The following is a 72,089-nucleotide window of genomic DNA, read 5'->3' on the forward strand; positions in this document are numbered from 1 at the left end:
TGAGCCAACTCCATCTAACAAAATTATAAATATAAAAAATAAATTAATATGAAGAGAGATGAGGCAGAGAGCGAGAGGCAGCGAGGGTGAGAGAGATCGAGGGCGAGTGAGATCGAGAGGGGCTGAGCCCTAGCGAGAGCAAGAGAGATCTAGCGAGGGCGAGTGAGAGCAAGAGAGATGCAGAGAGCGAGGGCGATTGGCGAGCTCGCGCGGAGGAGCAAGAGAAATAAGGCAGAAAAGGTTAGAGAGATTGAGGGCAAGCGAGAGTAGGGGTTGAGCCCTAGCAAGAGCAAGAGAGATCCAGCGAGGGCGAGCGAGAGCAAGAGACATGCAGAGAGCAAGGGCGAGGGCGGGCGAACAAGCGAGAGGCAGCGATGGTGAGAGAGAGTGAGAGTGAGATTGAGAGAGGAAGGAGAAGAGAAGAGGAGAAGGGTTTACAAGCAAGGCAATTGGGCTGGGATGGGCTAGCCTCAGATGGGCGGGGTTGTATATAATATATATTATATATACATATTATATTATATATAATATATTATATATATATTCGGTTCGGTTTGGTTACCCACCATTCGGTTCGGTTTCGGTTCGGGTTTTGGTTTGGTTTTAGTGAAAACCATAACCAAACCATACCCATTGAAACAGTGTTCGGTTTTTCCCCGAACCAAACCAGTACCCAGTCAAACGATTTTTAACCACGTTGACTGGTTCGGTTTCGGTTCGGTTCCCCACGATTTCGGTTGCAATTGCCATCCCTAGTTGTAGGGGTGGTTAATTGTAAATTTAAAATAAAATTTAAATTTTTAATTTAATTTTAATTATAAAGTATTAATATTAGTAATATGGCGGTTAAATAATTGCTATACTAAAATAAAAAATTTGTACTATTAAATGAAATATTTTGAATTTAAATTTAATTAAAATAAATCTTCATAAAATTAAATAATAATATATAATTTAAATAAATAAAAACTTGTGTATTAGTTTTGTTGTTAAGAATATTTTTTAATTTTTTAACTTAATTTTTTATTAAATCTTTTATTAGAAATTAAAAAATTTTAATTTTATAAATTTTTTACTTCTCTTATTAATTAAAAATATTAAATTTATGTTTTCTAATTTTTTTTAAAATAAATGGGTGGGGTTTAAGATTTAAGTGAGAGGATTTCAAAATTTAAGAAGGGGATTAAATTAAAATTTTGAATAAAATTTAAATGAAAATTTTAATTAAAATTTAGTTTAGCTTCAATTAAAATTAAAACTAAACTAAAAATTAAAAATTTTATGATGTTATTAATATTAATAATAAAAATAATAATAACATATCCAGCCTTTATCCTACTATGTGGGGTCGGTTACATGAATTCTAGATTTTTATGCATTTTTGTCTTTTGTCATATCTTCGTTTAGGTATACATTTCATATCAAACTTTAATATCTCTCTCAAAGTCTTCTTGAGTCTATCTCTAACTCTTTTTTTGACTAATTGTTCTATTTTATCAACTCTCCTTACAGGAGCGTCTCTTGGTCTCATTTTCACATGACCAAACCATCTTAGTTTAGTCTCTCTCATATTCTCCTCGATTGGCACTACTCTTACCTTATTACGAATAATCTCATTTCTAATTTTATCTTTTCTTGTATGGTTACACATCCATCTTAACATTTTCATTTCCGCTATGCTCGTCTTTTGCTCATGCTGGTATTTGACTGCCCAACATTTTGATCAGCCATACAACAAGACTGGTCTTATAGTTGTACTATAGAATTTTTCTTTCAATATTAATAGAATTTTACCATCACATAACACTCCTGATGTATTTCTCCATTTTAGCCAATCTGCCTAAAATGGCTGTTAAATAATCTTGTAGATACAAATACAAAAATTTGACTATTAAATGAGATATTTTTATTCTAGGTTTAATAAAAATAAATCTTAACAAAATTAGACAATAATACCTAATTGAAATAAATAAAAATTTGTGGTCTAGTTTAGTTATTTACTATAAAAAATGATTAGTTTAACGATAAACAATACATTTAAATATAACAGTTGAATGCCGATAATATTGTTATCGAGTTAGTTATTTATTAAATATAATTTTAAAATTATAACTATAAACATAATGTTATTATTTGGTTAAAAGTTTTGTTACTTGATAAAAAATTTAAAATAATGTATGTCTAAAAGTGCAATTCAAAATTATGTTGGTTTGTAGTACTGAAAGATGAGTTTGTGGATTTTCAGCAAAGTTTTTTCCATCATATATATATTATTAAATTTAAAATATAAATTTCATCACATCGTAAGTGGATTGATAATAGGTGTAACCCAAGAAGAGGCAAGATTACTAGAGAATTTTATGAGGATGTCGATGAGTTTATTCAATTTGTGTCTACTTAAGAGAGTTTTATAAGATTAAAAGGAAAGTTAAAATGTCCTAATATAAAATGCGAGTGTTTAAGATTTAAATCAGTCAATGAGGTGAAAAAATATATTTGCAAACATGAATTCATGAAAGGTTATTATTATTGGACGCATCATGGTGAAGAAGTGCCCGTTGTGTCTCATTTGGTTGTTGAAAATGAATATTATAGAGAAAACAATTTTAGAGATCAGTTTAATTCCTATGAACATATGGTAATGGATGCGGCCGGGCCATCGAATGCACCATATATAATGTAAGATACTGGTAGTGGAAGTGGTTATCAGACTTACAATGTAGATGAAACATCAAATGAAAATGCACAAACATTTTATGACATGTTGTCTATTGCACAAGCTCCATTGTATCAAACTACGAAGTAGAAAGTGAACTTTTTGCTGCAGTTATGATGTTGAGTATAAAGTCTGATTACAACATTCCCGAATGTAGGTATAATGAAATCATGCAATTTATGCATCAAACAATGTCAACTGGTAATAGTGTGCCAACTGACTTTTGTCATACCACGAAATTGGTTTTGCAGCTTGGCCTCGGTTATCAAAAGATTAATTATTGTTCAAATGGGTATATGTTGTATTATAAAGATGGCGAATCTGAGATGAGTTGTAAGTTTTGCGGTCATTCTCGTTTTAAACCTATAAGAAATTGGAAGGAAAAATTTAAACAAATTTCTTATAAAAAAAATGTGGTATTTGCCTCTTATACCAAGATTGTAGAGAATATATGCTTCTACGGTTACAACTGCGAGCATGAGATGTCATCATGAAAGTTAGAGGGAGTCTGGTGTATTGTCTCACCTGTCTGATGGGGAAGTATGGAAACATTTTGATCATAAATATCCTAACTTCTCCGTCGATCCTAGAAATGTGAGGCTTGGTCTTTGTGCAGATGGGTTCACTCCGTATGGTAAATCGGGTTGCCCGTATTCTTGTTGGCCAGTCATTGTGATGCCATATAACTTGCCTCTTGGATTGTATTTGAAAATAGGGTTTCTTTTTCTGACTGCTATTATTCCAAATCCATCAAATTCGAAAAACAAGATAGATGTGCTCTTACAGTATTTAATTAATGAACTTAAATTGTTGTGGTACGAAGGTGTTCTGTCTTATGATATATCAACAAAGAATAATTTTTTCATGAAGACTGCTCTATTGTGGACCGTTAATGATTTTCCTGCATATGAAATGTTATCTGATAGGACTTAATTGTTTACATATTTTTATCTATTTTTTATCTTAATCTTGTGTTAATTTTTCTACATAAATGTGTGTTTATATGGATTTTATATTATTTTAATCTCTTTTTATAAGAACTCGGCAAAAAAAATTAATTTGAAGATTTGGGCTTAAAAAGAAAAAAATATATATTATAAAGTTAATTTAAAAATTAATATCAAAGTTAATATTATAATATAAAATAAATAAATGAATATTTTAAATAATTAATATTATAATATAATTAAAGTTATTATATTTAACAGTATATTATATTATATATTAAATTATAATATTTATATATATTATTGATATGCCCAAACAAATACCGATAATTAATTTCAAAGAAAGGGGAAAATTTACGAAGAAATCAGAAAAGTGTGGGTTAAACCCACTCGGTTTAGTGGGAAAAACTGAGTACGTCTCAGTTCAAGGGAACCAAGACCGACTCGGTTACATCAAGTGGCCACGCAATGGTGGCCACATTTTTGCCTCGGTTTCGGTTCTAAGAATCGAGACCCACTCGGTTCCTAAGTACCGAGTGGCACTCGGTTTAAATAGTGGCCATATAATGTGCCCACAATTTTGTCTTGGTCTTGGTTCTAAGAATTGAGACCCATTCGGTTTACATAAATCCATAGCCAAAATAGCAATTGGAAGCCATCAAAATGGCCTCGGTTCTTAAAGAACCGAGTCGCACTCGGTTTAATGGAACCAAGTGGCACTCGGTTCCTATTAACCGAGTATTACTAGATTGTTAAGAACCGAGTTCTACTAGGTTCTTTTGGATTGAAGTCTCGATCGTTTCCTTTGGCCAGATTCGAGGAGCTTCCAGCATATGACGCATCAATCAAAAATAGTTGGCGCCATCACCTTAGCTTCGGTTCAAAAGAACCGAATGCCACTCAGTTCTCCTAAAGAACCGAGTGCCACTCGGTTCTCTTAAAAGAACCTAGTGCCACTCGATTCTTCTTTAGAACCGAATGCCACTCGATTCCCATGAGCTCCACTTGGATTGCCGAGGCCTGTTCGATTCTCATTTTACAGGATATCTAGAGAATATTCTTCTCTCAAAGCTCCCGATGATTGCCACGTGTCTTCCAGAAAATCTGGGATGAAGACCATTCTGTCCCTTTTAGACTCTCCTATAAATATGAGGCTTCACTCCTAAGTTCGGTATGTTTATTCTGTCTGCTAATACTCATTTTCTCTCTCAAATACGTACTAATTGAAGCATCGGAGAGTTTGTGTGGGGTCACCCGCGCCTCTCACGATTTGCTCGTTTTATAGGTCCAATCGTTTCTCCAAGACTAGTCATTTCTCCAGCCAGTCAGTTTTATCAAGGAACCAGTCGTTTCTCTAGCCAGTCGGTTTTAAGCAGGAGGCAGTTGGTTTTATCAAGGAGCCAGTCGGTTTTAATCAGGAAGCAGTCAGTTTTATCAAGGAACCAGTCGTTTCTCCAGCTAGTCGATTTTAAGCAGGAAGTAGTCGATTTTATCAAGGAGCCAGTCGTTTCTCCAGCCAGTTGGTTTTAATCGGGAAGCAGTCGATTTTATCAAGGAGCCAATCAGTTTTAATCAAGAGGCAGTCGGTTTTATGAATACCCAGTTGGTTCTTTCGGTAGTGCCATCCGAATGTAACTACTCATTAGCAAAGAATTGTCATCACGAGATTCTCTATCTATTTCTCTGATTATTCTTGGATACTAATATCTATTCTATATTTTCCCTATTATAAATTCATTGTTGTAAGTTGGCTACAACAATTGGCGCCATCTGTGAGAAACATAGCAAAAAGTCAAGTTTAAGGACATAGTTGATGGCAAACACCAGGGGTAATCAACAGACTTTCTCTCAGGGCGTTGAAACTTGACCCCATTCGCGAGGCTCACAAAATCCCAGGCGAATACCTTGGCCTCCACCTGGTTTCTAGCAAGAAGGTAGCCTTCAATCAACCCCCTTCGATCCACAGTTGCATATAGAGATCTAGTCACCTCCATCAGGTTCACGTTATTTGGTAAATCAACATGAAGCTCATCATCAGCCTGGACCATCACATTAGGTTCTTCCTACTGTCCCCTTGACAGACTATGAGGCATTACGACAACAACATGTCAAAGGAATGCAAGCCCTACGAGACATGGTAGGAGTACTCCAAAGTATGGTTCCTGGTGCCGTGTTTCCCACGACTTTGAGAAGACTTATACCTGAAACAGCACCACTAAGGGAAACTCAACCAGGAGATAAAGAAGTTGATTCTTATCAAGGAGTTGCATCTGACACTCACTCTCGGCCCTCACCCCGTCGAGGTAATTATTCAAAGCAACTGTTGCGAGATCATAAAGCCACCACTCGTTAAAATCAAGGGCAAAGGCTGGGATATCAAAGAGAGAGAGGAAATATCCAGGGTCTAAAAGGTGAAAGACAACCAGAAGTGTACACCAATAGGTGGAAAACAAAGTCCCACTAGGAATTCAGCACCAAGAAATAGAGGAGGTGACGACAATACTGCAGTGAGTATGCGAAACAATATGAGAAAAGTAATAGAAGAAGTGTTGGAACAAAAGAAATTGGTCCTTGCCACTGAAGAGCAGTCCAAGAAGAAATCTCCATTCACCCGGAGTATATTGGAGAAGCCACGGTCGAAAAAATTCAAAATGCCACAAATTACTTTGTATACTGGAAAAGATGACCCGAATGATTACATTGAGAACTACAAATCGCTAATGATACTCCACGGCTGGGAAGATGAGATTATGTGTCAGGTGTTTTCACTAACCCTTACTGGACATGCTCGAACATGGTTCAAAGGATTGCCCGAGGCATCGATTTCATCATTTGCACAACTGAGGATAGAATTTGTCAAAGCTTTTGTAATCAATAGTCGAAAGAAAAGAGACGTGACACATCTTCTCAGTATTTGACAAGGGGCTAAAGAAACCTTACGACAGTATGTGGATAGATTTCGGAATGCCACTCTTGAAATTCGAAACTTACTGCTCGAAATGGAAATATCTGGGATGATGCAAGGGGCACGATTGGCATCTTTTCAAGAATCTTTGTCTTTGGATCCTCCAAGATCCCTGGCAGATTTGTTCGCCAAACAGGTATATACTCCACACCGAAGTTATGAGAACAGTGATAGGTGGAGAAGATAGGGAGCGAAAAAGAAAAGATCAAGAAGGTTAACACCACTCTACAAGATAATAAGAAAAGGTGATGAGACCAGACGCCCCTAGACGCCAATTTAATCATTATGCTCTACTTACCCAGCCCCGATCGACAATATTGGCCCCCGTGGAAGGTTCAGGTCTTATTAAACTCCCGAAGAAAGTTAATCACCCCATGGGAAGAAACCAAGGAGAATACTGTAGATATCATGGAACTCGGGGACACTCCACTGACCAATGTCGAGAACTTAAAAATCAAATTGAGATGCTTATACGGGAAGGACATTTGCAAAGGTATATAAGGGGAGAAGAAAGAACAAACAGGGAGCCTCGGAGAAGAGAATAAAGACCGGAGAGGCAAGAAAGACAAAACCCATGACAAAACAATGGGGGAAGGGACAATGGATCAGTTGTCCCCTCAGATAACATGCCCACGCACCAAGAAATACATGTTATATCTGGTGGCGAAACTTTAGCCGATCTGACCTCTGCTTCTCGAAAAGCTTATGCCCGCCAAGCCTACCAGGTGAACTCTATAATGGAGGTGCAAGATGATAAAGATCCCATCGTTTTTACACCCGCTGATAAGGGGGATATAATTATTCCCCATGATGATCCCGTAGTGATTTCAGCTGTTGTTGCAAAACACCTAGTTGGGAGAATCTTAGTTGACAGTGGCAGCTCAGTCAATCTCATTTATTAAAATTGCTTCGAGCAGATGCACATCTCCCATGATTGTTTGAAATTAATCTCCTCACCTCTGTACAGTTTTACATGAGAAACCGTGCAAGTCGCCGGAGTAGTACAATTGCCAACCACGTTAGGATCTGATCCACGAAGTGTAACCCGGTAAGCTAACTTTATGGTCGGGAAAATTTCATCAACGACATATAATATAATCTTGGGGCGTCCCTTGCTCAATGACATGATAGCAGTGGTTTCATCCTACTACTTGTTAATTGATTAGTGGTTAATTTTATAAAAATTTTGTTATAATTATATCCTTCTTTTGATCTTAAAAATAGTTTAAATTAGATATTAATATATATTTTATGGTTATATGCAAGTTTAAATTGAAAAATGAATGAAATGAAATTTTAAAGTAAAATTTAATAATAATAATAATAATATATAAAATTATATATAATACATATACATCATTATATGCATTCATGTAATATATATAATATAATATAATATATATATATATGTGCCATGTGTAATACATATATATAATATATAATTTATTAATAACATTAAATTATTTTTATTTTTTTTAGGCATGAAGAATTAAAGCCCATGAAGAAATCAAACCCATGGAGAAATCAAGCCCATGAAGAATTCAAGTCCATGAAGAAATCAAGCACATGAAAAATTAAAGTCCATGAAGAATTCAAGCCCATGAAGAATTAAGGCCCAATTTGAGCAACCCATGGAAGATATTATTTGGAGAAGGCCCAAGGATTATTTTTAATCCTAATGAAGATTAAAAACCAATTTATAGAAATTTATTTTTATTTTTTATGTGAGAGCTTTATTAGGTATGTTTTTTAGCTAAAATCCATTTAACTATTAGGTGGATATTATTGCTAAAATCCATTTAACTTTATGAATGCTTTATTAGGTATGTATTTTAGCTAAAATCCATTTAATATTAGGTGTGTATTATAGCTAAAATCCATTTAACTTTAAGTGTGTGAGTGCCCATTAGATATAATTATGTCTAGTTGAATAATTGAAATTGTGTGGTTTGTATTGCATCTTGTGGCCTATAAATAGATCACTTGATTGCATTTGTAAGTGTGATTATTATTCTTGAATCAAAGTTTAGTTGTTTCCTTATAATTCTCTCTTTGAGAATTGTTCTTGTTCTTTCCCCTTTTCTTTAGTATTCTCTCTTGTGATCTTACTTCATTCCTTTCTTCTTTTAAATTCTTATGCTATTTATTATTACTTTATTATTCACCGCCTAAATGGCCGGTTAATTTGTGCCTTTAAATTTCTGCAATTTTAATTCTTGTCATTTAATTATTCACCGCCTAAATGGACGGTTAGTTTATGCTTTTAAATTTCTTGTCATTTTAATTCTTGTCATTTAATTATTCACCGCCTAAATGACCGGTTAGTTTATGCCTTTAAAATTTCTTGTCATTTAAATTCTGTTATTTAAATTACGTCCTTTAAATTCATGTCAATTAACTTTTAAATGGAAATGAGTAGCTAAATCTAATCTTGAGTTAAGGCAAGGACACTGTCCAACGCCAATGATTCCCAAAGAAAGTTGCGCTTTAAATAAGTAACATTAATTTAAATTTCAGTATGAGTGTATCTTAATTATTGAGAAATCACTAGGTTTGGATTGGAGCGTAAGCCTAACTTAGAGCTTTCATGCCATGTATGAGAGTTACTAGAACTGGAAACGCTATCATACCCAAACCCGGATGATTAATTTAGTTGTTTTGTGTATTAATTGCAATTGAATTTATGGTGGTTGCTTAAATTAGAATCCCGCATATCATGTATGGGGATTGCTTAACCTAGAACTATCATCATCTCTAATTGCATTTAATAACAAACCCTCATATCTGAAATTAAATTAATGTTGCTAATCTTTTATGCTAAAATTTGGGAATCAACGGGTTGGCACTGAAATTGTCTTAACTCAAGTACTATCCAATTTTATATTCTCACTTAAAGTATTTATTTCAATTACTGCCTTAATTTATTTCCTAGTATCTGTTGTTTAAAAAACCATAAAAACCTTGTTGCCAATTTATCCAAATGCGTGTGTGCTTGTGTGACATTCTTTTTTATTTTGCCATAAATAAATCTCTCAGTGGACGACCTGGACTCATTCAGAAAATATAAATTTAAATTTGGACTACAACTGCACTCGTACACTGACGAGTATAAACCTCTCACCTAAACAAAGAAAAAAATATAAAATTTTTATTGTGTTTTGTTTTGTGTTTTAATTGCAGGGTGGGAGTGCAGTCATTAATAAAATTCCCGACGCCATAAGGAGTGGGACAAGTGCGTGGAGATCAGAGGAAAGCTCAGGCTTGCTATGTCTCTTCCACTAAGGGAAAGGGGAGGAACGAGACTCTATCAATTACTGAATAGCAATACAAAATTCTTTCACCAAGAAAGCCGTATACAAACCTCAACCGGTTGAGAAATTGGAGGTTATACGATTATGCGAGAGCAAACTAGAAAAGGAAGCGCACGTCGGCTCACAATTACCTGAGAAGCTAAAACATGAGATAGTAGTATGTTTGAAAGAAAATATGGACATCTTTGCTTGGGCACCAGCTGACATGCCTGGTATCAATCCAAAAGTAATCTGTCATCATTTAAATGTGGATCCTCATTTCAAGCCTATGCATCAGAAGAAGCAAAACATCACTCCTGACAAATTGGTAGCTCTAAAGGAGGAAGTCGATAAGTTGTTGGAAGCTGGGTTCATCCGAGAAGTATTGTATCCAGATTGGTTAGCGAATGTGGTAATGGTCAAAAAGTCAAATGACGAATGGTGAGTGTGTGTGGATTTCACAAATCTCAATAAGGCCTGTCCGAAAGATTCGTACCCACTTCCGAGAATTGATCAGCTGGTAGATGACACATCTGCATACCAATTATTAAGTTTCTTAGATGCATTCTTGGGATATCACCAAATAATGATGCATCCCTGTGATCAAGAAAAAACTTCCTTCATTACAGAAAAGGGAACTTACTACTACAAAGTCATGTCGTTTGGGCTTAAGAACGCTGGGGCTACTTACTAACGCATGGTAAACAAAGTTTTTAAACATCTGTTGGGCAGTACAATGGAGGCTTATGTGGACGATATGATTGTGAAAATTTTAGAGCAAGAGTCACATGTAAAGAAGTTATCCCAGGTATTTGAAGTATTTCGACAATACAACATGCGGATGAATCCCTCGAAATGTACCTTTGGAGTGTAGTCTGGCAAATTCTTGTGGTATATGATCACACAAAGGGGCATCGAGACAAACCCCGAAAAAATTCAGGCGATACTGGATATGGAGCCTCCGACATCAATTAAGGACGTTCAACGGTTAACAGGTCGGATGTCAGCTCTAGGATGCTTCCTCTCCAAGTAAGCCGAAAGAGAACTCCCATTCCTTCAAACATTGAAGGCTGGGAAAAAGTTTGAGTGGACAGAGCAATGTCAGAAGTCATTTGAGGCATTGAAAGAGTACCTGAAAGAAGTCCCCCTATTGACACGACCAAAAATTGGGGAAACATTATATGTGTATTTGGGCATAAGTGAAAGAGCAATAAGTGCAGTGTTGATTAAGAAAGAGGGACAATCGGACCGACCAATATACTATGTCAGTAAAGTTTTACAAGGTCCAGAAACGCGTTATCCTTTTGCAGAAAAGGTAGTCCTTGCCTTGGTGAATGCTGCTCGAAAGTTAAGACCCTACTTTCAGGCTTATTCCATCATTGTGTGGACGGATCAACCACTGCGAAGTGTCTTACAAAAACCAGAGTGTTCTGGTTGACTCACCAAATGGTCAATTGAACTGAGTGAATACGACATACAATTACAGCCGAGACAAGCCATTAAGGGACAAGCATTGATAGATTTTATAGTTGAATGCACAACCACTGGTGAACCAGATGTTGAAAATCAGTCAGAATGGTCAATGTTTGTTGATAGGGCTTCCAGCTCGAAGTGGGGCTGGGATAGTACTCATTCCCCCCGAAGGAGACGCCTTGGAGTATTCTCTACGATTCGTATTTCCCAATTCAAATAATGTAGCAGAATGCGAAGCATTAATTGCTGGGATAAGGTTAGCTCGAAAACTTGAGGTGACCCAACTGAAAACTCATAGCGACCCTCAACTAATTGTTCAACAATTTCACGGGCAATATGAGACTAGGGACTCGATAATGGCGCAATATCTACAAAAAGTCAAGGCCCTCGCACAATTATTCCAAAACTTTCAGTTAGTGCAGATTAATCGGTCCCTTAATAGCCATGCAGATGCCTTATCTAAGTTAGCATCAGCTAAAGAAACTCTCGGAAGAGCTGTACTTGTAGAAGTCCTTCATAAGCCCATCATAGAAGAGGACGAAGTGATATGCATCGATGTAGCCAATGATTGGAGAACACCTATTTGCAATTATTTGCTTAAAGGAGAGTTACCAAATGATCCAGTCGAAGCAAGGAAAATAAAAACTCGAGGAGCACGTTTCACCATTATTGATGGAATGCTATACAAGCGATCCTATACCATGCCACTCCTAAAATGTTTGGGTCCCCAAGATGCAGATTTGACGTTATCAGAAGTTCATGGTGGGGCTTGTGGTGAGCACTTGGGAGCCAGGGCCTTAGCGACGAAAATCATGTGAGCGGGTTTCTTTTGGCCCACGCTTCGACATGATGCACTAAAGAAAGTTAAAAAATGTGATAAGTGCCAACATCATGCTCCCATACAATCTGCCCCAATCTCGGAACTACAACCGATCTTTCAACCAATACCGTTCACACAATGGGCTTTGGATATCTTAGGTCCGTTTCCTCAAGCATTGGGTCAACGAAAGTTCCTTCTAATGGCAACAGACTACTTCACAAAATGGATTGAAGCTAAAGCACTTGCTACCATCACTGCTAAGAAGGTCAAAAATATGATCTGGAGGGATGTTGTTTGTCGATTCAGAGTTCCACGAATAATAAACACTGATCATGGAAAGCAATTCGACTGTGATTCGTTTCGAAGTTTCTGTGAAGATTTAGGAATTTGTCTACGAATCGCCTCAGTAGCATATCCTCAAGCTAACGGTCAAGCTGAAGCCAGTAACCGCACTATTTTGCATGGTCTAAAAACTCGTCTCGAAGAAGTAAAGGGAGCATGGGTTGAGGAATTGCCAACCATCCTGTGGGCCTATCGTACCACCAGTCGAGTATCAACGGGAGAAACACCATTTAATCTGGTTCATGGAACAGAAGCCCTAATCCCTGTGGAAGTAGCTGTTGGGTCTCCCAGACTAAATGCTTATGAAAACAACCCAGATGCTAGCAATTCTACATTGCTAAAAGAAAATCTCGACCTAGTTAAAGAGCAAAGAGATAAGGCAGCCATTAGATTGGCCGCATACCACAAAAGAATTTCTAGCAACTACAATTCTCGAGTGAGAAGTTGACCGCTGAAAGAGAACGACTTGGTGCTTGGAAAGTCAGCTATTACTAATACACTTCGAGAGCAAGGAAAGTTGCAAGCTAATTGGGAAGGACCATATCGCATCCAAAAGTTGATTGGACCTAACACATGCATTCTTCAAACACTTCAGGGGGAAAGTATGGGCAAAACTTGGAATCTAAACCACCTCAAGCTATACTACCCCCCTCAAATATGAGGAACAAATATAGTAATTGGTAATAGCGATGTGATTCCATGTAGAAGTGTAAGCGTGTGGTGTGTTGAACTAATTTGCAGGAAAAATGTTTGTTTGCTTTTTCTTGATTCACTGACGTAATTTATTCTCAGTTATGCACTTATTATATGGAGTCAAGACTTGTTATCCTGCCTTTGGCCCGATAACAAGGAAAAAGTCAAAACCCGTTGTCCTGCCTATGGCCCGGCAATGAGATCGAAAACCAAGACTTGTTATCCTTCCTCTGGCCCAGTAACAAGAAAAAAGTCAAAACCTATTGTCCTGCCTATAGCCTGGCAATGAGGTCGAAAACCAAGACTTGTTATCCTGCCTTTGGCCCGATAACAAGAAAAAAAGACAAAACCTATTGTCTTGCCCATGGCCCGGCAATGAGGTCGAAAACCAAGACTTGTTATCCTGCCTTTGGCCCGATAACAAGAAAAAAGTCAAAACCTGTTGTCTTGCCTATGGCCCGGCAATGAGGTTGAAAACCAAGACTTGTTATCCTGCCTATGGCCCGATAACAAGAAAAAAAGTCAAAACTCGTTGTCGTGTCCATGGCTCGGCAACGAGGTAGAAAATCAAGACTCGTTATCCAGCCCTTAGCCTGGTAACAAGGAAGAAATTCAAGACTTGTTATCCTACCTTTGGCTCGGTAACGAAGTAGAAATTCAAAACTCGTTATCTTGTCTAAGGCCCGATAATAGAATCAAAAAACCAAAGCATGACAACACACCTTCAGCATGACAATGAGACATTACAACAAAGAAAGACACTACCATAAAGTCAAGCAACTCATCTCAAGCTATTTTATCAATCAACATGATTCTTGCCACAAGTTTTCATATAAGGAATGTATTATGATGTGCAACACGACGATAAAAAAAAAAAAATTACGGACAATCTGAGCTTAATCATCAGCATCTGCGTCTGGGATCTCACCCTCCTCATCTTCTTCAGTTGTAATGTTGGGAAGGTTGATGTCATCTCCCGAAACTCCTAAATCTTGTAGGGCCTCAATCATGCTATCATCATCAGGTTGAAACTCATATGGTTCCTAGGGACCCGTTAAATTCTCCAAGTTATCCTTGAGTCGAGACTCTAGATAAGAATTGGGACTTAAGGAAAGTGGATCGTATCTACGCCAGTTTGGAGCTTCAAAGTTTTCTGCCTCTCGAGTGAAAACCAATTTTGGAAATGTCTCCCCCGGACGTTGAAATTCCAAGTATGAATGGGCCAAGTAGAAACCATACCTGGTAAATCCGATAGCATATTGGCCTTTTCTATACTGACAATCTTTTAAAAGGCGATAAGCCTTAACGGCTTCAGCACAGGCTGAGGCTTGTTGATCTTTGAGCTCCAAATTTTGCTTTCTAACCGTCACTAATTCCTCATGACCAAGTTTTAGTTCAAAGAGTCTCAAAGAATGCTCTTGGAGGAGTTGTTCATGGACAGTTTGCAGCTCAGTCTTTTCACGCTTCAATTCGGCTTTTCCCTTTCGCAAATCTCGGTCCATGAAGATTGGAGGTGTCGGCTTGGGCTTCAGTCAATTGCTTTTGTAACCCCTCTATGTCATGTTCATAGTGTCTCATCCTTCCTTTCAGATCTTGATGCTCGCCATCCCAGGCAGCCTTTCTATCCCTCCATCTAGATAGCTCACCCTCTATCCACTCGCAGTGAGCTCGACCGTGGGCATTCGAGGCCACAATTCCTTGAACAGCCTGAATAAGAAAGGAATACGAGTTAGAGATACAAAAGAGATAATCAAGTAAATTCCAAAGGGAAGTTAACTCACATTCACAAGTTGACATTTAGGCTCATCCATCATTCGGGGATAATTTGAACTAAAATGTTGATGTTCATCCCGAGGAAGAATTGTAGAGTAGATAAGACGAGCGCCTACTCCTGGATCCATGACAGAGTCTGATTCCAGGATGCCAGGGTTAACCTGAAAGTCTTGAGTGAAGACCTTTGCGCCGCTAGCAAGAATAAAGGGACCACGTGAAGGCTCATCCATAGGAGGGAAAATGGGAGGGCGCGCCATGGAGCGCTCCTCTCGTAATCTACGCCTGTCAGTACAATGAGGAATCGCTAAATTATGACACTCTTCATCGATCCGCTCCATATCTTGAGAAAAGCGAGATGAAGAACCTGGGACCCCCCTGGAACTATGGGTGGGAGGGGGAAAATCTTGCACGGGCACTTCAATAGCAGGAAAAGGGACATCCTGTTCCTCTTGGGCAGGCACAGCGTCCCTACACCTTTGACGCTTGCGTGAAGAATCACGAGCCCTCAATGAGGACGTACGCCTGAGCCCTCGGGGACGAGGAGGACGAGATCCATTTTAGGAGCCAGCTCCCTGAGTCTGATGGGGACTCATTGAAGGGTCCGGTTCTTGAGAAATTCGGGAGCTTGAGGAAGAAACAATCCCGCGATGAGGACGAGAGCCAGAGGAAGGGTTAGCTCCTCGAGAGGATCGAGAAGAGCCTCTACCCCTGGCGATCAGATTGTCGTCCTCATCCTGTCAATGGCGAGCGAGTTCTCTAAGCATGTCCATGTCTGCAAAATGAGCAAAACAAATCAAACATTTGAGAAATGTTTAAATACAAGAAAAATAGTGTGAGTATAGTGAAAAAGCTACCCTCAGGAGAATCCTCCTGGGGAGTGTTGAAAGTATGCAACGAATGCTCGAGAGCATCTTCTTCATCCTCCCCCTCTGTTTCCAAGATGTCTACATCATCTTGTCTTTCATGTTGGAAGACAGGAGAAGGGGGTTGATCCCCAAGCATAGGAACCCCCCAACCTGCCTCTTGGATATTTTCAATTGAAAGAAGGCTTGACAATTCTACTGGTCCCTTAGCCATGAGATCGTTTATTAACCTTCTATAAACCCGACGAATGTCTTGGGCAGTGGGTAATCCCCTCTCACATGCATCATCGTGATTCCAGACTCGTGGGGCATCCCAACTCGATGGCGGAATGACTACAAACCATATTGATTCAAACCTGTTCACTTTATTGGGGAGATCTAGCAAGAGATATAAGCCTCCCACTTTTTGAAAAGTATATAAACGTTTATGTCTGCTAATTTTCTTAAGCCAATAAAAGCCACATAAAAGATGGAGTGAGGGAGCTACGCGTCTTTTATGGCATAAGATAGAAAAGCCAACCAATTGTTCCCAACCATTAGGGTGAATTTGAGCTGGAACAATTCGATAATGACGAAGTAATTCCATGATAAATTCAAGCATGGGAAATCAAAGACCAAAGTCAAACGATGCGTAATGGATCCCTAAACATCCCTCGCCTACTTGAGTGACATCAGGCTCATCCATCCAAGGATATCTAGCCATAAAATTGGTTTGTGCATCGATGGCTTCCCAAGCCTTTAAAAAATCCCTCATGCGAAGTCTGAAAGGGGTATTCTCTAGGATTAGAGAAGGGTTGAGGGGCCCAGCATGCTTCATATGCACCATTATGAAAAAATGAGGAGTTTACCTTTAAGAAATAGAGTAAGCCGGGAGCAACAAAGTGTGACGTGAAAGATGAGAAAACTCTTGCAAGACATAAGAAGAAAATTAATACGATAATGGGGGTATTCAAAAGCTATGAAAAAGAATGCAGTCTGACATAGGTAGATGCCGGTCAACGCGATTATAAATTCATTGAGTGATGTTTCTTCAGATTCAGGGCCATGCGAAGTAGAAAATGAGGATACTTGGTTGGAGTTCGGCAAGGGCACTCGGTTAAACCGAATAGCCCAAAATCGAGTAGGAGGCACTCGGTTAAACCGAGTGCCCAAAATCGAGCAGGGGGCACTCGGTTAAATCAAGTGCCCGAAATTAATTATTGGCCACTCGGTTGTCCCGAGTGGAACCGAGTGGCCCAATGAACTTATTATGACACTCAGTTGAATCGAGTGCCCTCCATTTAGTTGGTTGCCACTCGATTAAACCGAGTGGCCATAAAAACTGAATGCCCCACATGCAATGTTGGGTTGACAGAAAAACCTTGATTTTCTTGAAGATGAAGAGTTAAAGTGAGCTCCTAACACCCTTATTTATAGGGTGCAAAAAAGCAGAAAAGTGTGGAAAAGCATGCGCATCTACAGAAAATCTCCAAATGCGATAGTTGCAAAATTGAGAAAAATTGTGAAAATTAAAAGTAGATGTCAAGCGAATTTGCAGGGCGTGTTACTCTTTTATCCAGAGCATCCGGACAAAAAAGTAGGGAGCAATTGATATGCCCATGCAAATACCGGCAATTAATTTCAGAGAAAGGGGAAAATTTACGCAAAAATTAGAAAAGTGTGTGGGTCAAACCCACTCGGTTTAGTGGGAAAAATTGAGTACATCTCGATTCAAGGGAACTGAGACCGACTCGGTTACATCAAGTGGCCACATAATGGTGGCCACATTTTTGCCTCGGTTTCGGTTCACAAGAATTGAGTGGCACTCGGTTCCTAAGTTTTGAGTGGCACTCGATTTAAATAATGGCCATATAATGTGCCCACAATTTTATCTTGGTCTTGGTTCTAAGAACCGAGACCCATTCGGTTTACATAAATCCATGGCCAAAACAGCAATTGGAAGCCATCAAAATGGCATGGGTTCTTAAAGAACCGAGTTGCACTCAATTAATGGAACCAAGTGGCACTTGGTTCCTATTAACCGAGTATTACTCGGTTGTTAAGAACCGAGTTCTACTTGGTTCTTTTGGATCGAAGTCTCAATCGTTTCCTTTGGCCAGATTCGAGGAGCTTCCAGCATATGATGCACCAATAAAAAATAGTTAGCTCCATCACCTTAGCTTCGGTTCAAAAGAACCGAATGCCACTCGGTTCTCCTAAAGAACTGAGTGCCACTCGGTTCTCTTAAAAGAACCGAGTGTCACTCAATTCTTCTTTAGAACCGAATGCCACTTGATTCCCACGAGCTTCACTCGGATTGCCGAGGCCCGTTTGATTCTCATTTTACAGGATATCTAGAGAATATTCTTCTCTCAAAGCTCTCGATGATTGCCACGTGTCTTTCAAAAAATCTGGGATGGAGACCATTCTGTCCCTTTCAGACTCTCCTATAAATATGAGGCTTCACTTCTAAGTTCGGTATGTTCATTATGTCTACTAATACTCATTTTCTCTCTCAAATACGTACTAATTGAAGCATTGGAGAGTTTGCGAGGGGTCACCCGCGCCTCTCACGATTTGCTCGTTTTATAGGTCCAATCGTTTCTCCATGATCAATTGTTTCTCTAGCTAGTCGGTTTTATCAAGGAACCAGTCGTTTGTCCAGCCAATCGATTTTAAGTAGGAGGCAGTCGGTTTTATCAAGGAGCCAATTGTTTCTCCAGCCAGTTGATTTTAATCAGGAAGCAGTCGATTTTATCAAAGAACTAGTCATTTCTCCAGCCAGTCGGTATTATCAAGGAGCCAGTCGTTTCTCTAGCCAGTCGGTTTTAATCAGGAAACAGTCGATTTTATCAAGGAGCCAGTCGTTTCTCCAGCCATTCGGTTTTAATTAGGAGGCAGTCAATTTTATGAAGACACAGTTGGTTCTTTCAGTAGTGTCATCCGGATGTAACTACTCATTAGCAAAGAATCGTCATCACGAGATTCTCTATCTATTTCTCTGATTATTCTTGGATACTAATATCTATTATGTATTTTCCCTATTATAAGTTCATTGTTGTAAGTTGGCTACAACAATTATATTTTAACTTATATTATTTATATATAATATTATAATAAGATAACTATTATTTATATATATATATTAATTGGCAGTGGTGTGAATTGAAGTTGCATTATTAAATATAATATTATAATATTAAAAGTTGAATTGGAGAAGACTCAAACTAGGGCTCGGCCAGTGCTTGATATATATATTATATTATAACATAATGAAACAAGGAGATGGGGAGTCATAGACAGTGAAGCAATTGGGAGGAGGCGCACAGTGAAGATCCAGAGGAGCAGCAGCCGAGTGCTTGAAGCATAGGCACACAATGAGGAAAGGAAGAAGGGAACGCAGCACATAGCACAGGGACGACTTAAGCATATTCATTGTGACCCAGATCTGCTTCAGATCTGGGCAGGGAGCATCCTCTCTTCTTCATTCAATTTTCTATTTTTATTTTACTTTAATAATGTTTAGCTAATTTATTTTAACTAGGGTTTGGATGGATTTTAATTTTGGGATTATGTGATTATTTGTTTAGTTTGATTCAAAACCTGATTATTATTTGCATGAGGATTTTATATTGTTGTGCTTAATGCTTTAAAGGATTGGCTACCTTTTAATGATTTAAAGATTTATGCATGACTGACTAAAGGATTGTTATAAATTAGATCCATAGGCAATATAAATCACATGCTTGACTATGAGATCGAAAGATGATTAGCTCATGTGTGGGGAATCGAGGAAGCTTAGTGAGTCAAATCCTCTTTCGATATTAGAGGTTTCCAAATAACTTAATGCTTATTTTTTTCGTTGATATCTGCTCAGAAATCTGACAGTGAAATTGAATTAATAAAGGATTAATATGACTTGAGAAAGCTTATTAATTAATTGAGGAAAATCCACTAACACATGCAAATAATTATAAAATACTGTAAGAGTATTTTTGATTTTGAATTCGGTTGAATAGATAATTACATAACTCAAATTAAATGAAATCTAAAATCCTAGTGCATTTATTAATTAATTTTTCTCACAAAGAATTCAGTTTTTCATTTATTTTTAATTTTATTCATCGAATTAATTAATTAGTTCAACTTAGGTTAAATTAAAATTGTTTTGGTATTGTGATTTAATACTCGTGTGATCGACATCTTTTCATCACTATATGCATATTTGACTAAGGTACACTTGCCCGAATTAATTGTGCATAAAATCACACATCAAGTTTTTGGCGCCGTTGCCGGGGACTAGTGTATTGCATATCAAAACTACATAAGTTAGCCTTAAATTGAACATCTTTTTGTTTTCTTGCAATTTTAATTTAATTTTATTATTTATTATTTTTTTCAACCTTTAGAAATTTTATTTTTAATTTTTAGTACTTTTCTTTTTCTTTGTAGGTTTCAATGGTGCATGACACGGTCTAGTGGTGGAGAATTGATACCCCTTGATTAAGAAATTGAAAAAACTCTGAAAAAGCAAAAGAAGGTGAAAAAGAACAAGATGGAGAAAGAACAACAGACTCAAAATAATCCAAGGACATTGAGCTCATATGCTACACCTACTCTGGATGGCACTTCATCAAGCATTAGGAGGCCCAATGTGCAAGCAAACAACTTCGAGATCAAGCCTGCAATTATTTAGATGATCCAGATTAGTGTATAATTTTCTGGCCCTAATGATGACCCTAACTCTCATATTGCTAATTTTCTTGAAATATGTGATACTTTTAGGCATAATGGAGTTAGTGAGGATGCAGTTCGACTTAGGTTGTTTCCCTTTTCCTTGAAAGATAGAGCAAAAGAATGGCTTAATTCTCTTCCAGCAGGTTCTATTACTACATGGAATGATTTGGCACAAAAGTTTTTATCTAAATATTTTCCACCTTCTAAAACGGCTAAATTAAGGAATGACATAACAATTTTTTCACAATTTGGTAATGAGTCCTTATATGAGTCATGAGAGAGATTTAAAGAAATGCTTAGGAAATGTCCTTACCATGGTCTACATGTTTAGATGCAAGTGCAAACTTTTTATAGTGGCATGAATCAATCTTCTCGTTCTATGTTATATGCAACTGCAGGTGGTACCCTTATGAGGAAAACTCTCGAAGAAGCATATGAACTTTTGGAGGAGATGGAAGCCAATAGTTATCAATGGGACAATGAGAGAGCAAATAAAAAGGGAGTTGGAATTTATAATGTTGATTCTATCACTGCTTTATCTGTTCAAATTGCTGAATTAAATAAAAATTTGGGTAATTTGGGGGGTTTCAGCTATGAATGCTTCTTCTTCTTCTTCCCATTTTCTTTCTTGTGAGCTTTGGGGGCGAGGGGGACATGCTAGTGTAGATTGTCAAGTAGGAAATCCTTTTTCTTCTGGTTCTTCTGAACAAGCTAATTTTATTTCTTATGGTGGCAACAGGTTAAATTTTAATCCCTACTCCAACACTTACAATCCAAGATGGAGGAGTCATCTTAATCTTTCTTAGAGTAATAATCAATAAAGAGTGCTCCCGGGCTTTCAACAACAACAACATCAAATTCCACAGGAGAAGAAGTCGAATTTGGAAGATATGATGGCAAAGTTTATCAATAGTACAGAGGCAAGAATGCAAAGCTTGGAAACTCAAATTGGACAACTTGCCCAAGCAATTTCAGAAAGAACACAAGGAGGCTTGCCTAGCAATACTGAGAAGAATCCAAGGGAGCATGTAAAAGCCATCACTTTGCGAAGTGGAAAAGAACTTGAAAGTAAAGAAAAAGATGAAGAGCATACAAAAGAGGAAGAAAGCCAAGAGCTTGAAGCCAAAGAAGAGGATCGTAATTTATCAATGGAGAAAAAGAGGAGTTCTTCTTCACTTAATTTAAAATCTTACAAACCTCCCATTCCTTTTCCTAAAAGATTTCTAAAGGCTAACTTGGATAAACAATTTGCTAAATTTCTAGAGGTGTTTAAAAAGTTGCATATTAACATCCCTATCCTCGATGCTATATCACAGATGCCAAGTTATGCTAAATTTTTGAAAGACATAATTACAAACAAAAGAAAGTTGGAGGAGTTTGAGATGGTGAAACATAATAAAGAATGCTCTGCAATTCTACAAAATAAATTGCCTCTAAAACTTAAGGATCCATGGAGCTTTTCTATTCCTTGCACTATTGGTGAAATTAATTTTGATAAGGCTTTATGTGACCTCGGTGCAAGTATTAATTTGATGCCCTTTTCTATTTTCAGGAAACTTGGATTAAAAGAACCAACACCCACCACTGTTTCTCTTCAGTTGGCTGATAGAAGTATCAAATATCCAAGGGGAGTAGTGGAGGATGTTTTGGTAAAAGTAGATAAATTTATTTTTCCTGTTGACTTTATTATTCTAGACATGGAAGATGATCATGATATGCCCCTAATTTTAGGGAGACCTTTTCTCGCCACCGGGAGAGCTTTAATTGATGTCCAACAAGGAAAACTTAGCCTTAGAATTAATGATTAAGAAGTTGTGTTTGATGTGTTTAAGGCTATGAAACATTCAAATGGAAATGAAAATGAAGTCTTAAGGATAGATTGCATTGATGATTTGGTGGATAGGAAATTTCATGCATTTAGGTTAGATGACCCCATAGAAAATTGCATTGCTAACTCTTTTGATGTGAATGATCAAATTTTAGATGAACAACACAAGGAGATTGTGGGCTATTTGGGAGAAAAGCAAAAATTCAATGCATCCAAAAGAGACAAATTGCTACATTTGGATGTTTCCTCTTCCTCTTCTTCGAAAGCCAGACCATCAATAGAGAATCCTCCTATTCTTGAACTTAAACCTCTTCCTTCTCATTTAAAATATGTTTATCTAAGGGATTCATCTACCTTACCTGTGATTATTTCTTCTTCTTTGATAGGTTTTGAGGAAGAAAAGTTGATGAGGGTGCTTATGGAGCACAAAAAGGCATTTGGATGGAGCATTGCTGATATTTATGGAATAAGTCCATCAATTTGCATGCATAAAATCTTGATGGAAAAAGGATTCAAGCCCATGGTGCAATCCCAAAGAAGGTTAAATCCTAATATGCAAGAGGTAGTAAAGAAAGAGGTGATAAAATGGCTTGATTCAGGTATTATCTTTCCTATCTCTAATTCTTCTTGGGTAAGTCCTGTGCAAGTTGTGCCTAAAAATGGTGGGATTACTGTGGTGAAAAATGAAAATAATGAATTAATTCGCACAAGAACAGTAACAGGATGGAGGGTGTGTATTGATTATAGGAAATTAAATGATGTTACTAGAAAATATCACTTTCCCCTCCCCTTCATTGATCAAATGATTGAAAAACTTGCGAGTCAAGAATTTTATTGTTTTCTCAATGGTTATTCTGGTTATCACCAAATTCCTATTGCTTCTGAAGACCAAGAGAAAACTACTTTTACATGCCCATATGGAACATTTGCATTTAGGAGAATGCCCTTTGGTTTGTGTAATGCTCCTGCAACATTTCAAAGGTGCATGATCTCTCTCTTTTTAGACTTCATTGATGATTTTATGGAAATTTTATGGATGATTTCTCTGTTTTTGGATCTTCATTTGATGCATGCTTGCATAATTTGTCTTTGGTGCTCAAAAGATGTGAGGAATATAACCTCATTCTTAATTGGGAAAAGTGTCACTTTATAGTTAGAGAAGGGATTGTTTTGGGCCACAAAGTGTCATCTAAAGGCATTGAAGTGGATCGAGCTAAAATTGAAAAACTTCCTCTTCCTAAATCCGTAACAGAAGTTAGAGGTTTTTTGGGACATGCAGGTTTTTACAGGAGATTTATTAAGGACTTCTCTAAAATTGCCAAGCCTTTAACTAATCTTCTAGTAAAAGATGCACCTTTTCAAATCACTGATGATTGTATACATGCATTTAATTGTTTGAAAGAGAAATTGATCCAAGCTCTTATAGTTTCAGCCCCCATGTGGAATTTGCCTTTTGAGATTATGTGTGATGCAAGTGATGATACTTTAGGTGCAGTTTTAGGACAAAGAATAGACAAGAAATTTCATACCATTTATTACGCAAGTAGAACTATGAATGAAGCACAAAAAAATTATTCAACAATTGAAAAGGAACTACTTACTGTAATGTTTGCTATTGAAAAATTTAGACCTTATTTGATATTGTCTAAAGTAATTGTCTATATTGATCATTCTGCATTAAAGTATTTACTTGTTAAAAAAGATGCTAAACCTAAGTTGTTAAGATGGATTTTATTACTACAAGAATTTGACCTAGAAATTAAGGATAAAAAAGGCATTGAAAACTTGGTGGCTAATCACTTGTCAAGATTAGATGGGGAGTATGTGGAAAGCATGGCTAAACAATCTTTGCATGATGAATTCCCTAATGAAAAATTATGCTTTGTGCGAGATAATGATGAACCTTGGTATGCTAATTTTCTTGTAGGTAATGATTTGCCCCCTGACATATCATTTCATCAGAAGAAAAAGTTTTTATCAGATGTAAGGTACTAGCTTTGGGAGGAACCATACCTATACAAGGTTTGTGGAGATGGCACGGTGAGGAGATGCGTACCACAAGAGGAAATGCATAGCATACTCAGTTTTTGTCATGACAAAGAAGTGGGTGGACATCATGGACCTTCTAAGACAATGGCCAAGGTTTTGCAAAGTGGCTTTTATTGGCCTACCTTATTCAAGGATGCTTATGCTTATGTAAGTGCTTGTGATCGATGCTAGCGGACAGGTAATATCTCAAGGAAAAATGAGATGACCCTCAACAATATTCTTATTTGTGATATTTTTTATGTTTGGGGCATTGATTTCATGGGTCATTTTCCTAAATTTTTTAATAATGAGTATATACTTGTTGCCGTTGATTATGTGAGTAAATGGGTGGAAGCTAGTGCATGTCCCACTAATGATGCAAGGGTTGTCATAAAATTTTTGAAGAAAAATATTTTCACTAGATTTGGTACTCCTAGAGCTATCATTAGTGATGGAGGTACACATTTTTGCAATAAACAATTTAAAAATTTATTGGCTAAATATGGTGTTACCCATAAGATGGCTACCCCTATCATCCTCAAACTAGTGGACAAGTGGAAATTTCAAATAGGGAATTGAAAAATATTTTGGAAAAGACTATGAGCTTGTCTAGAAAGGATTGGTCTTTAAAATTAGATGATGCACTTTAGGCTTACAGGATAGCTTTCAAAACACCTTTTGGAATGTCTCCTTATCAACTAGTTTTTGGTAAGACTTGTCATCTTCCTATTGAGTTAGAGCATAAAGCATATTAAGCTATCAAATTGCTTAACTTTGATTTGCAAGCCGCAGGTGCACAACGAAAGATGACATTGAATGAGCTTGAAGAATGGTGGCATGAAGCTTATGAAAATTCTAGGCTTTATAAAGAAAGAACCAAGGCATGGCATGATGCGCACATTAAAAAGAAAGAGTTCAAAGTTGGAGAGAAGGTTCTTCTCTATAATTCTAGATTGAAGCTTTTTCCAAGCAAGCTAAGGACTTGTTGAATCCAGAAATCCGACCCATCTTCTTCAAAAGAATAAGACCAACAATTTTTGAGCACTTCAAGAAGGCCTACATCAGGGTAGTATTGCTTTTCTTTTCTTCTTTTCTTATTTTTAAACATTGGGGACAATGTTTAATTTAAGTGTGGAGGTGGGAAATTCAATAATTCTCAATTGTTTTGATTGCCAAAGAAAAAAAAGAAGAAGACATATATACTGTGCATAAATGATGATTTTCTTTTAAAAAAATGTTTTATTTTCATGTTTAAGCTGATTTCATGTTTCCCATATTAACTTTGGTTCAATGCATAGTTAATTCAAGATTGTGAATTCTTCTATTTGATTATTGATTCTAGGTTTAAGAGTGTTAAAGAAAATGAATTGATTATGCCGGATTATCATGATTGTTGAAATATATGCTTCTTGATAAAATTCATGGGATTTTGTGATTATGCATGATTGATTGTGTGAGAATAATATTGTGATTATTTCTCGAAACTATGCTTAAATAGAGTTGAAGTAAAATGGGATGAGAAAAAAAAAGCAAAAAAAAAAAGAAAAAAATTGCTATTGCTATTTATCTACTCCTATATTTTGAGCTGCTTAGTAGTAACTGGGGGTTGACAGTGTGCTCCTGTATCATCATTCACATCAAACAGTAGTTCAAAATATGAGTATGCAAATGCATTCTAAGCAATTATTTAGGAGAATAACCGGGTGTCTTCATCACAAAATGTTGACATTTGCGTCAAAAGCCAAGTAATGCTTAGGAAAGATTGATTCAAAAAAAAAAAAAAATCATCCCTGTTACTCCTTATGTTTGTAGTAGTGGGGAGAAGTGATTGCAAGAAAGCTATTGCATGATTTAATTGTGTTATTTGCAAGGTTTCATGAATTAATTTTGAAGTATGCATGGCATCAAAAGTGATGATTTTGCATAACTAATTCTTTTAATTGATACTTTTGATTTAGAGTTAATATGATAATATGTATGGTAACCAATTTTGAGATTAATTATGCATTGATATATTATTGGAATTCTTGATTTTGGCCTAGCGTGAAAATGAAATGTTTATTTTGTATTTATTCTTTTATTTGCTTGAGGACAAGTAAAAGGTTAAGTTTAGGGGTATTTGATAGGGCTTAATTGTTTACATATTTTTTTCTAATTTTTATCTTAATCTTGTTTTAATTTTTCTACATAAATGTGTGTTTATATGGATTTTATATTATTTTAACCTCTTTTTATAAGAACTCGACAAAGAAAATTAATTTGAAGATTTAGGCTTAAAAAGAAAAAAATATATATATTATAAAGTTAATTTTAAAATTAATATCAAAATTAATATTATAATATAAAATAAATAAATGAATATTTTAAATAATTAATATTATAATATAATTAAAGTTATTATATTTAACAGTATATTATATTATATATTAAATTATAATATTTATATATATATTATATTTTATCTTATATTATTTATATATAATATTATAACAAGATAACTATTATATATATATATATATTAATTGGCAGTGGCATGAATTGAAGTTGCATTATTAAATATAATATTATAATATTAAAAGTTGAATTGGAGAATACTCAAGCTAGGGCTCGACTAGCGCTTGATATATATATATATATATTATAACATAATGAAACAAGGAGATGGGGAGTCACGGATAGTGAAGCAATTGGGAAGAGGCACATAGTGAAAATCCAGAGGAGCAGCAGCCGAGTGCTTGAGGCACAGGCACACAATGAGGAAAGGAAGAAGGGAACACAGCGCATAGCACAAGACGCCTTAACCATATTCATTGTGACCCATATCTGTTTCAGATCTAGGCAGGGAGCATCCTCTCTTCTTCATTCAATTTTCTGTTTTTATTTTATTTTAATAATATTTAGCTAATTTATTTTAACTAGGGTTTGGATGGATTTTAATTCTGGGATTATATGATTATTTGTTTAATTTGATTCAAAATTTGATTATTATTTGCATAAGGATATTATATTGTTGTGTTTAATGTTTTAAAGGATTGATCACCTTTTAATGATTTAATGATTTACGCATAACTGACTAAAGGATTGTTATAAATTAGATCCATAAGCAATATAAATCACATGCTTGACTATAAGATCGAAAGATAATTAGCTTATGTGTGGGAATTGAGGAAGCTTAGTGAGTCAAATCCCTTTCCGAGATTAGAGGTTTCCAAAGAATTTAATGCTTATTTTTTTCGTTGATATCTGCTCAGAAATCTGACAGTGAAATTGAATTAATAAAGAATTAATATGACTTGAGAAACCTTATTAATTAATTGAGGGAAATCCACCATCACATGCAAATAATTATAAAATATTGTAAGAGTATTTTTGGTTTTGAATTTGGTTGAATAGATTGAATAGATAATTACATAACCCAGATTAAATGAAATCTAAAACCCCTAGTGCATTTATTAATTAATTTTTCTGACAAAGAATTCAGTTTTTCATTTGTTTTTATTTTTATTCATTCGATTAATTAATTAGTTCACCTTAGGTTAAATTAAAATTGTTTTGGTATTGTGATCTAGTTCTTGTGGGATCGACATCTTTTCATCACTATATGCATATTTGACTAGGGTACACTTGTCCGAATTAATTGTGTATAAAATCACACATCATTATCTAGTTGGATGAAATCGGGTAGATGAACATGTCCATATTGTATGGAGAAAACTAAAGCTTTCAACCTCAAGTATGGTGGAAAGACGTCTTTTTTTTACTGTCATATGAAATTCTTGCATATGGATCACGCCTTTCGCAGAACTACAAGTGTATTTAGAAAAAACAGAGTTGATAATTCTTCTCCACCACCATGGTTAACTGGAGATAACGTTTTTCAAATAGTTTGTAATTTTTCATCTATCCTCCAGCTATAGGACTATGCGATGCCTAGGTATGGTGTGGAGCACAATTGAACTAATAGACCGTGATGGGGGTAAGTATTGGAAACCTAAGACCCAATACACGTTCACAAAGGAACAAAAGTTAAGTGTTTTTACATGAATAAAAGAACTTAAGCTCCCTGATGGATATGCTTCCAAATTGGGTAAATGCGTTGATATGAGAAACGCAAAGTTATTTGAGTTGAAAAGTCATGATTATCATGTTCTTATGGAGCGATTACTTCCAACGACATTTGTAGCATTACCAGATCGAATTTGGAATCCGGTCACTGAGTTATGCCAATTTTTTAAAGATATTTGCTCAATAGTATTGAGGATTGAACACCTAAATGTCATGGAACAAAATATACCTATCATTTTATGCAAATTATAGCGTGTATTTCCTCCCAGATGGTTTAACCCAATGGAGAATCTCCTAATACACTTAATTTACGAAGTAAATGTGGAGGGACCAGTACAATACAGATGGATGTATCCATTTGAAAGATACATCTGATATTGAATTGTTTATTTTAAAAAATATATAATTTTCTTATATTGAGGAGATTTTTGAATGATTTAGGTTCCTTAACATTTTAAAGAAGAAGGTTCGTAATAAAGCTTGTGTAGAAAGATCTATATGTGAGGCATATTTAATTGAAGAGAAGTTCACATTTGATTCATATTATTTTGCACCAAATGTTCCATCAAGAAAAACGAAAGTCCTTGAAATGACGATGTGAGAGATTCTTCATATCCACAAATTTATGTTTTCAATTATCCAGGCTATGCTGCAGGAGCAATAAAAATCACGTAGATGGATGGGAAAGAGTTTCAAGCCACCAAATTATATCTTATTGAATACTCCAGAGGTCGAACCTTATATCGAGTAAGAATTAAAATTTAAATGAATATATTTATAAGTTCATGCTTGGTTCATATTATTTAATTGATACATCATTTTAATTTTTCAGCATGTACACCAATTTATTACGTTAGCTATCTTCAAATATCACAGACGCAAAAATAGACAAACAAATCAAGGAACATTTTCCTAAGCGGTTCCATCATCAAGTAGGTTACTTCATACTAGATTATTTTTAAATTAAATTTTACTTATACATTAAGTGATTTAAACATTTTCTCAGGTTAATTCGAATACTCAAGTTGTTATAGATCCATTAATTCAGAACATAAGATGGGGACCGACTCCAAACGTGCAGTATTGGGCAATATATTTCTTGAACGGATATAAATTTCATACCGTCGAATGGAGTAATAGTAGATCTACCAAAAATTTTGGTGTTTGCGTGCCTGGGACAGTGGTTGAATTCTCAGAGACCTGTTATTACAGAAAAATTATAAACATTATTGAATTGGAATATGTAAGCCTACCAATCAAAATGGTAGTTCTGTTCAAATGTGAATGGTACGATCCAAGTCCTCGGGGAACCAAAATCCATGATAAGTATGGTATTGTCGAGATTCGATCATCAAGAAAGTATAAGAAATATAATCATTTCATATTTACCCAACAAGCTGAACAAGTGTATTACGTGTCATACCTTAACACTTGTTGTGATCAACATGATTAGATGGTTGTTATTAAAATAAAGGCACGATGTGTAACACCCGGTGTTACAGGTGTTAAAAGAATGAGAAAGAAAATGAGAAAATTTCAAAAAATGCCCTTGAGAAGGTGTCGGATCCTTGAGATTGAGGGTGCCCTATGAGAAGGGCATTTTGGTAATTTGGATAGTGAAGTCCAATAAAGGGTAATTTGGTACATTGGAGATAATTCCCAAGGTGGAATTAAGTATGGAAGTGAATTAGTTCCCATTTTTTCATTATGCGGAGATAAATGGGATTAAAAAATTCACGAAGGGTATTTTAGTAATTTTGGAGTAAATTTCATAAAGAAATTAAATTATGGAAAAAGGGGGAAATAGAGAATATTCAATTATGAGAGAAAATAATTGATTTTCCCTAAATTGGTAAATTATGTTTATAATTAATGGGTGGGTGAGATGGAAGACTTGGAAGCCAAGTTTGTGTCTTAGAGTGACACTTGGCATGGTCTTATTCAAGCAAAATTTAGGGATTTAAATAAATCAAAAAGAATGGAAATGATGAGCCATTTAGCCCATGTGAGTGTAATGATCATGTTGCAAAAAAAAAAAGAAATTGCAAATGAAAAGAAAATGGTCAAGCATTAATGGGGGAAAATGGGAGATTAAAATAAATGGGAAAGGAAAGCATTATGTCTCTCTAAGTTGTCTTTCATATTTAATGTGGTGAAATTAGTCCCAATTAAATAAATGAGAAATGGGATATTTTATGGGATTTGGAGGCTTGATCCAATGGTGGAAAATTAGTCTTGAAATTGGAATTTATCCAATGGTAGAGATTTAAGGCTTTATGTTGGCATGGATTGCCAAATGGGATGTAAGGATCCAATAGAAAAATGAAATGGATGGTGGAGATTGGATCTCCAAAGAAGTCCATGGCTAGGATTCATTCTTGAGAAACACATGGATTGTGTTAATTTGGATGGTGGGGATTTAGTGTTCCAAAATGCATCAAGGGTTGAGATTAAAGAAGACTAAGGGCTATGGATTGTGCTTCTTCCAATGGTCAAGATTTATTCTTAAAAAGTAAAGGAGAAATGAAAGGCTAGGATCAAGTCTTGCAATTGGAAATATCAAGGCAAGGAAAATAAATCAAAAAAGAAAAGAGAAATGGAAGTTTTATAAAATGGGAAGTGGACCTTCAAGCTCAAGTTTTTCCATTTGAAGAGTCTTGAAGAAGAAAAGAAAGGAAGTCTTCCCTTTGGCCATTTGAAGGAAATAAAGAGGAATGAAGAGCAAGGGATTGAGGGCAAAGAAATTCTTAAAGCTTGTAGATTGTGGAAGCAAAGGGGATTTGAGGCTAGGAGGATTTCTTCAAGTCCAAGAGCCCCAAAGGTAAGGAAGGTATTATTTGCTAGCCATTGAAGGCTAGGTTTCCTTCCTTTTTCCTAATTTTATTTCTCCTAAATCCATGGGATTTATTCTTGTTCAAGGTTCTTTCAAGGAGAAGAGTGGGAATGAAGCTAGAATGGGTTCAAGCTTCAAGGAAGGAGTTGAGGAAATTAAGAGAAGTGATTTTGGAGGCTTGAAGTTGTTGGAAACTTGAAGATCCATGGAGTATTGAGGTAAGGGGAAAGCCCCAAGTGGATGGGGGCTAGCATGACTCTTGTATGCATTTTAACATTTTTGTGCTTGCTTTGCATATGCTTGTGTGTATGAGACTTATGGCCATGAAATTGTGTGTTGGGTGGGTATGTTGAAGCCTTTAACCTTGAGGGTTGTGGCATTGGAACCCTAGGCACTTGCATATGGCATTGGCATCTATATTGTTAATTTCCATACTTTATGTCATTGCACCCTTATTGAGCTCTTGGAGGTCATGAGGTTTATTTGACCTCTTGTAGGTATTGAAGCATGCTATGGAAGGGTTTGGCAAGAGAAAGAGGCTTGGGCATGAAGACATTTGAATATTTTTTTTCAAATGGTGTAATTTTTGCTTAATTTGTATATATCCTTGTGTAAGGGTTTCTTTAAGCCCAAAGGGTACATTTTGATGTGTATATATGGAAAAGAAATTCTGGAGAATTTGGGCATTTTTGGGGTGTTGGGAAGTTGGAATTTCAAAAAAAGGGGGTTGCTGGAAATTTTTGGGGTGCAGCAGGTCGGCAGGCAGCAGGGGGCGCGCAGCCGCGCAGGTGCGCGCGGCAGGCACACGGCCGCGCGGCCGGTCCATGCGGCCGCTGCTGGGCCAGCTTGTGAGGCCGCGGACCACAGCCGCCCCAGGCGCGCGCGGCCGGGCCCAGGGAGGGCCCAGTCGGCCATGGGGCTCGCGTGCGAAAAAAAAAAAGGGAAAAAATTCAAAAATTAAGGGAATAAAGGGGGAAATAATAGGGCCCAATTTTGGGAGATTTGGGCAATAGAAAAAAATTATGAATCCCCGAAGGAGTCCCCGAGCGATGAAATGTTGGAAAAATTGGAGGATTTTTCTGAGTATGAGTTTTTCCCCTTAGTCTAGCCCGGTGTTAAGAAGCATCTTGAAGCCCTTGGGCGGTGTAGCGGGTTATTTCTTCGTTCATAAGAAACTCGCGAGGTCCTAGGGTGTTTATGGATCCTGGGTAAGCGAAGGGCCAGACGAAGCCTAGTTCCCACCTAGAGCGTTTCTTCTTGAAACATAGTCCGCCCTTCATCTTAGACCGGGCAGGTGAACAGTTCGGGTAATTGTTCATGAGTAACACCTGTAAGTGGGAGCGGGGCGTTACACGATGTAAGCACCCTCGCCTAGATATCCTAACCATCCAGACTACCTGAACGGAAGCACTTACGGAAAGAGAGAGAATGAAACACAAGACAGAAACTACCCTGGCATGCATGCACAAGAATGGAAACAACGGAAGCTAAGATATAAACATGCATGCACTACGGGTACTCCGTTAGCACAGCGGTCACACGATAAACAAATATATATAGACACCTATGCCAACCTACATGAGACATGAGGAATGACCAGGCACAGTAAAAAATAATAGAGTAAATCCTACTCAAACATCAGAGTTGACAGGGACTGACGGAACTGCTTGTACACCATACCGACTTTGCCGCTAGATTTTATCTCCCTTACCCTTGACCCACGCTACCATTACCTGGAATGATAGAAAGAAAGGTGAGTCGAGAGACTCAGTAAGCATAAAGAAAAAAAAAAAGGCTAAAAGCTGAACATATCCAGTAAACTCTCCCCAGAACATCAACCCCCAAGCACACACAAGCCATGAGACGCCCAACATAGTATAAAAGTGTAAATAAAAGCATGTATCAGTCCTTGGGGCCCACACAAGACACATGGCACCCAAGTTCCATACCAACCTGCCGCTGCCTTGAAAGGCAACATATATCTCTAACAAACTTGTGTGTGTCGTCCCGGGTCGGTGCTCCCGTCACCCGAATGCTCGCATCGATCCTCCCGACACCCGAGCTGTAGAATAGTCGAGTCGTAGGCTTCCTCGGAACGGTCCTCCCATCCGAGACTTGTGAACTATCAGTAACCATGCAATGCACATAAAAATGCAATGGTGTAATGAGCATCAACGTGATACACCGGCGCCCATACATCCAGGCATCAGGCCATGCTCCGCCTACATAGTACACCACACGCGATGCATATGGCTGTGCCAGATGCAATCTAACCACTCTAGAATGTCTATGTCCAAGCACACTCAATAAATAAATACCTCAACATGCATCCCATACCCATGTGCATATCAAACCATGATACAATATATCAAATCATGCAGTAAATCACATACTGGCGGAGCTAGTCAGCAATGTCCGGCATCGGTCCATAGTCAGTGACTAGGAGTGTCTGCCCGACGGTCCGCTTCAGGGCCGTACAATATATTACTCCAACGTCACCAAACAGCCGACCCCTGCCCCACTGCTCGATAGCCTTAGCCGATCCATACCCGAGAAATCCATAAATCAACCCGCACATCTAGGAACCTAGTCCCCAAGTTGGGTTCAGCATCATTCCAAAAGGAATAGGGGCGGTATACAATACCCCGTAGGCACACAAGTAAAACCCTAATGAGTCTCGTATTTAATTTAAAATTAAATCGTGCCAATAAATCCTCGCTTCGTATAATTAATACGCGAAACTAAAATGAATTAAGGAAAGACGCGCGGTTCATAAAATGGAAGTTCACAAGATATTTAACCCCAAAAGTCTCTTAATTAAATTAATTAAGAAAAAATCAGATAATAACCATTTATAACGAACGTAATTAATTTATGGAACCAAATGGAGTTAAGGGAGGATATAAAATTCATAAATCGAATGAGAGTCACGAATGGAGTAAAAAGCTTGCCTCTCTTTAGCAGATTTTAACGTTTTTACGCTCGCACGCCACCAAATTAATACACACTACAAATTAATATAAACTCCCAAAATTAACCAAATCGGACCCAAAATGAAATTCCAACCATACAGAATGATTATTACATATTTCTCCCAAATTTTCTCCATTCTTCATCACTGTGCGCGCGTCTTCTCTTCCCAAATTTCCTTGCTGATTCTGTTGCTTGGAGATACCTGAAATGGGCTTAAAAATGAAGCAAGAAGAGTAGCTAGGGAGGGGTCACATGGCAGCAGCAGAGGCAGCCGCTGGAAGACACCACCGCCTCCCCGAAACGACGTTGTTTCGGAGAGGAATTTGCTGAAAAATCAACAAATCTCTCCTAACCTTGAGTGCACACCCGCGAGATCGATCCCGTGTCCAGCCCCTAGTCGCCCTCGCGCGCGACTACTCACGCCACACGCCACCTTCAACATATATATGCATACGGTTGCTTTAAGGTAACCCGCGACACATTTTCAAAAATTATTCCAGCGCCTAGAACTTTCAAAAATCAACACTTGCACCCTACATCCGACTTTTCTCTTATTCCACTCTCACCCCAAAATTCCCATAAATCCACTAATTCAATTTATTTTATTACTTTCATAAATACTCCCCAATAAATAATTATTTCCTTAAATCCTCAAATATTCCATAATCACTTTAAATACAGAAATTAGTAGTTATCAACTATCCATTTAATCATCCAATTTCAATAAACCAAAAATTACTTCAAATGCAAAATGAATAATTATTAATTATCCCCAAATTATCGGGATGTTACACACAAGCTACAATAACGGCTCCCGAAGCTAACATGGAAGAACCTTTCCAGGAGGATGAAATACCAGAACTCCATAAATTGATCAAAACGATGACCTTAGAGGTACTTTACAAGATTTAGATGGGATAGTTGAGGAAATAGATATTTCAAATATTGTTCAGCAAGAAGAAGATGATGATGTAGAGGAAGAATCTATATCAGAAGACGACGAAGAAAAGTTATTGTCTGATGGCAGGCAATGATGAATTTGTAGGAAAAGATTGATATATTTATGAATATGTGAATTCACTTATATATGCTATGATATAACATCTTTTATATTTTTAAACGTCTGTAACCTTGTACGTTTTACCATGTTTTTATGTTTCATGTAATTCTCAAAAACAGATGCCAGGACATTCATTTCCTGAACCAAGAAGGGGTAGGGGTAGTAGGGGTAAAGGAAGACGTCGATCTTATAGAGACACACCTTCCCCAGATCCTAGTAGTGCTGGTTCACAATCTTCTCATTCTGTCTCCACGCATGTTGTCATGTCTACTCCTTTATATCCTCAGTCATCGCACCCACATACTTTCGTTCCCATGACTCAGTTCCAACAACCATTTCCCTCTATGCCATATCATATGGGTTATACTACATTCCCACCCACCTGAGACTACACCATAATCTGTCCCATCTTATATGTTAACTTTTCATCCCCTAGGAGATTCATACCCATAGTCATTTATACTCACACCACATACACATCCTTCGACCTCTTTTCCTGAGCAGAATGCTAAGCATACTCCTTACTCCCTTTGAGCCAATTGATACCGACCGAGTTGATCATCGAGTAAAGTTATCTTGCAATCAGAACTGTGATCAATGAGTATCTTATATATATTATTTTTAATTGATTGTTTGTGATTGTTATACACATAAATACATGTTCTTACTTGATAAATATTGGTTTTACAGTTTTTTCCCTGAGGTTGGCCTACCAGGTGTATAATCAAAGATTTGAAAGAGACGGTACACTGAAACTTGGATTCATTGGGATGACATGCCAGAATTAACACAACGGATGTGGCTGGACGAATTTAGCATTGTATAATTGCAATTCTTAATTATAGAAAGTTTTAATTTAAAATTTTATACATATTTATTCATTTTTAATTTCTTGTAAAAGAAGTTCAAGTGGCAACCCGATGAGAGCGATCGTATATAGATCACTTGGAATAAATCTGGTTGGAGAAGTTTCAGAAATAATTTGAACAAAATTAAAGGAGGTGCTGATAAGGGTGAGTGGATGGATCTGATGGTGCGGTGAGCATTGCAGGCAAAGTGGGATGAAAACGAGTACAAGAAGCGAGTAAAACAAAACAAAAAGAATCGCGCCTCCAAGACTGGTGGGTCAGTCTATACAGGCGGATCCATTCCTTTTATCGAGAGTCGAAGAAAGATAGTAATTAGTTTTTCTACTTAAATGTAAATTTTATAAACTTATATAGTGGTTTATATTTTATTTTATTTACTTCATATATTTGTCATGCAGGCAAAGGAATTAAACCGCGAGCCCAATGAATTTGAGATTTTTAGGAGAACCCACACTCAGAAGAATGATCAAGGACAAGAAGTGTGGGTTGATAATAGATCAAAGACTGTCACGGTAATTGTATTCATGTATAATTTAATTAACTTTACAATTTAATAATTTTTTTATTAATTAATAACGTCAATGTTTTAATTTACATAGGAAGCGTTCAAAAGATTAAGTGTAGAGACATCTTCAGCATTAGCCGGTGGTAGCGAGTCGTTCTTTCCACCTATAGTTAATGAACGTTAGATTTTTTTATCAGGCTGTTTCTGGTAGGAACAAGAAGGGTTGTGTCTACGGTCTTGGCTCTCAATGTGAGCAGTCCTACCTGGTTGAATTCGATAGTAGCTCTAGTGGTTCATATGGGTTGTCGTCGGAATTAGAACAAATGAGATTGAGGGTCAATCAGATGAACAAGAGTTGCATTCTGTTAGGACCCAGGTGATCGAGGTGCAAAATGAGTTGCATTTTGCTCGGACCTAAGTGATAGAGATGCAAAATCAGAATGTGTAGTTGCGTCAATGGCAGCAACAGATGATGGCATGACAGGAGTAAATGAATAGACAAATGATGGCGTTACAACAATCTGGTCCATCGACTCACCCTTATTAGCAACCTGGACCGTCAACTCAACCTAGATCAAGTAACTAGTTTTATGATAATGAGGAACAAAATGATGATTGTAATAATGATGATTATAATTGAATATTTATGATTATATTTTATTAATTAAATTAATCAGTTTAAATTACATATTCAGTTTTTTTATTTTATAAATTTATATGAATTTTAATTTTTTTAAATTAATGATTATATAAATATATTTTTAATTTCTATTTAATTAATTAAAATAAATTATTAATTATCATCAATTTTATTTATATATAATTTTTTTAAATAAATATAAAATATAAATAATTTTTTGAATATTAATTGAATATGATTTTTTTTATATTTAAATTTTTATTTATATAATTTTTTTATAATTTTATTTTTGATTTACATTTAAAAATCTTATTTTTATTTTGTTTTTTAAATTTATTTATTTAAAAAATAATTTTTTATTTATTTTGTTAATTTTTTGAATATTAATTAAATATGAATTTTTTATATTTAAATTTTTATTTATATAAACTTTTAATAATTTTATTTTTGATTTACGTTTAAAAATCTTATTTTTATTTAGTCTTTTAAATTTATTTATTTAAAAATATTTTTTTATTTATTTTGTTGGCCCGTCACCGAATCAGCGACAGGTAAAATGCCTTTATGCACAATTAATTCGGATAAGTGTATCATAGTCAAATATGCATATAGTGATAAAAAGAGTATCGATCCCACGAGAACTAGATCACAATACCAAAATAATTTTAATTTGTCTAAGTTGAACTAATTAATTAATCAAATAAATAAAAAATTGAATTATTTGTGAGAAAAATTAATTAATGAATGCACTAGGGTTTAGATTTCATTTAATCTGAGTTATGTAATTATCTATTCAATTCTGATTCAAAACTAAAAATACCCTTATAGTATTTTATAATTATTTACATGTGATGGTGGATTTCCCTCGATTAATTAATAAGGTTTCTCAAGTCATATTAATTATTTATTAATTCGATTTCACTGTTATATTTTTTAGCAGATATCAACAAAATAAATAAGTATTAAGTTTTTTGGAAACCTCTAATGTTGGAAGGGGATTTGATTCACTAAGTTTCATCGATTCCCACACATGAACTAATCATCTTTCGATCTCATAGTCAAGCATGCGATTTACATTGCCTATAAATCTAATTTATAACAATCTTTTAATCAATCATGCATAAATTATTATAAAAGATCGTCAATCTTTTAAAACATTAAACGCAACAATATAAATTACTCACGCGAATAATAATCGAGTTTTGAATCAAATTAAAATAAATAATCACAAAATCCAAAAGTTAAAATCTATCCAAACCCTAACTAAAACAAATTAGTTAGATATTATTAAAATAAAAATAAAAACAAAAAATTGAATATAGAAGAGATGATGCTCTGTGCTAGATCTAAAACAGATCAGCGTCACAATAAATATATTTCAGTTGTTGCTCATGGGGAGCTCCTGTGCACGAGACGTGCGTGTGTGTGGCGTCCCTCTAATTTTTCTCCTTCAGTGCGCCGTCCCCAGCAGTCTATTCTCTTCAATTTCGTCCCCTGGTGTGTCCGCCACACTCAATCCTCCAATCTCCTCCTCTCAATCTAATATAATAATATATATATAGAGAGAGAAGATGTGCATGGCCGCCCTAGCTTAGTCCGATTCCAATTTGAACTTCCATTTCAAGCTTTATAATGTAATAATATATACATATATGTTCCATGCGCACAGCCTCACGTCACCAATTCAACTTTCATTTTAACTTTATAATATAGTATAATTTATAATATATAATATAATATATAAGATAATATTAATTTTAAAATAATTTTATAAATTAATTTATAATATATTTTTTCTTCTTTTTTCCAAAATCTTCAAATTCAATTCTTTTCTTGGATTCCTACAAAAAAAAAAATTAAAATAATATAAAATTTATATAAATATACATTTTAAGTAGAAATAATAGTACAAGATTAAAATAAAAATATATAAACAATTAAATTCTATCACCCATCGCTAATCAGTGATGAGTAATAATTCGTCGCTATCTCTGTCGTAAAATTCATTTGTCGCTAAATTTTAGTAATGCCATCTTTAGCGACGGAGAGGCCCCGTCACAAAATTTTTTAGTGACGGATTTTGATGTTTTAGCGACATAATTTTTTGTCTGTAAAACTTTGATTTTTTGTAGCGGTCGTTTCCTCCTTTACAATTTTGGTCGTTGTTCCCTCACTTCTAGTTCTCTAGCCTTCTATTCCATTTCATTCACGGGAGATCACCTCTTTCCCAGTTGTCGAATCTTGAAGATCAAGCCTCACTGCTACTCATTCGCTTGATTTGTTCGCCATTGGTGGCTTCCTCTCAAGTCATCGTCCGTCAGTCCACTTCCTTCTCCAAGTAACTCGTGTGTGTGTTCATGTGTTGTGTTTGTGTTCCTTCTCTAACCTGTGTTTTTGTTTGTGTTCTGTCTAGGCCAAACATGGCAATGGTATATTGGTACGAGCTAAGTTTTTTCTAAAGAAAATGGTATCCTATGTACAATTTGTGGAAAGAGAATAAAAAAATAATTAACAATTAAATCTTATAAAAACACATCATTGTTGGGGGGCAGATATTACAATACACAGGGAAGAAGGCATGTGGAGATTTTTGTGTTTATTTGTATTATATTTGAACTATTTTTATAATTTTTTATATTAAAAATTATATTTATAAAAAAATTAATATTTTTTTAATTTACACTTTATCTTTTATTTTTTTAAAAAAAATATTATTTTCTTCTTTCCATTTGCTATCGAAAAGGTTTTTCATTTTTATTTTTATGCAACTTAGGTGGCAAATAGGCATTTACTATCCCTTTAGTCATTACTTTACTTGCTCTCTTGCTGTCAAAAACTACTTTGGCCGTCAAAACTTACTCGGAGGATCAAAATCCAAAACTTACATGAAATTCACAGGTACTGCTGCAAGTACTAATCTTTCAGCGACATCATTTTTTTTTCCCTTTCCCAAGTGCGAGAGGAATTCACGAGCCAAGAAGAATTTGCAGAGATCCCAAATCAGATTGATATTCTCACCAGATGACGTAAAAATCTTCAACAACCTAAGCCCAAGAAAATCTTTTGCATGCTGTATGACTTACCCGAAACTTTTCACAGTATTGGTGGGCATACAAAGTCGCATGCCAATGATGCCTTCACACAATCCTCAAGAAGAATGTTACTTTGCATAAGATTCCTCCTTTTGCTATCCTTATCAACAGTAGCCCCCCATCCCACTATTTCACCAAACAAAGATATCACTATCACACATAAAAAATAAATAAATAAAAATCATGAACCCATTAAGTGCAGAAGGAGATAAAAAAGAAACAGCATGTTCTAACGCTTTCTTTATGGAACTAAAAAAGTAAAATTATATCTTCCTCGGTATCTCAACAAAATCCAATTACTTTGAAAGTGTTCCACCAAAGACAGCCAAATTAAGATAAAAATATTAATTAGATTAAGATTGAACAACAGTACCCACATAATGAACAACACCCCACATAAATATGCAAAAGATGGGAGAGACCAATAGTTTTAAAGCACCAGTATACTAGTGTAGCAGACATTTTCAGACTCTCTCTCATGCTCTCATAATCCACACTCGATCGATATGGTTGTTGATAAAGTCAACTAAATAAAACAAGAGATTTAAAGAAGAAAACTTCACAGAAAGAAACATGAAAAATGTTTCCTTTAAAGCCAGACAAGTCTAGACTACTAATTATTAATAGCTAGGTTTCTTGATGATCCGCAGCAGCGCAAGCATCGAATCTGGGTCATTGATGGTGCTCAAAATTAGTTTAGACTAATGGGTTTGTTGTGGATGCTCCATAGCCGTTCATCAAGCCACTCCACGATCCGAGGCCATTGATGTACCCAAAAGAGTCTTTCCCCGCGTCAGAACAGCCTTGATCCTGCCAGTCAAGGGACAAAAGCTTGGTGTTGGGCTTCACATCCATGGCGTTTTGGCTGTCATTTACTTCATAAGGAAGCATTAGCCCAGTGCTAGGGCTCCCGTCAATGGGCATTCCAAACGGAGAGCAAAGGGCATGGAAGTTTGGTCCCAACCCATGGTGGCTCATGTGATCACCGAGCCCACCCATCAAACCCAGCTCACCACTACCAGCAGCCATGAAATCATGGCTTCTCAAAGCGTCAAACTTGCTTTCCATGAAATCAATGGGCCTGGGGTTCTCAAGCATGGCATTGTAGCTAGGGTTTGTAAGTGCCCCATGGCTCCCCAGCAAGTTGGTAAGGTGGGAAAGATGCACCTCGTGAGGGAAGGAAAGCTGCAGATCAGTGGGGCTGTGGGAGCAGCTGGATGAAGCACCGCCTCCAGCATGGTTTTGGATCGACGGATGATGATCGTTGGATTTATTATTATTCTTGGAATTAGAGGAGACCTTCTTGTTCTTTCTGCAGCCGCCGCCGACGGGAATGTTCCGGAGCGTGCCTCCTTTGGTCCAGTACCTCCGGCAAGTCTTGCAGAAGTAGCGGGGCTGGGAGAGGCTGTAGTTGTTGTAATAGCAGAACTTGGTGTTGGTGGATTCACAGCGCGGGCACTTGAGGGCTTGGTCGTGTTGGGGCCTCAGCCTCCTCTCCATCAAGGGTCTTGGGCATGCTAGCATGTCTCCCGACGGGGAAGAAGATGAATCCATGCCTGCCTCCTCCACCTGATGAATTGTGCCCTAATTGATTTAGCATCCATCATGCAACCCAAATATATATATATATATATATTCTACTTATTATATACATGTTAGCATAGCTTAGCTTGCTACATTTATAATTTATGATGCGTAGTGCCTCTGGATTAGTGAGTCGCCTTCCCATTTAATTATAGCTAGTGAAGCATACATGCATGTTTAATTGACAAATTATTCAATTAGTAAAACCTGTTTCTCTAATCAGTTGGAAACAAATCACTTGGGTTACTTTTGGATTTCCATATGCATTCCTTCTGATGAATATATCTCAAAATTCCCCAATAATTTGGCCCATCATGAAGGCTTGGGGCCTTTCAATGAGTGAAATCACCGCAATTGTGCATTTAGTGAAATCACAGTGTGGCACTATTAACTTAATTTGGAAGAGAGAGACGATGACGATGATGAGCCCAACAAAGTTAACAGAGGATTTGCACATATACAAGAAGAAGTAGAATTATCAAAGTTTTATTTGGTTTGTATGGCATTTGAACAATATTGACGAGTAGGAGAATGAGCGGGAAGACCAACCTGAAGCCAATCTGAAGAATCCATGCAGACTTGCAGAGAAGTGAGACCCATCGATTTCAAAATCAGCACAGCAACGTTCGTACGTACTCCACCAATTCTTCAGTGAATTAAATTAAGAAACCCTACCTCTGCATTTAATTTATATATGCGTACATATATATATCAATTAACGACAACGATGATGATGATGATGAGAGAGAGAGGGGGGGGGGGGGGGGGGGGAGGAATTGAATTGGCGAGATGGGCATGAGGGGAGGGGGAGTTGTGAATATGAAGGAAGAAAAAGGCGGTGGTGGGAGCAGGCAGCTTGGGCACTGCATGGACACACCACCGTCGGTGGCTAACTCAAGCGGGCCACCACACTGTCCGCTCTCCACAGTCCAAACAAGGGCTTAGGCCCCACCTCCGAATCACCACTTTAATCCGGGTGCAGCATCGACGGGCCTGATTGAATCCAGGGGGCAAGCAGAGCCGTCCGATGGCGATCAAGATGGTGGTGGATTTTCTACGTCAGAAATCACGGCGTCGGATTCAGGGAGGACTTGTCTGACGTGACATAAGTGAGAGAATATTTGGGACGTCGAGATAAAGACACAAACAAATAAATTTGTTTAAAAAAAAAAAAACCAAAAACGGTGAGAGAAACCAAACCAAAAAAAAAAACGAAAACAAATGGAACAAAACCGAAAGGGCTTTGTGGACCCCACAACGTCGCCTCTTGTAGCAAGCAAAGGATAAATTCGCTGATCTGACGTGTCCCCTCCTGAGAGGACCACGTGCACGCTTTTCTTCTCAGCCCCTTCCACACTCTGCAGCTTACCCACCCACTCCCAGTCTCCATCAGAGTACAATCTTAATCTTCGTCAACATTGGTAACCATCTTTGTCGCCTTCTTATTGCACACACACACGCATATATATATATATATATTATATTTATACAAATCAAAAGTTATATATTACATTAATGTTCTTTGCTGATACCTAAGTTCTTTTTTCTGAAAAAATTAAATAAAATGTGAAGAGTGGTTACTTAAAGTGCTCCAAAAAATTGACAGGATATATGTACGTACTGTATGGTTGAATTAACGGTAAAAGAGATGATAAAACACGAGGAGAGGAGAGGAGAGAAGGCTACTCATGAATCAAAGATGCAAAGTAGGTGAAGGCCACTTTTAGATTAGCTTGTGGAACAAGTTTGAGCCAAAACAACTCAAAAAATTCTGTGCCTCTCCCAGTCCAGGCAGGCTCCTGCTGGCTATAGCTGCCTGCCTGCCTGCTGCACTCCTCAACGACAGCCCCATGCATGGAATCCATCCATATATATCAGCTGTAGGCCTAATCATTCACGCAACCATTCTTTCTCTTTCTGTTTCTGTTTCTGTTTCTGTTCCTGTTCTGGTTCATCTAGTTCTATCTCAAACATGTATATTAAACAAGCCAAACAAACATCTATAATGATTCTTCAGTCCACTGTATTTATAAATTTTATATTTTGTGATGATGAGTTCATCTTATTAATTGGAACCTATTGCACATTTATGTCTTTGTTCTAATACTTTTTCTTTATTATCAAAACAGCCCATCGATCCATTAAGCTTTCACCCATATCTGCCTAATTAAGTTCAAATTAAATTAAGATTAGTAATGTTTCCTTAATCTCTCAGTTTAATTAATAATAAAATTAAAAAAAGTAAAAAAAATTACGTCAGTCGCCGCTTGGGTTCAAAATATGTCACCGCCGCTGGCCATTTTTGTAGCAGAAAACACGCGCGCGCACACACACACAAACACACGAATTAGCGTCAAAAATTGCGGCTGGAGGGCGGCCATGGGAGTCTTCTTTCTCTAGTAATGGGAATTAATTTTAACTTAATCTGAGCTTAACTAACTAACTGCGTTCGCTTAAAAATTTAACGGAGGGATGGTTCAACAATAAAAAAAAATATTGACTTATTTGAAAAAACAATAAAATATGTATAGTGTTCAGACAAAGGGCTTAAATCACGGAGCGTCCGGTAATTTATCTTATTATATAATTGAGATTAAGATTTTGTTTGTTAATTAAGATATATATAAAAAAAAGATAAGATATGAAAATATTTTAGAGTTTTATTATTTTTAATATGTTTATTAAATTGATCTACGACCTTTAAAAAAGAAGTCACGTAACTTTTTATTTGATATTTTTCAAATATGATTACATTCCCTCTCTAGATAAGTATATTTTAGATTTTACAGGTAAAAAAAGTAACGTATATGTACTCCAGTACATTTTAAAAAATTTAACAAATAATTTGATAAAAATTTTATAATATTTTCTAATTTTATCTTGATCATTCTATATTTTGGTCATAAAAGTATTTCGATCTTATCTTGATATAATATTATTTTATTTATTTTAATAAACGTTACCTAAATAAAATTTGAGACACTAAATATAAAGTTTCATATATTATTAAAAAAATTAAAACCTTATTATAAAATTCAATAAAAAAATTAAATATTTTTTAATAATTTACCCGTGAAAGTATTCAAAGTAATCTAATAGTGATGTTTCTACATTTGTGAGCTAGCTTGGGGAGTTTTCTTTATATATATATATATATATATATTAGAGGTGTGGTATGTGTTATACACGTTTAAGTAAATAAATAAAAGATTTTAGATTAAGGTTGAGGGGGTGGTGGTTGACAATTGCACTTTAATTTTTATATCTTTTAAATAAAGTTTAAATGAGGATTAAGTTAATTATTATTTAAAGATCATAAAACTTGTTGATAAGAGTTTATTTTTATGGTGTTTGATAAAATATACAGAGAATGTTTTGTACCTTATCTTAAGGAGTTTGAATGGTTATAGACTTTTGTGTCCATTCATTCAAAGGTCTAAAAGGATGATTGTTAGAGTAGTCTACCTTGTTTTAAGCCTTATTTGGGCGCCTGAAAGGAATCCCTCAAACGTCTGAACCACTCTAGAAATCAAATCCCTATTTAAAGCTTGTTCAAACGTCCTAAAGAAACCCCTTAAATGTCCGAACTCATCCAAAAATTAAAGGTTCACTTAACCTTTAGAAGGGAACCCTTAGACATTAGAATCACTCAAAAAACTAATCTTGATTTAAAAAGCCTATTTAGAATATCTGAGGGAATCATTTCAAATGTTTGAACCTCTCTAAAATGGTTATTCAAATGTCTTCATAAAACTCTCTCAAATATATGAAGCAAAGCCTATTTTTCATCATGTCTTATTCAGAAGTTTCAACCAAAAGTTTCAAACATCTAGATAAAAACGAGTCTGGACTCATTCTTATAAATTTCATAATCTTCCCAAGCTCACAAAATATGAGTGTTGTTGTTGGAATACAACAATTAAAATTTATTTGTTATGAGGAAACTCAATGAGCAACCGGAAGAACCTGGCGAGCAATGAAACTTGCCTTGCGAGGATACTTACGTGAAGGGAAGGACTTAATTCGTTGTCTGAGAGAGTGACATGTAGGTACTATAATTCCCTACAGGGGAACTAGGTGAAGTCTCGTCGTCTTCAGGAACAATCATAGTGCGAGTGTAGGTGGAAGGGATCCTACAAGATGAAAGACAATCAGATAGCATGCAGGGATTTCTCTCATGAGAGTCCTTTGATGCTTAAGTTAGACGAGGTTATGGTGATGAAGCAGAAAACAATATGCATCAATGCACTAAAGAAGGCAATAGATGATATACTAGAAGTGTGTGGGTGTGTATTCTCTAGGAAAATTTTTTCTAGAGGCAATAATGTATTGGATTCAAAAGTCTAAAAGAGCCTCTAAAATGTGGGAAAAGAGCCCTTAAAATGTGGGAAAAGAGCCCTTAAAATGGAGGAGCCAATAAATATTCTCCGGCTTCACCTGATACATCTTCTCAAAGAGTCTGAAGACTCTCATCCATGGATCCCACCAAATGTCTATAAATACCCGTCTACTACTAGGCAAACGTATCTTTTCGAGGACTACACTCAACCCGCAATCTTTCTCTCTAAGGCTTCAAACCTAAAGACTTAAGACTCTAACCCGCATATAACTTATCGGGAGCCTACTTTCCTGAAGACACACATACTGCATACATATAAATTTTGTATTCTACATACATTCACATGTTGCTTAAGATGTTTAAATCTGACTTAGGCATAAGAGGGCATGCGTGGGGAAGATCCTCGTGTGCCTTTTGACTGCTTCTGTGATCGCAAACTCAGCTGGGATAGAAATCCCCAAAAACAAATTGAAGTTTTCCCCCAGATACTTTTTAGGACCTTTTTATCCTTAGTCCCTCAAAGGCTCCCCCTGGGGTTGAAGACCCTGGAGACCTATCCAGGTTCCTGAAGCCTCAGCCCTTCTGGGTAACAAATCAAGCTTAGACCCAATTGATTCCTCAAGCGGCATCCTGGACCTCACTGTTTTACTGAGGGGCTCTACTTTGGAGAACAATGCACTGAATGTGATGTTGATGATTAACCACATGGCATTGAGGGTAATGGTCATGTCGTCTAGTTTCAATAGTGTAGCTAATCCTCATGCTTGAATTGACATGGTTGTCTTGTGTATTGGTGTGCATGATTTTCTAATGGGCTGAACCATCCAATTGCGAGATGGAGAGGTTCATCTATGTGGTTCCGTATTACTAGTATATGGAGGCATGTGTTCAGGGATAAGATTTGTCACACTCGTTGCTAAGATAAGATGAATGTCTTATGTGGTCTATTGTCAGTGTGATATAGGACAGTCCATGGTCATGACAGATTGATTATAAAAAAATGTGTTTTCTAATGTGTCATCTAGTCATACTAATAAGATCAGACACATAGTTATTGAGTTTGTAAGTTTATCATTCCATGACTCTCACTTAGTTAAGACGTTAGGTGATGGAATGATTATAACATATGATACTCATCAATTGTAGTAGGTTTACTTGAAATAAGACTTCACTGTCTTCTATATTGTCTTGAATTATTGCTAAACTCTTATTAGAAACTTTCAAATCATCACTGGAATATGGAGAGATTCTTGTGACGGGTCAAGGTGTTGACCTGTAAGCACCCCCGCCCGAATATCCCAACCACCCGGACTATCCAAACGAGAGCGCCTATGGAAGGGAAAAGAATGGTACACAAGACCAAAACCACCCTAGCATGCATACACAAAAATAAGGACAACGGAAGCGAAACTAAACTCATGCATGCACTACGGGTACCCCGCTAGCACAGCGGTCACATGATAAATAAATAAACATAGACTCCTGTGCCGACATACACGAGACTCGAGAAAAGACCTGGCATAGTACAAAATAATAGAGTAAACACTACTCAGACATCAGAGTTGATAGGGATTGACGGGACTGCTTGTACACCATACCGACTCTGCCGCTAAAAGCTGACTTTCATGCCCATGGCCCATGCTGCCACTACCTGGAATGATGGAAAAACAAAGTGAGTCGAGAGACTTAGCAAGCATAAGAGAAGAAAGGCTGAAGGCTGCACAAAATCAGAAAACTCTCCCCAGAATAAACCCCCAGGTACACACACGCCATGAGACACTACAACACAATAACATAACATAATAAAAGCACATACCGGTCCTTGGGGCCCACATAAGACACCTGGCACCCAAGTCCCATACCAACCTAACGCTGCCCTGGACGGTAACAAATATCTCCAGCAAATCTGTGCACGCCATCCCGGGTCGGTACTCCCGTCACCCGTCCATGTCGGTACTCCCGACACCCGAGCCATAGGCTTCCTCGGAACGGTACTCCCGTCCGAGAACTAATAACTACCGGTAACCATGCAATGCACATAATAATGCAATGGCATAGCGAGCATCAACGTGATGCATTGGCGCCCATACATCCAGGCATCAGGCTATGCTCCGCCAACATAGTAAACCACACACGATGCATATGCCCGTGCTAGATGCAACCTAACCAAACTAGAATGTTCGTGTCCAAGCATACTCAATAAATGAATACCCCAACATGCAACCCGCACCCATGTGCATATCAAATCATGAACAGTAATATAATAAATCTAAACGTGTAGTAAATCACATACTGGTAGAGCTAGTCAGCAGTGCCCGGCATCGGTCAATGGCCAGTGATTAGGAGTGTCCACCCAATAGTCCACTTCAGGGCTATACAATAGTCTACCCCAACGTCACCAACAACCGACCCTTGCCCTATTGCTCGATAGCTTTAACCGAACCATAAATAAATCCGAGAAAAACTGTAAATAAACCCGATAAAATCGTAAATAAACCCGCACGTCTAGGAACCTAGTTCCCAGGCTGGTTCAACATCATTCCCAAAAGGAGTGGGGGTGGTACAAACCCCCGTAGGCTTTTAACAAATAAAACTCTAGAAGTCTCGGATTTAATTTAAATTAAAACAAATGAACCATAATTCAGCAAATAAGGCTAAGCGCTGAATTAGGGTAAGGGAGGGTATAAAATACAAGAAACTACGAAGTCTCTCACGGGAATTAAAGAACACGAGGAGAGGGTTAGAAGCTTGCCTTTTAATAGCAGATTTCCACCTCCTGGTTCAGTTGCTGCACAAATTAATAAATTTTACTAATGAAGTTAAGCTTCGTTTTAAAACCCATACGCATATTTCCAACAACCTAACTAAATCGGTATAAAATCGAAGATATTACGGGTATATGAGATCATTAAAAATTAGAAAATAAAGAGAGCTTGCCTTATTTTGCAAATTTCTGGTCTTAAATGCTCCCGCACTACAAAATAATATTAATGCTAAAATAAACCAAAATATAGCCTAAAAATACGATTTAGCCCGTAGAAAATGTTTAATACCAGCTGATTAACTTACCTCTCCCTTCAAATCTTCACTTGCACGGAGAAAAATCAATTTTCTAAATTTTTCTTCCAATTTCTCCTTTCTTCTCGCTGCCTCACGCCATTTTTTTTCCTCTCCCGAGCTCTCTGCTTCCTCTAATTTAGCTTCAATTTGAAGCATAAATAGCAACCAATACACAAGAGAAAGTCGGCTAAAACACATGGCCACCGTTTGGTGCCCCCCCTTTGTTGGAAAATCCCAGCGCCGAAAGCAGTCACGTGCCCTTGCCAATTTCCCTTCCAATTGAAATTTTATTCATTTCTTCCTAGCAGAGCATTTGACCTTCACAGCTAAGGACATAAGCACACACATGAGATATTTTAATTTAGTATAAGGTGATGTTAGGATAAACCTCCTTTAACTTTAAGTTAATAATTACTATTAATATACTATCATTACATATATACATATCACCATTCACCGCAACTTCTCTAATTTTATTAATATTATTTTTCTTTATTAATTATAAACATTTAATGGTGATTTAATTCCTATTCAAAAATATAATAGATTTAATATTCTCCCAAACTACTTTATTTTAATCTTTTCCTAAGTACTCCCCAATTAAATAATTGTTTCCTAAAAATAACATAAATAAACTTTTACTTAATTACTCAAATATTTCGCAATGACTTCAAACACCAAATTAATAATCATTATTTATTTCTCAATTTCTGGGATATTACAATTCTCTCATCCTTAATAGAATTTCGTCCTCGAAATTCGCGCTCAATCCATTTCCTCAAGATATGCTTACCTCTTGTGATATTACTCAACATCTCATCTAGGACATTTCATATCATCATTTTCCAGTTCCCACAAGTCTGAGTCCACGACATATCCTACTTGACTTACTACACCAGCACAACTCCCCAATCTATCACCTCTATTGGACCACGTTATGACCACTGATACTTAACCAACTTAAGGAACGTCTCTAATCATATTACACACACCAATATGGTTCACCTATTACACTATCATAATCCAACTGTTCCTCAGAGCTATCACGTGATCTCATCGCATTTTCTCACTATCTCGACCACTTATCAATCTCAATAATAAACCAATTCACAGTACAAAGCTCAAATGCAACTAACTTCAAATGCAATCGGTAACGATAGGAGTAGGACCACCCTCTTGCATGACGAGAGGCTAATACTCGATAACGTGACCTAGAACTTGCCACACACTTACGATCCATAGGAACATAGAAACGATACGACATACTCAATCAAGGATTCAATAGCAATATCCTCTACATAGCATTTTCTTGGCAGTACTTACTCCCACAATTTGTCGCGTATGCTCGGGATCTAAAATGTCACCAGATCTCCCCTCCTAGGAATCGACTCACCCAATTGTGGATCCCTTCTATAGCTCATTCGATAACTACCAACTCTTCACCTTGTCCTCCAAACCTCTACTCATCAAGCTATGGTAGTTGTTTATAGTTACTCGCTTTGTGACCTCTTTCTGGTCAGACTGAAAGCAAACGATCATCGAACCAACAACCGTCCCCCTTGTTTGCAGACAATTCATCTCATATGGCCTGATTAGCCACACAAATAGCAGACAGATCGATGAAACTGGGACGACCCACGGTGATCCTTTCCCTCACGGTCTGCACCTCAGGAGTCCAACCACAACCTCGCCAATAGCTAACTCGAACAGCACCAACGAGACCAAAGCTGATTTCTAACCAGAGACGCTCGGGATGCTCAACCCATACGGTCCATAAGTGTCACCAGTATGTTAGCTACCTCAAACATTAACAAATGGACTATTTTACCCCAAACTAAGTAACATGGTAATGATGATCTTCCCATTTTATGCACGACTATCCTTGTTCACCCTCAAATCCTTTATTATTTTATTTTATCCTCACCTTCAAAACACAAATGCACCATAGGGAACATCCTTAATTAAGCTGGATCGTTAACGAACCCAAAACAACATTCCATTACTAGTCTCAATCTCCCACTTAGAGGGTAACTCTTCCCAAAAATGCACTTGAGTAGACCCATATGTCCCGACATACTCTCTACGCTCACCTAAGCCTAATACCTCTAAGTCTCCATTATCAACACAACCATTAATAACTATCACGAGTGAACTGCCTACCTTACTTAGTAGGTCCCAACCACTTAATCTACTCATTTCCTTAAAACCCATCCACACGAGTCACCGAGATAATAACTCATCACTCAGAGTTACACCAGAATTCCAAATCTTAACGACTGCAACTATCACGAACCCAGTTCGATTTCCTTACCTACACAGTGCCTGTTCCACATCCGAAGAAATACCCAAGTGTCACAGAGCAGTCATCATCAAATCGCGGTTAGGCCTTCCAGGCACGAAACTTCCAATTTATTTGCTCGTCATACCCAATAACAAAACTTTAACATCCAGATATGCACACAACCTATAAACGTACTAATGAGTCCTTTTCCTTGTTTCACCGACTTTTCCTATCGTCAATTCCTTCCTACCTCGTGGCAACTCATAAACCTTTAATCACTTCACTCCATCTTATCCCATTTACCTAAGTCCTCAAGTACAGAACGAACACATCTGATTTGTAATTTCCTTCCCATTGCTACACATGGCAGATACCGAGCTTCCAGCAAAGAGACCGATAGATAGGAAGAGAACTGGTGTCCGTTGGCCATTGGCTAATAGCTCCCTCACCCACAGTCGACTACCTGCTGTGCCTCGCTACTGCCTCACCCATTTCCTTATAGTTGCCCATCAGTACACATGCATACGCACCTACCAATAAAAGTGACTTGGCAAGTCACGATAACATCATACATCACGTCCTCTCACACGTGATCCTACACCTTAACCATTTTCATAAAATGTTTATATTCGATCACACCTTACTCTCAACACTTTGCTCGTCATTACTCGTCACACCACCACATAAACCAACATCATGCTATGTTCGGAACCACACTGGACCAGCATCATGAGCCATAGTTTACACACACAAGTCCCTTAGGGAGGTAAGCCATGCCCTAGCTCGTTCCAGGCATGCCTCGCGAGCATGTACCATATCCAATCAAAACCTTTTTTTTTTTTTTTTATACCGTTGCCTCCATCTCTCATTCATATACTTCCTCACGAAAAGCATTTGCTTTTCGGAGTACCCCAATAGGTGCTCATGCGTGGTCAATAGGAACACTTGATCCATGTGCCACAAGAAAGCCATCACATGTTCCCCATCTCGCTACTTACCGCATAGGGTGGGGAGTAGCTCGCGCTCCCAACGATTCCAAACTAAGTCAAGTGCCACCTAATCCGGGTCTGGCACCCTAGAACTTGACCCTCCTAGATCCTTACCAAATAGCAAGAGACCCTATGACCTACACACAAAATTAGGTATCAAGCCAAGTACCAAATTCCTCACCCCTTAACCTAAAACCAACCTATAAACATAGGGTTCCTTATTTAGACTCATATCCAGCCACTAAAGACAAGTTAGACATCTCTCTAACTCTACCCGACAATCTTGGAGTACAGGAACTCGTCCCTCAAAATTGACTCAAACTACGCTCTGATACCAACATTGTAAGCATCCACGCCCGAATATCCCAACCACCCGGACTATCCGAACGGGAGCGCCTACGGAAGGGAAAAGAATGGTACACAAGACCAAAACTACCCTGGCATGCATACACAAAAATAAGGATAACGGAAGCGAAGCTAAACTCATGCATGCACTACGGGTACGCTGCTAGCATAGCGGTCACATGATAAATAAATAAACATAGACTCTTGTGCCGACATACACGAGACTCGAGAAAAGACCTGGCACAATACAAAATAATAGAGTAAACCCTACTCAGACATCAGAGTTGATAGGGATTGATGGGACTGCCTGTACACCATACCGACTCTGCCGCTAAAAGCTGACTTTCTTTCCTATGGCCCACGCTGCCACTACTTGGAATGATGGAAAAACAAAGTGAGTCGAGACACTCAGCAAGCATAAGAGAAGAAAGGTTGAAGGCTGCACAAAACCAAAAAACTCTCCCCAGAATAAACCCCTAGGTACACACACGCCATGAGATGCTACAACACAATAGCATAACATAATAAAAGCACATACCGGTCCTTGGGGCCTACATAAGACACCTGGCACCCAAGTCCCATACCAACCTAACGCTACCCTGGACAATAACAAATACCTCCAGCAAATCTGTGCGCGCCATCCCGGGTTGGTACTCCCGTCATCCGTTTGTGTCGGTACTCCCGACACCTGAGCCATAGGCTCCCTCGGAACGGTACTCCTGTCCGAGAACTAATAACTACCGGTAACCATGCAATGCACATAATAATGCAATGGCATAGCGAGCATCAACATGATACACCGGCGCCCATACATCCAAGCATCGGCTATGCTCCACCCACATAGTAAACCACACACGATGCATATGCCCGTGCCAGATGCAACCTAACCAAACTAGAATGTCCGTGTCCAAGCATATTCAATAAATGAATACCCCAACATGCAACCCGCACCCATGTGCATATCAAATCATGAATAGTAATATAATAAATCTAAACGTGCAGTAAATCACATACTGGTAGAGCTAGTCAGCAGTGCCCGGCACCAGTCAATGGCCAGTGACTAGGAGTGTCCACCCGACGGTCCACTTCAGGGCCGTACAATAGTTTACCCCAACGTCACCAACAACCGACCCTTGCCCTACTGCTCGATAGCTCTAACCGAATCATAAATAAATCCGAGAAAAACTATAAATAAACCCGATAAAATCGTAAATAAACCCGCACGTCTAGGAACCTAGTTCCCAGGCTGGTTCAGCATCATTCCCAAAAGGAGTGGAGGTGGTACAAACCCCCGTAGGCTTTCAACAAATAAAACTCTAGAAGTCTCGGATTTAATTTAAATTAAAACAAATGAACCATAATTCAGCAAATAAGGCTAGGCGCCAAATTAGGGTAAGGGGGGGTATAAAATACGAGAAACTACGAAGTCTCTCACGGAAATTAAAGAACAAGAGGAGAGGGTTAAGAGCTTGCCTTTTAATAGCAGATTTCCACCTCCTGGTTCAGCCGCTGCACAAATTAATAAATTTTACTAATGAAGCTAAGCTTCGTTTTAAAACCCATACGCGTATTTCTGACAACCTAACTAAATCGGTATAAAATCGAAGATATTACGGGTATATGAGGTCACTAAAAATTAAAAAGTAAAGAGAGCTTGCCTTATTTTGCAAATTTCTGGCCTTAAATGCTTGCGCACTATAAAATAATATTAATGCTAAAATAAACCAAAATACAGCCTAAAAATACGATTTAGCCGGTAGAAAATGTTTAATACCAGCTGAGTAACTTACCTCGCCCTTCAAATCTTTATTTGCACGGAAAAAAATCAATTTTCTAAATTTTTCTTCCAATTTCTCCTTTCTTCTCACTGCCTCGCGCCATTTTTTTTCCTCTCCCGAGCTCTCTGCTTCCTCTAATTTAGCTTCAATTTGAAGCATAAATAGCAGCCAATACACAAGAGAAAGTCGGCTAAAACACATGGCCAGATTGGCCTAAAATTTCGTGCAGAATTAGAGGGGCAGAGGAGCAGCCGCGTGGCAGTCATCAGCACCACCTTCACCCTCCAAAACGACACCGTTTTGGTGCCCTCATTTGCTGGAAAATCCCAGCGCCGAAAGCAGTCACGTGACCCTGCCAATTTCCCTTCCAATTGACTTTTTATTCATTTCTTCCTAGCAGAGCATTTGACCTTCACAGCTAAGGACATAAGCACACACATGAGATATTTTAATTTAGTATAAGGCGACGTTAGGATAAACCTCCTTTAACTTTAAGTTAATAATTACTATTAATATACTATCATTACATATATACATATCACCATTCACCGCAACTTCTCTAATTTTATTAATATTATTTTTCTTTATTAATTATAAACATTTAATGGTGATTTAATTCCTATTCAAAAATATAATAGATTTAATATTCTCCCAAACTACTTTATTTTAATCTTTTCCTACGTACTCCCCAATTAAATAGTTATTTCCTAAAAATAACATAAATAAACTTTTCCTTAATTCCTCAAATATTTCGCAATGACTTCAAACACCAAATTAATAATCATTATTTATTTCTCAATTTCTGGGATATTACATGACCAGTGCCAAACAAGGTTTGGTGTTATCTGTTTGCTAACGAACAGTGAATTTAGAAAGTCACACACACCATATAATATTGTGTCTGGTATCTGCACTATATACCCATTGTGTCTCAGATGTGTCATTAAGTATTAATGACATTGGTGCATTAATTTTTAGCATGCAAGAGCATTGAGAGTTGATTGCCTCGTGTCTGAGCCTAGTGGACGGGAGTCGACTTCCGGTACCGCCTTAACCTACATTACTGAGCTCCACGTGGCAAAAAATTAAAAGGTGCGGAGGAGGAAACCAACTGACGCCATTTTAGACATGGGAGTAATTGGAATGATAGAGAATTCTACTTAGTTTATGTTATTTTTCTTTCTTTGTTTCTTCTGTCTTAGGAAATTAATTGGGTGTGAGAGTCACGTTGGGAAAATGACATACAGGTGCTAGTGGTTTGGAATCTTCAAGCTAGTATAGGAAGAAGTGCATGGAGTGATACCAGACAACATGTTAGGTGTGGATGGACTAGGACCAACACGACTTAAGGTGGATTCAGTCTTGATATAGAAACGATTTTTGTATCCCACCTTACATCGAACATTAGGTATTTATTTATTGTATGTTATATGATGAAATAACGTATTGCTTAAATATCCAATCTATGTATGGTGTGTGTATTTATAGCTTCCGCTATATATGTCTAATGCACATAAAATTTTTAATTTTATCTGCACCACCATACGTGAATTCCTTCACTGGGAGTGCCCACGATCTTGGTGTACGAGTTTGCAAAAGGAGATCTCCCCAAATCTCCAAAGTCTATCTGGTGACGAGCACAAACCAAAGTTTTGTGGATCGGTTGTTGGAGGGTGAAATAGTGTCTCTTTTAAGCTAGCTTTCGAAAAAGTGTTTGAAGAATGCAGGTTGGCTTATGGAGGAGGGCAAGTCATCCAAACCAGTGGCACCTCCCCTTACTAGCTTTGAAGGAATGAGGGATGCAGAAGGGGATGAAAATCTAGATTAACGGTCAAGGCAATTGTGATGTTAGAAACACCATTGTTGTGAAAAATCATAGCAACAAGATGATGCAGAAGGTAAATAGGAGGTCGAAGCCCCTCTAGTAAGGAAGAATAAGTGGGCACAGGTAGCCGTGTAAGACGAGGCTGATTCAAACCTACTATTGTGTATTGATGTGCCTACCCTTGTGCCCTATATTTTTGACTATCAAATGACATTTACAACTATTGTCAAGATAAGATGTTGACTTAGATGGCGTAGTTCATGGACACCATTCTCTCTCGTTTATCGTCACTTGCATCATCCTCTTCTTCATAGCCACCGGTTAAGTTTTAGATATTTACTTGATCATATGTTCACACATTTTGTCCCATTGTATGTTTTTTCTCTTTGATGGTTGTGTTTCCTATATTTTATGTATTGAACACTTGTTTCGAATAACATGTTGAATGGATGTCATGTTTTATCTATAAATTACATTGCCTTATTCTTCTTATAACTAATGTTTGCTTATTTGTATGTTTAAGGACAAGTTCTCTTAAGGGAAATGTTTTATTAAGGGGGAGTTTTTGGTAAAATTCATCTTTTTAAGTCCTTTTTGAATCATGACAAAAAATGTGAGAAATTGATATATTGATAAGTTTTGTCATTATTAAAAATGGGAGATTGTTGTTTTGTTCTTTGATATTGTTTTGGTGATGAAAAATCTAATTTAATTTTAAGCATATCCATTCCTTTAATCATTCTAAATCATTTTATTAAAGCACCATAATAGAATTTATCCAATGACAAAAATACGTTTCACTATCCTTTATGGCATTTGAAAAATCAAGTTTATAAAAAAAAATCTCTTATATTTGATATATCAAATTTAGTCACATGGCATTTGAATATCAAAACCATGTTTTTAAAATTGAAGACCAAGCTGTTGACCGTTTATGCTTAAGCTATCGACCGGCTTCCCAAGCAAGTCGACCAATTTGATATAGGCCCTTGGCTAGCTCTGGTCAACTGTTATTGCATAAAAACTAATCGACTATTTTTATTCTTGATCTCAATCATTTCTTGATGTTTTGCTCTAACCAATCGACTGTTTCTTTAAGCTTGTCGACCATTTTCATTGCATATATTTTTAACGACTAGTTTTGCAGAATATTTAATATGACCAACGGTTCCATCAACAGCTAATAAATTTAAAAGTCATGAGAAATCTATAAATACCAACATGTTGGTGCATTTGAAGGATTAGCGAAACCATTACAAGCTTTTAAGTTTTACTATTCTATTCAAGTGCTCAAATGATTTTAAATTTTTTCCCAAAAAAGCCTTTCTATATCCCTTGTGTCATTTGACCTAATCAAACTTTGAAGAAAAATGATGCATGGTTAACAACCTTAAAGGAAGGTATTTATTATTTTTCAAATGTCAGGGTCAAAACCCAAAACTGCTTGGTGTAATTTATCATCTTAAAATATATTGACCCACTTAATTTCTTACCAAAAAATAAAAAATTCAATTTCCTAATTTTTAAACTTTATACTATGAATTAAAAATTTTTCTTTTAATATTTTTTAAAAATAAATCTTATAACATTTCAAATTAAATATAATTATTAAAACATTCTTAGTTATAAAACTAAAATTATAAATTATAAAATATTTTCTAAACCTAAATAAATCTTAACTTTTTTTATAAAAAAAAATAAATAAAACAAGGCCACAAAATCTTTATGTGCTTTAATTACTTGATGGCGTGATTTGATGCCTTCGTAAGTTTATATATCTATATAAGTTGGCATTAAAGATACTTTGGATTTGTTAAATAAAGGGTGAACAGTTGACAGTTGAATGTTTCCCCTTCAGTCATACGCATTAATAATTAAATTATATTAATATAGATAAGTATATGTATTTTATTTTTAAATAAAATATAATAAATATATTTATTATTATTGAATTATTTCTTTAAAATATTAACTAAATATTACCCATACACACACATATATATATATGATAAATTAAGTGCATGGACCTAATTTAGTGACTGGGAGACAAGAAGGGGTTAAAAGGGTGGGCTATGACTGAATAGATATAGGTGTCATAGGAATTATCTTCAATCTTAACTACGCCAATTAATTTTACGTGTCAAACGCTCATTGCTGGAGAAAAAGAAACTGTTTGAACAATCTTGGACAAAAGTAATTCGCGTACAACCAGTTGTACATTAATCTGCCCCATCCTATGCATGTATGTATTGCCGGCTAACACATACATATTCACATATATATATATATGTTAAAATTATGTTAATTATAATTTAAATCTTTTTGGAGCTTTTTTGTTATTTCATTAAAAGGACAAGAGAAAATAAAAGAATATGATTACATGAATCAAATTTAATTATTTGTTGAAAGGCATATGTTGCTGGATATATAAATTGACACACAACACAAGTAGAAAGTCTTGAGCTTCAAGCTAGGTATCTGCCTGCTCCTACCTCTTCAATGGAATGGATTGCTTCGACTTTAGAGAACCACCAAAGCAATCAATTCAAAAACTTTGCTTTTCTTATTAAACATATGTATGTATGGTTACCATCGCATCCTTGCTTTCGTACTTGGGGGAGTCCCGCTATTGGTATGTTGAAAAAGTGCCCTTAGCATTAGTAACAACGATCAGGAAATTTTAGCCCTACTTTCAAGCACACATCATTATAGTTTTGAGAAATCAATTGTTGAGACAGATATTGTACAGGCTAGAGTGTTTTGGGCAATTCACAAAGTGAGTGATAAAACTCAGCGAGTATGATATTTACTTTGAGTCCACTAGAGCTATAAAGGTGCAAGCCCTCCCCGACTTCATCGTTGAGTGTACACATGTGCTAGAATCCCTGAGCACTTCTCATGTGGAGCGGATGCTTTTTGTCGATGAGTTCGCAAGTGCCAAAGGAAGCGAGGCTGGAGTGGTATTGATTTCCCTTGAAGAAGAGGTCTTGGAATATTCACTGTAGTTTACTTTCTCAAGCTCCAATAACACCACCAAATATGAAGCTCTCATAGCTAGAATGAACTTAGCTAAGAAATTAGAAGTATAGAAACTTGTGGTTCACAAGGATTCTCAATTAGTGGTGCAACAATTTTAACGATCCTTCGAGACAAGGGAGCCTATTCTAATGAAATACTTGCAGTGGGTACATGAACTCGCCTATGCCTTTATTAGTTTTGAGTTGGTCCGGATAAACCGATCCCTCAACTAGCATGCAGACACATTAGCCCTTAGGGGAAATTTGGGACCCTTCCCGACATTTCAGCCACTCCCATTCACTGCCTAATAGGGGCTAGACATATTGGGACCCTTCCCGATAACCTCAACTTAGGGGAAATTTTTATTGGTAGCAACTACTACTTCACAAAATGGGTAGAAGCTAAACCCTTGGCAACCATTACTAAAAGAAAGGTGGAGAATATGGTCTAGAAAGACATAATATGCCACTTTGGCATCCCCCACATTCTCAATACTGATCACGACACACAATTTGATTCAGAGGCGTTTTGTGTGTTTTGCTTGCATTGGGAGATCAGCTTAAGAATGACATCTGTGGCATACCCACAAGCAAATGGGTAAGCCAAGGCTAGTAATAAGACCATATTGCATGGTTTGAAAACCCAATTGGAAAGGGTTAAAGACGCATGGGTTGATGAGTTACCAAGCATGTTGTGGGCTTACTGAACAACTAGCCGGGTGTCGACAAGCGAAACCTCGGGTGTCGACAAGCGAAACCCCGTTCAATCTGGTGTATGGGACTGAAGTCCTTATTCCTATAAAGATGGATCTCTAATTTTCAAGGGTAATGGCCTTTCATGAAAAAGATAATTCCAGTCGATTGTGTGAGAATCTGGACCAAATTGAAGAACTAGGGGATAAGGCATTTGTTTAGCTGGCCGCATATCAAATGGGAGGTCTCCAGCTACTATAATGTAAGGGTTTTTCATAGGCCACTATAAGAAGGGGACCTCGTTCTCAGAAAGTCTATAATAACCAGCGCTCTTTGAGAAGAAAGAAAATTTAGGCTGAATTGGGAACAACCCTACAAAATTTAACAAATGCTATGGTTAAACACATGTATACTATAGACGCTGTAGGGGGAAACGTTAGGCAAGAGACATGGAACACAATGCATTTGAAAAAATATTTTCATGTTTTCCCTTGAATTGTAATTTTTATCTTTGATGTATTATCCCCCGTGAAATAAAATATATGCACCCCTTGTATTCCCATGGATGTAGGTGAAATATAAGCTAAACCACATAAAATGACTCACGCAAAGTGACTAATGGTGTGTGTGAGTTAGTGTGCATGTCTTTTGTACAGGTAGCATGCCTTATGCAAATGCAAGAAGGAGGTGCTCTAACCAACCCCATTAAAAAGAGATGCTAATAAATAAACAAATGCAACTTTTGATGCACAATGTTATTTGTAAGTTTTGAAATTTTTAAGACTAGCAAGCCATGAAGATCGACAACAATGAGATCGACAAACTTAGAAACCGTTAACTTAACCCTATGGGGAGATACCTTGCAACAATTTGGTGCCAAGTCTTTGGACTAACCCGAATTCTTTGTTGTGATCCGGTGGCATGTCACGAGACTAACCTGGATCTCTTATCGTGATCTAATGCTAAAACTTTTGGCTAACCTAGGCCTCTTGTGGAGATTTGGTGCTAAGTCTCTTGACGAACCTAGACACCTTGTCGTAATCTGACGCAAAGCCCTTAGGCAAACCTAGATTCTTTGAGGTGGCCAAATTCCAAAGCTGAAACTTGTTTCTACCTCACCCTATAGTAATTCGGCACAAAGCCCTTAGGCAAACCAAGATTTTCTAAGGTGGCCAAATTCCAAAGTTGGAACTTGTTTCTACCTCACCCTATAGTAATTTGGTGCCAAGCCTTTAGGTCAACCTGGACACCTACGACGACCTGGTGCCATGCTTTGAGACAAACCTGGATTGCATGTCAAAATCTAGCACTAAGCCCTTAAGCTAACCTGCATTTCTTGTGATGATCTGGTGCTAAGCCTCCTCGAAAACCTAAATTCCAAGCCACACTACAAGGATAGACCTTTAGACAAATCCAAATTCTCTAAGGTGGGTAGACTCGAGGTAAAACTAAAAACTACCATGGGGAATCAGGTTGAAGTTCTATACAACAAGCCCTAGGCTTTTCTGGAGGACCCCATACGACATACCTAGCTATTTTAAGGTATTAATACTACATTATTTACTTTATTAAATTTTTTAAAAAAAAAATCTTATGACATTTCAAATTAAACATAAATACTAAAACATTCTTAGTTATAAAACTAAAATTAAAAATTACAAAATATTTTATAAACCTAAATAAATCTTGAGTTTTTAAAAAAAAATTAAAACAATGCCACAAAATCATTATGTTCTTTAATTACGTGATGGCGTGATTTGATGCCTTCGTAAGTTTATATATCTATATAAGCTGGCATTAAAGATACTTTGGATTAGTTAAATAACTGGCGAACAGTTGAGAGTTTAAAGTTTCAGTTTAAAGTTTCCCCTTCAGTCATACCCATTAATAATTAAATTATATTCACACCACAGGTATAATATGGATAAATACCCATAAATGTATTTTATTTTTAAATAAGAAATATTTATTTTTTAAAATTTAAATAATTAAAATAAAATATAATAAATATATTTAATTATTTCTTTAAAATATTAACTAAACATTACCTATATATATGGACCTAATTTTATGACTGAGAGACAAGAAGGGAGTAAAAAGAGGGCTATGAATTCAGATAGGTATCAAAAGAATTATCTTCATTCTTTACCATGCCAATTGATTTTACGTGTCAAACGCTCATTGCTGGAGAAAAAGAAACTGTTTCAACAATCTTGAACAAAAGTAATTCACGTACAACTACTTGTACATTAATCTGCCCCATCCTCTGCATGTATTGTCGGCTAACACATACAAATTCATATATATATATATACATATAATTTTTTATTATTTATATTAAATAATATAAGATTTGACATGGACAAATAAAAAAGAAGAAATAATCCTATAGAGGATGGGATTCACACATCCACTCGCCTCTTCAAACTCGTGTCGAGCGGCATAGTATTATCTGATACGGACAATATAATAGCGCCTTATATGTATATATATATATGTTAAAATTATGTTTATTATAATTTAAATTTTTTCACAGCCTTTTTGTTATTTCATTAAAAGGACAAGAAAAAATAAAAGAATATGATTACATGAATCAAGTTGACACACAACACAAAAGTGGAAAGTCTTGAGCTTGAAGCCAGGTATCTGCCTGCCCCTACCTCTTCAATGGATTGCTTCAACTTTAGAGAACCAGCAAAGCAATCAGTTCAAAACTTCGTTTTTCTTTATTAAACCCTATGTATGTATGTATGGTTAGCATCGCATCGTTGCTTTCGTACTGGGAATCAAATGAATGTTTCCCCCTTTCCTTTCCCTGAAGACAAGACTAATATATATATATTAAATAAATACAGGCGAATTGGAATTGGTCCTCCTCCTTGTAAAGCCTCTGAATTGGTGAGGAAGGAGGAGGAGGAGCATTGAGCCAAAGCAAATCTGTTCAAATTTCAAACTGGAAGCGGGGTGTGGGGGGGGCTGGTCTTTAATTAGAACTTGGAATATTGGAAGGGGAGTCATCGGAGAATAGCATCAAACGGTCCAGACTACACCTCTCATGATGATGATGATGATGATGGTTGGGCTTCCCCCACACCTAGTGAATTGTGCAGTCAAACTCGTTCTATAAACGAATCTCATGCATGTTAGGGCACTGATGCAATCATGTGAAATCATATGGTCTGGAGATAATTTGTGATGATAGGAGGTATGATTATTCTGGCCTGCCTGTCTGCCTGCCTTTAAAGTTTGTAAAAGTTGGGAATTATAATGGCCCAATATGATAAGTATATGATGCGCAATCAATCATAAATCATTAATCGACAAGCTTGGGACGACATTGATTGCTCTTTCTATTATTATTATTATTATTATGATGATGATTTTATCTCTACGTGTGAAAACAAGAAAAGAAGGTTCTTCTGGATGTGCCTGCGTGTGTTGGCTGTTACCATGTGAATGTGAATGTGAATGCCTACGTGTAAGCCACTAGATGTGGGGGTGTAATGGGACCCGCATTCTCCTCACGTGTAAGCTGCTGCGGACAGGTTTCCCTGCCCATCCCAAAATTCTGTCGTCGGGTCAAATTATTTTTCCAACTGTTACGATGTTGGACTGACTATTAAACATTAATGTATGTACGCATGTGATGAATGGGTCACATTTAAGGGGTGAATTAGGGTAAACTTGGTCTATATGAGATTTGTTTTAATTATATTAATTATTTTTATATATATTTTTAAAAAATTGTATATCTCTTAATAGATCGAATTAAATAATTATTCTATTCCTATATTTATTATATCTTTATCTTTTTTCTATTTCTTCTATTTTTCTTTCCTTCACCTCTTTTCCTATTTCTTTTTCTTTGGTCTATCACATTGTCAACGATGATGAGCCATCATCGATCGTCAATTGTTGGTATTCCTCCTTTCTAATTGTTAGAAATGAGGTTTTTTTCCATACCATTGCTCATGAGATTGAAGCATGAAGAAGAATAGTTGCAAGATTAAAATATGGCATTGCGAGGGGATGAAGAATAATAGTTGCAAGATTAAAATATATTAGGCAAGGCTTAAAAGAAAATATGATGCTATGTTGGGCACACCCCAATAATTAGTGGTCAATTTTATAAAAATTTTATTATAATTTCACTCTTATTTTGATCTTAAAATGATTTAAATTGAATATTATTATGCATTTTGTGGTTGTGTACATGTTTAAAAATATTAATATAAAAATATATATAAAATATATAAAATAAAAAAATAAATATAATCTATATAATATATAGATTGCAAGTCCAAGATAAGGAAGGCCTAAACCCAAAATAAGGAAAGCCCAAGCCCAAAAACAAGAAAAGCCCAAATCCTACAAGTTGGTATGATGTCATTGCTTATATCATCGCTTCCATCATTGCTTACATCGTCGCTTACATCATGGGTTGGTATGATGTCATCGCTTACATCCAGTCACAAAGTTCCAAGAACTACACTTTGGCCTGAATTTTTTGAGTAATTAGATATTTTGTTTATCTTTGTATTATTAAATTAAATATTTATTTATTTATTATTAAATTAGATAATTGTGTGGTCTCCATTGCATATTGTGGGCTATAAATAGCTCACTCGGTTGCATTTGTAACCATCCAATTTTTCATATAATGAAAGCAAAATTGTGTTATTAGAATTTCTATATCAAATTTTCAACTTTAGTTTCTATATAGTTGTGTTCTTAGAATTTCTCTCTCAATTTTTCAAACTTTAGTTTCCATATAGTTGTGTTATGTTATTCTTTTTATTATTTTTATTATCCACCGCCTATATGGTCGGTTAAATATTATTTTCTAATTTCTGTCTCTTAATTATACACGGCCTATATAGTCAGTTAAATATTGTCTTTCAAATATTGTTTTTTAATTATACATCGCCTATATGGTCGGTTAAATATTGTCTTTCAATACTATCTTTTAATTTCTGTAATTTTAATTTCCGTCATTTAAATTTTTGCCAATTCATTTTCAAATGAAGATGAGTAACTAAATTCAAACTTGGGTTAAGGCAATGACAGTGTCCAACGAGCCAATAATTTTCAAAGAAAGCTGCGCTTCAAATGTGTAATATTAATCTGATTTAATTTAAGCAGTGTGTGTATATAGTGTATCTTTGAGTTTGGATTTGAGCATAAGCCTAACTTAGAATTTTTATGCCACATATGGAGATTGCTAGACTTGAAAATGTTTTCATACTCAAGCCCAAATGATTAATCTGTATTTATAAATTTTGTCCGTGGAATATAATTCAATTTATGGTAATTGCTTAACTTAGAATTTTCATGTCATGTATGGAGATTATTTAAACAAGAATTATCATTATCTTAAATTAACATTATTGAGAGATCTGCAAAATTTAATTCAGATGAATGTTACTGATATTTTCTATTAAATTGTGAATTAATCGGTTTTGACATTAAAATTGTCTTGACCAAGCTGCTTAAATTCAGTGTTAGTTTAGTTTTAATTATTGTCTTCAGGTCATCTTAATCACCTCCTAAAACCAAAGTCTGTGATTTTTGCTTTCAACCATAATAATTTCTATATGAACCGACTCGGACTCACCGAAATATAAATTTAAAATTATATTACACGCACACTCGCACATTGGCGAGTATAATCACCCTACACCTGTTTTAATAAGAAGATTGATGTTTGATAAATTTGGTTGTAGTTTTGATAAATAAATGTGCAAGGTAGTGTAACAGTCTATTTTTGGCGCCGTTGCCAGGGAGATTAAATTGGTAACTTTGTTATTTTACTTAGTATATTATTGCTGTTGTTTTACTGTTTTAAAAAAAAAATTATTTTTAAAAATATATATATATATAAAATACATATTTGAAATAAAATAAAAAATAAAAAACATATAAATTAAAAAATAATTAAAAAGTAATAAAATAATATTTAGATAACTTTTAGTTACTAAATAGTGCAAGAGACTACGGTTAGGTATGATTATTGAAACATTAATTGATTCATTAGTATCATTATCTGTTGTTGAATTATTATTTTCATATTCTTTATATCTCAGTAGTTTAGCATGTCTGTATCTTCTAATGCATTTGGCCATCTTGATCCTAGTGAGGGGAGGTTTTCTTTTAACCAGAGTTAGAGGGAGAATTCTTATCTGTCGAGTTACGACCCAGATTTTTATACTGATTACCCTAGTTCTTATAACCATTGGAATTATCCTTGGAGCGATGACTCTGTGTTCCAATCTCATGAACCTTTTCCTCTACCACCTCACCAATTCGAGTTAGAACAAGGGTTAGATCTGATGCTTATCAACCTCAGGATGAAAAAATTTTAGAGGACACCTTTAGGAGTTTATACAAGATCAAATGAGTTTTAATGTACAAGTGGCCAAACTTCAAGAACAAACTACTAAGGACATAGGTGACATTTTAGAACAATTGATTGAGTTTACACAGACCTCGAGCGTGAGTGAGCTTGGCGAGTTTCCAAACCAGCCAAATCAAAATTTCGAAGGGGGGAATCGCCATTCAATGCACCCATAGGTCAAGAGTTGGTCCAATTTACACCAATCCCTAGGAATGATGAACCAATTGAGAGACTTGATGACCCTAGGATGGTACGAGCAATCATAGAAGAAAAATTAAGTCAAAATGATGTGAGAAAAGAAGAAACCTGGGAGAAAGAAGATGATGAAACCCAAGAGCCCAAATGTGAAGATACCATGGGCTTAGCCAAACTTGAGCCTAAATTTATGTCTTTTAAGCTAGTCTATATTATTGGGGATCAAATTAAATCAGACATGTGTGAGGTGTTTGTGCAAATTGATGTACTGTACTCTGATGTAATAAAACCAACACCTTCGAATGACATATTTTCAAAATATGTATTTGCATTCATGAGAAAAATTAATTTACATAATTTTGAAAATAACTTTAAAAGTGGTGTAATGAATGGGAGTTATTATACGATTACGTGGGCAACCACTCATTTGATCCTTAACTGGAAGAAAAGAAAAGAAAAACTCTAAAAACATATATATAATAAAATAAATTTTATTTTTTTTAAAAATAAATATATATATTCAAAAAAAAAAGATAGAGAAACGAGGGAGATAGACTTAACACTGATGGCAACCACTTTTCTTAGGCAGAGCAATCATACTGACCTATAAAGAAAATGGACACACTGCCCTATAAAGAAAAAGAAACGCTAAGCGTTGAAAAAAAAAGCGCCAAACGCTAAAAAAATGAGACCCCAGACGTGACCCTGCACTCGTGGCATGCCTAGAGCCAAATGTGGTTGTTAGAATAGTGACTTCCACTGCCCTATAAGAGACATTGTATCTGTATGAGGCAAGCCACACTTCTTTGAGCTCAGTCTTCTCTCCTTTGTGTTGTTCTCCGATCAGGTACTCTCGTCCTTTTTGTAAGATTTATAGTTTTGTTTTACTTTTCTTTTACTATAGTTGTGTTTTTAAAAAAAATGGATTTTCAGCTCTTGAAAATTTGCAAATATTATTCATCTCTCCCACAAAATGATTTGAAAAAGATTTATGCCAGTAGGTGCGAAAGACTTAGGCTGTTGATGTGTAAAAATATCCCTGAAAATATTCGTTGGTTAATTGAAGCAAAAGTTTGATTTGCTGGCAAACCTTCATCTAGTTTTAAGCACTTTCCAGGATTGGTAAAGAGTAGTTTTTTGAAAAAATGAAGAGCCAAAAGATTAAATGATTATCACAAATCTGCTCGATGGACTTATAACACACGATGCAAATATATGGGGTTTACTTCCATAAATCAAGAAGATAAAATTAGTTTCATAAAGGATAGACTAAGTAAGGAGTCTTTGGATGATATTCAATTGACTCTTGAGATGCATTCGTGTGGAATAGTGCAACGAGAACTTCTTGCTTTATGGACCCAGTTCAGAAGTGACCACCAATGCTATAGTCTTGGGAATCTGACTATAATTGACCCTGTTTACCAAATTCTAAGAAAATTGGATGGGAAGCCTATCCCACTTTATAGAAGGTGTTTAAGCCATTTCTTGACGTAAAACTAGAGGAAGATCATGTGAGCCACAATCACAACTAATTGTATATACGCATGATTTTTGTTTGTGCTTATTTCTTGATTTGCTGTGTAGCTACTTTTGATCGCTAAACCTTTTTAACCAGTTCTACTTTCAGGGCATACATAAAGAACTAATGTAAATGGAAGGCAAGCTAGTTCGTCGAATCAATACCAGATGTATACTATGTGGCTCTCAACTTAGGAGCGATATTTGTTACACACTTGCAGCAAGTGAACTTGGCCTAAAATTGGGAGAGAAAAAAATTAATTTGGTATATGGATGGGGAAGTCATGGATTGAATGGATGTGTTTCACAAGCTGCACATCTTAAAAAATCATATGTGGTAGGTGTAATGCTAATTCATTTGGTTGATTCAGAGATTTTTGGGTATACACGCGATCAACTTATAAGAACGAATTCTATGTCTGAGCGCATGGCTTGTAAGATTTATTAGTCAGACGCCTTCATTGCTTTACTAGGAGATTTTGGTACACTTGAAGAAATCTTTTGTATAATCTCCTAGGCCAAGAGAAATCTCCATACCAAACCCATTGAACTTTTAAATATTAATCATTTTTTTGATGGGTTGCTCTCTTTTCTTGATCAGGCTGTGGAACAAAAGTTCATTTCTCTTTTAGCAAGAAAGATTCTCATTTCTGCATCTACCATCGAAAAACTACTAGAGAAATTACACGCTTATATTCCACAGCACGATTCTTATGAGTCTTGGATAGACTGGTCTAAGGCAATTGGAAGCAAACGTCAAAGGGGTCCGATTAATTTAGATTTATCCTTATAGGGTAAATCTATGATAAGATGGCTGAGTAAAGAGTACTTTTTGTACTCTTGAGACGCATATCTTTATTTTATGACTTGCATGAATTTTTCTTATTTCGGTGTGGAAAAAAAAAAAAAATATATATATATAGGGTATTCTCATTTGTTTGTTGAAGATTTAGCAGTTCATAGTAAACTTATGGACTTGTGGAGTTACAGGTATTTCTAACAATCCTATTTTATTACTACAATTCAAGTTGGGGGGGAGTAAGGTATATTTATGAATTATCTAGTCCATGTTTAACTGTGAATTTGCAATTGTATGCTTGTAGTTTTGTGTGAATTGTTTATTTTTATCTCATCCTATTAAAAATTAAAAAAATTGTGTGTGCTTTAAATAATGTTATCCCTAAAGCTTTGGAGTTATATACTGATAGCCAGTTGAATTTGCAGTATGAATCATGATTGCATTAATTTCTTATTTGAAAATGTAGATGTATGGGATTAGAATAGGTGATTTGCTTGTATCGAGTGTTCAATAATTAGAAATTGGTTTATTAGTCACAAAGTCAAAGGCAATGGTAATTAACTGATTAGCGCACTGCATGATCCCTCAACAGAAGTGGAGACTATTACTTGAGTGAGTGTTTGAGCCTAATAACCGTTGATTCTGATGAAATAACACTTACTCTAAATGCGCTTTATTATATATCTCATCTTTTCAATAGCTTCAAAATATTAATTTGTTTTGAATGTTTAGTTTGATAACGGATGAATTTGGTTGGTTTCAAACTCTGAATTAGTTGACTGAATAACATTATTTTGTAGAAGCATGATGGGGGTTCAATTTCTTGTAATTTGAGCCTATTACCCATTTTCTTTCTTTATATTAATCTCCATTGCTAGCCCACTTGAGCCATTTTTAAACACAATTTTTTTCTTACCCTCATCTAAATCATAACCACATGAAGTCTGCCCAAACCTAGTGTGCTTTTAGGAATCAATCTATCTTGGTATTTTCATATAAAAAAAAAAAAGAAACAAAAAAGCAAAAAGGAAAGAAAAAAGAAAAAAGAAAAAAAGGGAAGTTCTCTTAACTATTCAGCACAAGTGTTTTAAAATAAATGCTGAAGAAAACAATATGTCCAGTTTGATATTAGTGTCAAAAACCCAAAAAAAAAAAAAAAAAAAAATCCTGACACACGCTTTGCACACTTTACCCTTTTATTTGACAATCTGTATTAACCTCATAGTATAACGCCCAAGATTTTTAAATTGAAATATAATGTAATACTCGAGATTTTTAGCTTCTAATACTTGAGGAAATATGTCCTTTCAAGGGATTATAGAAGTCTTGAGACAAAGGTTCAGTTTTTGAGCCAGTGGCAAAATCGTAAATATTGAAATTCGGGTAAAAGTGTAATTTACCTAAAATCTTTGGATATTAGCGTAATTTATCCTTTCTTCAGGGGGCTAAAATACAATTAAAAAATAGCTCGGGAACTAAGTTGCAAGGGCCTAAGTGCAAATTATCTGAAAAGTTTGGGCCAATGTGCAGTTCTTGAAACCTTAAAATATCTCATCAAAATATCTCAAACTAAGTAGTTAAAGTAACCAAATATAGCTAACTAGTTAAAGGTGTAATGATGGGATATGGAGAAAATCAATTAACCATGTGGGTGAAATGATGGGATATGTAGAAAATCAATTAACCATGTGGGAGTAATGATGGGAAATGTAGAAAAATGAATTAAATCGTGTGAGATGTAATGATGGAAGTGTTGAAAATATAATTAAGCATGTAAGGCTCAAAATATCAAGGACACATGGCAAGCTTCCATTGGTCATTAGAAAGATAAGATAAGAACACATGGATATAAATGATTATATGGGACACATGGCACCATTTGATAAGAACACATGGATAGAAATGATTATATAGGATATTTGGCAATGTGAACACTTGGGAGTCATGATGAGTCCCAAATAATTAACGTGACAGGTTATGATTTGTTGGGTAATTCTATAAATAAGACCTTTGGGTGAGTTTTGGGTATTCCAAATCAATCGAAGCTAAGTTTATGCCATATTGAGAGGTGTAAAGGTGAAGCCTTAAACATTCAAATCTCATCAAACCAAGTTGAGGTAAGTACATTATGAACTATTTATGATGTTTAAGCATGGCCATGAAATATGCTATGTGGTCCCTCATGTTATGTTATGTTCACGCAAGTTTCGAGACTAGAGCTCGGTAGCGCTACGCACGAGGGTTCTTACCCCTACAAGTTGGTGGAACCTCTCGTGTCTCCATATGATATGTTATGTTATGTCATGACTTGTTTAAATACATATGATGGTTCTCTTGTACTTACTGAGATTTGCATAATCTCACCCCTTATGTTTCCCCCCCCCCAGGTGATCATGAATGAGGAGATCGGGACATGAACGTGGAGCGTGCTGGCTTGTTTAAAAAGGATTTTCAAGAATTTAAGTTTAGTTTCCTTTTGAAACAATGTTTTTAGGGTTGAACTTTGATCTTTTCCTATATGTATGCCATAAAGCATGTCTTGGAATTTTATTTGATTTAAAGGAAGTATGATTTTGGTTTTAAGCTCTGGATATTTTTATATGGATGTTATCGCTACAAAGCATATTCGCGAAGTCTTTCTTGCTCCTGTTGAAACCATGTTTTATGTGTCAAACTTTATACATACACTAAACCTGCTTTGAATTTTATTATGTTTTGAAACATTTCTTAAATTTATAAAAGTCTTGTTTCTCAAGTTTTTCTACGCTAAACCTTGAAGTT

The 72,089-nt window shown here is 36.3% G+C and overlaps 2 protein-coding genes and 1 non-coding gene across 4 annotated transcripts; 1 reads left to right on the plus strand and 2 right to left on the minus strand.

The window, feature by feature from the left end:
* Positions 1 to 6,662: 6,662 nt before the first annotated feature.
* LOC127794788 (uncharacterized) lies at positions 6,663 to 11,356 on the plus strand. Its single transcript, XM_052326039.1, has 5 exons — positions 6,663 to 6,764; positions 9,809 to 9,860; positions 9,951 to 10,359; positions 10,651 to 10,726; positions 10,988 to 11,356. Exons 1-5 carry the CDS (start codon positions 6,663 to 6,665, stop codon positions 11,354 to 11,356), a joined length of 1,008 nt encoding a protein of 335 aa, XP_052181999.1.
* A 9,456-nt stretch (positions 11,357 to 20,812) lies between these two features.
* LOC127796109 (small nucleolar RNA R71) lies at positions 20,813 to 20,919 on the minus strand. The gene has a single exon (XR_008021938.1). It is a non-coding gene; the product is annotated as a small nucleolar RNA R71 (small nucleolar RNA).
* A 19,911-nt stretch (positions 20,920 to 40,830) lies between these two features.
* Positions 40,831 to 42,836, minus strand: LOC127794029 (dof zinc finger protein DOF5.6). Of its 2 annotated transcripts, none has more exons than XM_052324893.1 (2): positions 42,625 to 42,836; positions 40,831 to 42,060 (listed from the first exon to the last, which is right to left on the minus strand). In XM_052324893.1, exons 1-2 carry the CDS (start codon positions 42,673 to 42,675, stop codon positions 41,188 to 41,190), a joined length of 924 nt encoding a protein of 307 aa, XP_052180853.1. In that variant the 5' UTR covers positions 42,676 to 42,836; the 3' UTR covers positions 40,831 to 41,187. The 2 variants fall into 2 exon arrangements, with proteins under 2 accessions (XP_052180853.1, XP_052180852.1); XM_052324892.1 differs by having other exon boundaries at positions 40,831 to 42,075.
* Between the last annotated feature and the right edge of the window lie 29,253 nt (positions 42,837 to 72,089).

This window comes from Diospyros lotus, chromosome 2 (genome assembly GCF_014633365.1).
Source record: "Diospyros lotus cultivar Yz01 chromosome 2, ASM1463336v1, whole genome shotgun sequence".
NCBI classification, from domain to species: domain Eukaryota; kingdom Viridiplantae; phylum Streptophyta; class Magnoliopsida; order Ericales; family Ebenaceae; genus Diospyros; species Diospyros lotus.

What these genes read in the sequence shown, in the direction of transcription:
- LOC127794029 (XM_052324892.1), bottom strand. Translation starts at nt 42,675, where the DNA reads ATGGGTCTCACTTCTCTGCAAGTCTGCATGGATTCTTCAGATTGGCTT. An exon ending in ATTCTTCAGATTGGCTTCAG is followed by an intron (nt 42,076 to 42,624) that starts GTTGGTCTTCCC and finishes TAAATCAATTAG; the next exon opens with GGCACAATTCATCAGGTGGA.
- LOC127794788 (XM_052326039.1), top strand. Translation starts at nt 6,663, where the DNA reads ATGGAAATATCTGGGATGATGCAAGGGGCACGATTGGCATCTTTTCAA. An exon ending in CAGATTTGTTCGCCAAACAG is followed by an intron (nt 6,765 to 9,808) that starts GTATATACTCCA and finishes TTTTAATTGCAG; the next exon opens with GGTGGGAGTGCAGTCATTAA. An exon ending in ATGTAAAGAAGTTATCCCAG is followed by an intron (nt 10,727 to 10,987) that starts GTATTTGAAGTA and finishes CAAACATTGAAG; the next exon opens with GCTGGGAAAAAGTTTGAGTG.